Genomic DNA, 71765 nt, shown 5'->3' with positions numbered 1-71765 from the left:
CCAACGAAACTTGGTAGTGGTGAATAAGTTCTTTTTAAATTTTTGTAGTGTGTGATGCCATTGTTCTCTCCTTACTTTAGTTATAGCACTGATGCACCCTGTTGCCTTCACGTCCTGAACCCCTGCAGTGTAATGCTAAGTGTTGAGGACACCCCATCTCCTGGTGTCAGAGGTTTTGCAATGCAGTTTTAGGGTTGGTGTGAACCAACTGTTACGATTCTGCATTTCTCGGAAATGCATTGACTTCCTTCATGATTCACTCTGTTTGTCTCACAAAATGCTAATGTGTTTTTCCCTTCCTGCCTGAAAAGAATGGGCAGGGGACTAACTATTACAATTAAATAAGTTTTTCTTAATCATAGCTGAATTGCATTGTGTGCTACGCTTCATCTACTAAGGAAGATGATCTAAATTTTATTTGCATAGTACAGTGGCTACCATTCAGTGAAAACTAAATTTAAATTTAAATGGAATTTAAAATGAAGGTGCTAAAGTGGATTGATGAGTGTCTGCAGAGCGTACTGAGCTAATGACACCAAGTTCTGTGTTGATTTCATAAATTTACATCAAATATTGAATTCTTTGATTGAGGTGTGCAGATTGTAACAGCATCTGGGACACCATGTTTGAATTACATCCAACTGTGTTATATGATGGTAAGGTTAGCAGTGGCAGCAGGTTTTATCTCAATGAGTTGTATGGGATTTTTATTGTATTCTATGACAGAACATTTGTTCTGTTATAGAAACAGGGGGACATAAATGGAATTGATCCAATAAGCAAATTTGTAGTTTGGATCTCTCTTTACTTCTTGACAAAAGAGGTTATTGAAGTTAAATCAAAATTCATTAAATATGAGCTAACTATTTGAATATGGAATAACTAAAATTTATAAATTGAATACACTAAACTTAATATTACCTATCAAATAATTTACATAAACAGTGTTTCTTAAACAGGGAAGGTAATCGTTGGATTGTTGAATCTCTATTCATATGATTGAAAATAAGTTGTTTAACTAAGACATCCAGGAAGGTCTAAACTAAATATTTACATCATTTAATAAACTTAGTTGTATCGAATTTCTCCCCAAAACTGAAAAGGTATTGATAATGGCATTGATAATTGATAAACAATATAAAAAGGGTAATTCATTATCCAATTAAATATTTCATAAATAGGTTTTCAAAAGAATAAATGGATCAAAGGTAAAAATGGTTGAAATTTTGGGATTTAAAACTATGATTGGAATAAAGTAAGTCATTTTTGATATTTAGTGACACGGTTAACTTTACTCATGTAAAACAGGCTGATCATTCTTTAAGGTTTTAAAATAGAAAATATGATGAATGAAATTAAATTGGTCTAAATTGGGGATTTACAAATTAACAATTATGGAACTGCTTCTAAAATACAGTTAAGTTTTGGGTTCAACATGATAGGAAACATTTATTTCTCATGTAGGCCTTTTTATAAAAAGAGGGTCAAAGGATTGATAAAATACAGCTCTAAAGGAGCAGATTTATAATACAAAAGAAAAATTACTGGAAGAGACTTAACATAAGGAAATAAATTATAATTAAGAATAAAGTTTTAAAGAGAAATAAATAAAACTAAAAGCTACCACAAAATCTCTTTATGATAATAAAATAACTATTAAAATAAGATTTGATAACAAGAACAATATATGACTTGAAACAATAAAGAATAATTAGAGTATTAATTAATAAATCAGTGCAAATAAAACATTAATTCAAATTGGAAGGAATTACTTGTTAAAATACATTAAGGAGTTATAGATAGGTGACAGACTCTGTTCCAGTATGGTGACCAGCGGATGACCCCATTGGATAACAAAGAACCAACCTGAGGATCTTCCCTGGCCGGAGGACGACCTCACACCTAGATGTTCATCAGGATTTCTTTCATTCTACTCTGCTTTTGATCTCATCAAATTGGAAAAGAGGGAACGACCTCTTTGTTAAACTCACCAAATTCTGGGCATAATAATCCCTAAATAGGTGAGCATCGTTACTGAGCTGACGACCCTGAGTTCAAAACTATGAGGAAAATGAGCTGCTGGAGACGAGAGGATCATCTTTGTTTTTCCTATTAACAAGTTTTCATCTTTCATCTATGACGTGCCAACGAACTCATCTTACTTCAAGGAGCATTAAGAAACTCGGACACAAAAAGAAGATATGTGAAAAAAAGAAAAAATTGTTGTACAAAATATTCAACTGGAGGTTTATTGATAGTTTGTAAGTCTTTTATATACAGTATTTTGTATCTAACTTGCTCATTTATTGTATGGATAATTTTGGACAAGTATTTGTGTAACATCCTATTTACATCAGGAATATGATTGACTTTTCTAAAATATAATTTTAAGTATAACATTAAGATTTGTGGTAAAGTTCTGTTAAGTATTGATAAAATTATGCATTTCTAAATCATTTTTGGTAAGACATGACTATGGGCTAGATCATTTTGAACATTTATTTTAGGATTTTAATCTTTTGTATGATTTTGCTGTCTGATTTTATTTGCTATGAATATGCCAACATTTTAACAACAAATGTTATGTAGAAGGTTGCATGCAAAAAGAAGGGCTTAATTTATTAGCTATAATATGGTGTTTCTGAATTTAGGCTTATACTATCACATAGTATATTTTAAATGTATATTTTAGAGTGTAATCTCTATTAAGAGATTAAAAGAGGGAACTGTTGAGAAAATAAATTTAAAATAAGCTAGTTTTAAAACTTAACATGTCTTGATTCAAATGCCCTAATTGTGGTTTTGAAATTAGTAATGTATTCTGGCTCTTTGACCTTTATGTTACCTGTAGTTCCAGCAGATGGTTTGCTAGGATCATTTGAACTGCCTTTTGTCTGTGAGAAAACAATACAGTGGAAGTTGTAGCTTTTCACACTCATCTGTGAAAGGCCGTAAACACGGCAGGGGTTTCTGGCTTCAGATAGAGGGTCAGAGATAGCTCCTGGTTGGATGAGCAAAGATACGCCTTATTTGAATAAATTAAATACAAGAGGATAAAACTTTCTACACAGAAGTAACAGATTAGATTTGCTCTTGCAACTCTCCAAAGACGTCTTTGCTTTCTTTCCTTCTTTTCCAAGTCTGTCAGGTAAATGAATGTATGTCTCCATTGTTCTGCAGTTTCTGTGTAAGTTTATGCATTGTCTTATATTGGATTAAACTCTGTAATTCTGTGACGTCAACATGCATTGCGACTGTTTTCCTTGTGGCTACACGTGGCCCGCCGAGAGGACCTGGGATCCAGAGGAAGAGAGAGCCAAACTTTTTCTAAAGTTAACTATTTTAGATATTTTCTTCCTTAACAATATGAAAGTAAACTGACAACAAGATGTTATAAACGAGCGATATTCATGGCAGCATTCCTGACAGACAGTTTACCTCATTCTAACGGAGTTTCTGACTCCGTCTGCTGCTGCCTTTACTCTGAGCCGTTCAGAGGGGGGAGGGGCAGGAAGCGCTCTGCTGAATGCGCTGTTGTGCGCCTTCAAAATAAAAGCATGCGAGTGGAAGATTTTAAAATTCTTCACAACTGTAGTGAAATTATTGGGGGGGGGACGAATGTGGCTCTCTCCAATATTGGGGGGGACATGTCCCCTGCATCCCCCCCGCTTCCTACGCCTATGGGTGGGGCAGGTTTACAGTGCTTCATGTGAGAGGGGCAGGCAGAGAGGAGTTGCCATCTTATGTCATAGATCAATCACTAGGCAGAGACCAGTGACCCAGAAGGCAAAAATTTCTTCAATCAATTCAGTTTGATTGAAGAAATGGGACTGGTAGATACATGGCGTCAAAGCCACCCGAGTCTGATTACACCTTTTTACAAAGATCCATGGAAGCTACTCCAGAATAGATCTCTTTTTGGTTTTAAAGAGGGATACACATAAAATTACAAATTGCCATATTGAACCAATAACAATATCAGACCACAGTCCAGTTGTTATGACAATAAATTTAGGGAATGATAACCAATCTAAACAGTGGAGAATGAATGTTTCACTTCTAAATTACCCAGAAATAGTTCAAAGAATAAAGAAAGACTGGACAGAGTATATGGAGCACAATGACAATGGGGAGGTATCAGTCTCCACCCTTTGGAAAGCTGCAAAAGCTGTGCTGAGGGGGAAGCTAATTTCCTTGTCATCCCAAATCAAAAGAGAACGTGATAAAAAGCAAGTTGAATTAGAAAATCGCATACGACAATTGGAGGCGGAACATAGAAAGACTAACGATGAAACGACTTTAAAATCTCTTGGTGAATACAGACAAACACTGGATATTCTGTTGACGCATAAGGCAGAGGGGGCATTACGGTTTGCTAATCAAAAATATTATGAATCAGGGAACAGGACCAGCAGCTACTAGCATTTCAGGTGCGCCAAAAACGGGCAGATCGCTCAGTGGAAAAGATAATGAATCCTTTGACAAAGAAAATACTGTCTCAACCTAAACACATTGCAGAAGCTTTCTCAGCTTTATGACACTTTATGATTCAGAGGAGATAGACAGCAAAGTAGAGAAGATCAAGTTCGTTAATTTTGTACTTTGGCTGAATCATGATGAGCTGCCTCATTAACAAAACTGCTATACCGCTTTCATAGACTTAAGCTTTTTTGTCAAAGGTAGCAAACATCTCATTCATATTTAACTCTTTAAGTTTTACTGAATTAGAAGAGTTTGAAACGGGAGGGAGTGGAGCAGCTCTGTGTGGGAGCCGAGAACAGACAGAAAAAAAAGAAAGTTATTATCTTATTTCTCATTGTCTTCAATATGGAGCGTTTAAAACTACAAAATAAAATCTTAATATTTTTCTATATAAACCCTGGTGCTTTAAGTGTTATGTGTTAAGTTTAAGTTATGATACTTCCCAGATATTCATTTTTATCTACTTATTTGTTCTCAGTCATCCAGGACATGCCAAAATTTAAAAAGGCTTTAAAATAAGCAATTTAACAAGTTATAATTTAAACAGCCCATAACTTGTATTGGGAGCCATTTCAATAAATCAATGTTTAGGATGAATTTTAATAGTTACTCATTAAAGCTTTTTTATTAAGAACCTTAAATGTTTGTAAAGGTGTAGCAGAGATTATCAGTCAGACTGAACAAAACTTGTATAGAAGCAACATTTAATATTATTTTTCTCAATAGTTTACTTACTTAGAAAAACACGTTTGATGTGCATTACTAGTCATTTTTGGTCTTGAAGATTGAATGTGGCTTAAAAACTATTTAAACCATATTTTACGTTACATTGACGACCCCCCCAAAATTGATCTTAAGAAATGTTCCTGTTTATTGTCCCCCCACCAATAATGAGATGGGATCTGCACCCTTGATGATGTGTTAATTAATTTTAATCTTATACTCACTTTATAAGGGAGTCATAATTAAATCTTTTAATTGTTCCTTTTTCTCCATCTGAGTCTTTCCAGATTGAAGTTACCTTTTTCCTTTCCCAGTTCTTCTTGGTGCTCTTTAAGTTCCTTTTTCTTCTCATCGAGTTCCTTGACTTTTTCACCAAGTTCCAAGTTTAACTGATTCTTTTTCTCTTCTAGTTCTTTCATTTCTTCAGTCAGTTTATCATTCTTGCCTGTTTGGGAAACAAAACATACAAACTTCAAATTAGCAGAAACAACAACAATTATTATTATTATTATTATTATTATTATTATTGGTCCAGTCTGGATTCTTCTTCTCTAACTAGGTTGAGAAACGAAGCAGAACACATTTCTGTTTTCTGCTGAATCATCAATAAACTGTTACCATCCAAGAATCTTTCTGTTGTAAATTCATCTGTAATATTAAATATTTAAACTTTTTCTCTGAAGTTACCTTTTCCCTTTTCCAGTTTTTCTTGGCGCTCTTTAAGTTCCTTTTTCTTCTCTTCAAGTTCCTTGACTTTTTCACCAAGTTCCAAGTTTAACTGATTCTTTTTCTCTTCTAGTTCTTTCATTTCTTCAGTCAGTTTATCATTCTTGCCTGTTTGGGAAACAAAACATACAAACTTCAATTTAGCAGAAACAATATCTTATGATTAATTGTTGAAAATATTAAAACTGAGTGTAAATGAAGACATGTTGCTCTGGAGGAGAATGAAATAAGAATAAAATCTATATTTAGACTCTATCAAATATAATGACTGTGATCACTTTCATTACTGATTTGCTTTCTTCTGAAGTTAATATATTTTATTATTATTATTATTATTATTATTATTATTATTATTATTATTATTATTATTATTATTATTATTATTATTATTATTATTTATTCATCCAGTCTAAAAATGAAGCAAACAAACTTAGTTTTTCTGCTGAATCATCAATAAACTCTCACGATCCAGATTCTTTATCTTTTAACTAATTAATCTGTAACATTAAATATTTAAACGTTTTCTCTGAAATGAAGCTAAAAGAGCAAGTTCAAGCTGGAAGACTCCGTCTCTGCTGTTTCGCCCATCGGCGTCATGCTCATCTCCGACCTCAGCTCTGGTTCTCACCCGGTGCGTCCAATCATCAATCAAGCTCAGCATAAAAGGATCAACACCCACGGCGTCAGCCGGTTCCCAGCTGCGTTCAACCCACCACCGCCCCTTCTCCACCCTCATCTTTTGCCCTCTCCAGGATGGCACCCTTTCCTGACCACCACCACCAGTGTTGGGCCCCGGGGGGAGAGCATCCCTAATCGGTTATCGGGATGTTCATCGAGTTCACATCAAACCTCAGCTCAAATCAGCTGCCGGGGCCCGAGCGCCAAAGAACTGTTATTCATTGCTGTCATTAAATCTTTTAATTGTTCCTTTTTCTCCATCTGAGTCTTTCCAGATTGAAGTTACCTTTTTCCTTTCCCAGTTCTTCTTGGTGCTCTTTAAGTTCCTTTTTCTTCTCATCGAGTTCCTTGACTTTTTCACCAAGTTCCAAGTTTAACTGATTCTTTTTCTCTTCTAGTTCTTTCATTTCTTCAGTCAGTTTATCATTCTTGCCTGTTTGGGAAACAAAACATACAAACTTCAATTTAGCAGAAACAATATCTTATGATTAATTGTTGAAAATATTAAAACTGAGTGTAAATGAAGACATGTTGCTCTGGAGGAGAATGAAATAAGAATAAAATCTATATTTAGACTCTATCAAATATAATGACTGTGATCACTTTCATTACTGATTTGCTTTCTTCTGAAGTTAATATATTTTATTATTATTATTATTATTATTATTATTATTATTATTATTATTATTATTATTATTATTATTATTATTATTATTATTATTATTATTTACTCATCCAGTCTAAAAATGAAGCAAACAAACTTAGTTTTTCTGCTGAATCATCAATAAACTCTCACGATCCAGATTCTTTATCTTTTAACTAATTAATCTGTAACATTAAATATTTAAACGTTTTCTCTGAAATGAAGCTAAAAGAGCAAGTTCAAGCTGGAAGACTCCGTCTCTGCTGTTTCGCCCATCGGCGTCATGCTCATCTCCGACCTCAGCTCTGGTTCTCACCCGGTGCGTCCAATCATCAATCAAGCTCAGCATAAAAGGATCAACACCCACGGCGTCAGCCGGTTCCCAGCTGCGTTCAACCCACCACCGCCCCTTCTCCACCCTCATCTTTTGCCCTCTCCAGGATGGCACCCTTTCCTGACCACCACCACCAGTGTTGGGCCCCGGGGGGAGAGCATCCCTAATCGGTTATCGGGATGTTCATCGAGTTCACATCAAACCTCAGCTCAAATCAGCTGCCGGGGCCCGAGCGCCAAAGAACTGTTATTCATTGCTGTCATTAAATCTTTTAATTGTTCCTTTTTCTCCATCTGAGTCTTTCCAGATTGAAGTTACCTTTTTCCTTTCCCAGTTCTTCTTGGTGCTCTTTAAGTTCCTTTTTCTTCTCATCGAGTTCCTTGACTTTTTCACCAAGTTCCAAGTTTAACTGATTCTTTTTCTCTTCTAGTTCTTTCATTTCTTCAGTCAGTTTATCATTCTTGCCTGTTTGGGAAAACATACAAACTTCAGATTAGCAGAAACAACAACAATTATTATTATTATTATTATTATTATTATTATTATTGGTCCAGTCTGGATTCTTCTTCTCTGACTAGGTTGAGAAACAAAGCAGAACACATTTAATTTTGTCTGCTGAATCATCAATAAACTGTTACCATCCAAGAATCTTTCTGTTGTAAATTCATCTGTAATATTAAATATTAAACTTTTTCTCTGAAGTTACCTTTTTCCTTTTCCAGTTCTTTTTGGTGCTCTTTAAGTTCCTTTATCTTCTCATCGAGTTCCTTGACTTTTTTACCAAGTTCCAAGTTTAACTGATTCTTTTTCTCTTCTAGTTCTTTCATTTCTTCAGTCAGTTTATCATTATTGCCTGTTTGGGAAACAAAACATACAAACTTCAATTTAGCAGAAACAATATCTTATGATTAAATGTTGAAAACATTAAAACTGAGTGTAAATGAAGACATGTTGCTCTGGAGGAGAATGAAATAGTAAAATAAAATCTATATTTAGACTCTATCAAATATAATGACTGTGATCACTTTCATTACTGATTTGCTTTCTTCTGAAGTTAATATATTTTATTATTATTATTATTATTATTATTATTATTATTATTATTATTATTGGTCCAGTCTGGATTCTTCTTCTCTAACTAGTTTGAGAAACGAAGCAGAACACATTTCTTTTTTTCTGCTGAATCATCAATAAATTGTTACCATCCAAGAATCTTTCTGTTGTAAATTCATCTGTAATATTAAATATTTAAACTTTTTCTCTGAAGTTACCTTTTTCCTTTCCCAGTTCTTCTTGGCGCTCTTTAAGTTCATTTTTCTTCTCATCGAGTTCCTTGACTTTTTCACCAAGTTCCAAGTTTAACTGATTCTTTTTCTCTTCTAGTTGTTTCATTTCTTCAGTCAGTTTATCATTATTGCCTGTTTGGGAAAACATACAAACTTCAGATTAGCAGAAACTATTGTTATTATTATTATTATTATTATTATTATTATTATTATTATTATTATTATTATTATTATTGTTGTTATTATTATTGTTATTATTATTATTATTATTATTATTATTGAGAAACGAAGTAGAACACATTTCTTTTTTTTGCTGAATCATCAATAAACTGTTACCATCCAGATTCTTTCTGTTGTAACTAATTCATCTGTAACATTTAAACTTTTTCTTTGAAGTTACCTTTTTCCTTTTCCAATTCTATTTTCTTCTCGTCAAGTTCCTTCTCTTTTTCACCAAGTTTAGATTTTAACTGATTCTCTTTCTCTTCTAGTTGTTTCTTTTCCTCGGTCAGTTTATTGATCTTCTCTGTTTGAGAAACAAAACATACAAACTTCAATTTAGCAGAAACAATATCTTATGATCAAATGCTGAAAACATTAAAACTGAGTGTAAATGAAGACATGTTGCTCTGGAGGAGAATTAAATAGTAAAATAAAATCTATATTTAGACTCTATCAAATGTTATGACTGATCATTTCCATAACTGATCTGCTTTCTTCTGAATTTAATACATTTCTACTGAGTAACATCAATATTTTTCTTCTGCTGATTAAATTGTCTCTTCTGTTCGTTACTCTGATAATCAGAATATCTACAAACTAGAATCATTTGTTCATCTTCAGTTGCTGTTTTGCAGTGATTTTCTTTTTTACCTAAATTATTTCACTGTGCATTAAATATCCTCTATATCAATACAAAGTTTATCACTTATTAGTCTTCAAAAGTCTCCTTGAGAGGGGCTGGACGTACTTCCACTCTGGAGTTGCCCACGGTGAGAGGCGCCGGGCAGGAGTGGGCATACTTGTTGCCCCCCATCTTGGCGCCTGTACGTTGGGGTTTACCCCGGTGAACGAGAGGGTAGCCTCCCTCCGCCTACGGGTCGGGGGACGGGTTCTGACTGTTGTCTGTGCTTACGGGCCGAACAGCAGTTCAGATTACCCACCCTTCTTGGAGTCCTTATAGGGGGTACTGGAGGGTGCTCCTCCTGGGGACTCCCTTGTTCTACTGGGGGACTTCAACGCTCACGTGGGCAATGACAGTGAGACCTGGAGGGGCGTGGTTGGGAGGAACGGCACCCCCGATCTGAACTCGAGTGGTGTTCTGCTGTTGGACTTCTGTGCTCGTCACGGATTGTCCATCACAAACACCATGTTCAGGCATAAGGGTGTCCATATGTGCACTTGGCACCAGGACACCCTAGGCCGCAGTTCGATGATCGATTTTGCGATCGTTTCATCGGATCTGCGGCCGTATGTCTTGGACACTCGGGTGAAGAGAGGTGCGGAGCTGTCCACTGACCACTACCTGGTGGTGAGTTGGCTCCGGTGGTGGGGGAGGAAGCCGGTCAGACCTGGCAGGCCCAAACGTGTAGTGAGGGTCTGCTGGGAACGTCTGGCGGAGTCCCCTGTGAGACGGAGCTTCAACTCCCATCTCCGGCAGAACTTCGAACACGTTCCGGGGGAGGTGGGGGACATTGAGTCTGAATGGACCATGTTCCGTGCCTCCATTGCCGAGGCGGCTTATCGGAGCTGCGGCCGCAAGGTTGCTGGTGCCTGTCGCGGCGGCAACCCTCGAACCCGTTGGTGGACACCTTCGGTGAGGGATGCTGTCAAGCTGAAGAAGGAGTCCTATCGGACCTTTTTGGCCTGTGGGACTCCAGAAGCAGCTGATGGGTACCGGCGGGCGAAGCGGCATGCGGCTCGGGTGGTCGCTGAGGCAAAAACCCGGGCGTGGGAGGAGTTCGGAGAGGCCATGGAGAAAGACTTCCGCACGGCTTCGAGGCGATTCTGGGCCACCATCCGGCGTCTCAGGAGGGGGAAGCGGTGCAGCACCAACACTGTTTATAGTGGGGATGGTGTGCTGCTGACCTCGACTAGGGACGTTGTGGGCCGGTGGGCAGAGTACTTCGAAGACCTCCTCAATCCCACCAACATGCCTTCTGTTGAGGAAGCTGAGCCTGTGGACTCTGGGTTGGGCTCTCCAATCTCTGGGGACGAGGTCGCCGAGGTGGTCAAAAAGCTCCTCGGTGGCAGGGCCCCGGGGGTGGATGAGATCCGCCCGGAGTTCCTTAAGGCTCTGGATGTTGTAGGGTTGCGTTGGCTCACGCGACTCTGCAATATCGCATGGATATCGGGGGCAGCTCCCCTGGATTGGCAGACCGGGGTGGTGGTCCCCCTGTTTAAAAAGGGGGACCGGAGGGTGTGCTCCAATTACAGGGGGGTCACACTCTTAAGCCTCCCTGGTAAGGTCTATTCAGGGGTCCTGGAGAGGAGGGTCCGTCGGATAGTCGAACCTCGGATTCAGGAAGAGCAGTGTGGTTTTCGTCCTGGTCGTGGAACACTGGACCAGCTCTACACCCTCAGCAGGGTCCTGGAGGGTGCATGGGAGTTCGCCCAACCGGTCTACATGTGTTTTGTGGACTTGGAGAAGGCGTTCGACCGTGTCCCCAGGGGGGCCTTGTGGGGGGTTCTCCGGGAGTATGGGGTACCGGGCCCTTTGATACGGGCTGTCAGGTCCCTGTACGACCGGTGTCAGAGTCTGGTCCGCATTGCCGGCAGTAAGTCGGGCTCGTTTCCGGTGAGAGTTGGACTCCGCCAAGGCTGCCCTTTGTCACCGATTCTGTTCATTACCTTCATGGACAGAATTTCTAGGCGCAGCCGAGGTGTTGAGGGGATCCGTTTTGGTGGCCTTAGGATCGCATCTCTGCTTTTTGCGGATGATGTGGTCCTTTTGGCTTCATCGGAACGTGATCTGCGGCTCTCACTGGAGCGGTTCGCGGCCGAGTGTGAAGCGGCTGGGATGAGGCTCAGTGCCTCCAAATCCGAGGCCATGGTCTTGAGCTGGAAAAGGATAGAGTGCCTTCTTCGGGTCAGGGGGGTCGTCCTGCCTCAAGTGGAGGAGTTTAAGTATCTGGGGATCTTGTTCACGAATGAGGGAAGAAGGGAGCGGGAGATCGACAGGCGGATTGGGGCAGCGTCTGCTGTGAAGCGGGCGCTGTACCGGTCCGTCGTGGTGAAGAGAGAGCTGAGTCAAAAAGCGAAGCTCTCGATTTACCGGTCGATCTACGTTCCCACCCTCATCTATGGTCATGAGCTTTGGGTCATGACCGAAAGAACGAGGTCCCGGATACAAGCGGCCGAAATGGGTTTCCTCCGCAGGGTGGCTGGGCTCTCCCTTAGAGATAGGGTGAGAAGCTCGGTCATCCGGGAGGGACTCACAGTAGAGCCACTGCTCCTCCACGTCGAGAGGAGCCAGTTGAGGTGGCTCAGGCATCTGGTCAGGATGCCTCCTGGACGCCTCCCTGGTGAGGTGTTCCGGGCACGTCCCACCGGGAGGAGGCCCCGAGGAAGACCCAGGACACGCTGGAGGGACTATGTCTCTCGGCTGGCCTGGGAACGCCTTGGGGTTCCCCCGGAGGAGCTGGAAGAAGTGGCTGGGGAGAGGGAAGTCTGGGCCTCCCTTCTGAAGCTGCTGCCCCCGCGACCCGATCCCGGATAAGCGGAAGAAGATGGATGGATGGATGGATGGATAGTCTTCAAAATATAATTGATTTCATGGAGCCTGCATTCAGTATTTTACTGTTCATCTCTGGTTTCCAGCTTGATTTAGTTTCTTTACAGCTTACCTCTTTCATTTCTCAGTCTGGAGAGAAAGTCTTTTTCTTCATTTATTTGCTCAGCTAGCTTATTATTCTTGTTTGTGGTGGAAACAAATGTTACAGAATACAGCAGAAATACAATCGTATCATCAAATGTTTAGAATATAATTAAAACTAAGAGGAAATTGAAAAATGAGAATGGAGGAGAATGACATTTTAAAATGAAAAATATTTTTTCAAATGTTGCCTTTTCTGTTCATTTCTCTGATTATCACAATATCTACATTGATGATTTTTTTTTATTCAATCAGGCATAACTAAAAATGTCACTAGAGTTGTTTTATTATTTTTCCAAGTAGTAATCTGCATGGAAACATAAAATATAGAAAAAAACTTAGATATTCTCAAAAAGTCTTTTAAATACCAGAGTAACACTTTATTTGAAGGGGGGTGAATAAGACTGTCATGACACTGTCATAAACATGTCATAACACCTGTCATGAACATCAATAAGCCTCATGAATATTTATGACTGTTGTCATAAAGCGTCATTCGGTAAATTATGACACTTTTAATACAAAGTTGACATTATTCAAAATGTCTTTGTTATGACAACTTGACATTAACCAAGAAATCATTACCGTTTAAACTTTACCTTTAATAACATAAAGTTACCTAATTTTTTAAAGTGCAATCAGTAAAACTTTTATAACAAATTTATATCAGAAATGATTTCTTGGCTAATGTCAAGTTGTCATAAAGACATTTTGAATAATGTCAACTTTGTATTAAAAGCACAATTATCAGTGACTTACATTTATAGAAGTTATTTCTTTTTTTGTTCTTTATTTCAGTTCCATGATCTTCTTTGTATTCCATAAAATGCTTAAAGCCAAATTGCTTTTTTCCCTTTTGTTCATGTTCAACATTTCCACTACAGATGTAAAGGCTGCATTTCTGAAGCTAATTAGTCCAACAACAATTACCTTTCATGGTGGCCAACTGGGTGTTTGTGTCATCCTGGCCCCAAAACCGCCAACTGGACATTCTTATGGAGAAACTTTATAGACAAGTACACACACACACACACACACACACACACACCCACACACACACACACACACACACACACACACACACACACACACCCACACACACACACACACACACACACACACACATACACACAGTTGTTTAGATGCAGGTGTGTGTCAGATAGACTCTGTTGGGCTGCATTTACCAATGAATACATCTTGTATTCCTAACAATATCATAACTGTTATGATTATTATTGCATAGGTTGTTTGTTTCTAAATGTAAAGTGCAAACTATCATGATTACTTACAAATGTTATGTTTCCATGAAAAGCAGGTTAGACAAAGTGGATTTCTAACTTTATCTGGTAAATCGATTAACTTTTGAATCAAATTAAGAAATTAAACATTAGTAAATCTTACCAGTTGTGTTCAGTGTCAAACCAGCTCCTCTTAGTTCACCTCAGAGTAATAAGAGCAACAGGTCCAAGGTTCAGATAAAACATGGTTTAATTGTCCTGCTGTACAAAGGTTGACACACCTGTTATAAGTCTGCAGTGCTGCTTTAATTACCGTCATTAAAACCAAAGGATCAAATGTTTCCACCTGAGAACTGGTGCTCTCTCAACCTGCCAGAACAAAACAGTATGCCAGGAATTTGAACTAGTTTAACTTGGTTTCTGAATCTGGTTACAGATCCAGATAAAACAGGGCAACATTTACCTGCTATATGATAAAACCTGCATTGTTTCACAACACGGCTGTTACCATGGAGACATCCCCAGTTTATCAAGAAGCACAAACAGAATCACTTATCAGAAAACAATCAGAGCGGCTCATAAACTAAATGGAGATGTAGAAATTTATTATGTTCACACTGCTCAAAACATCATGGTGGGAAAAAAAAAGTCAAATTTGCTTTTAATGTTAAGTTGAAACTGAAATTAAAATCAATGACTTTCAAAAGCTAAAGTGTAAAACATGTTTTTAAATCAATGGTTCAACATTTAGTAAGTTTCTCTATGTTTTACATAGAAGAAGTTGGATAAACTTATTGGTTGTTTCCACAATGAAGTCAGATGTTCAGCAATAAACTACACAGTTTCACTTCAGGATTATTAAAGTGTGATGTGTTTTTCTTTTCTTTTTTTAAAAAAAATAAAATGTATTACTTACATGAGCAGGTAAACAACAAAAATCATGAATATATATTTTATTACTGGTAATTAAAAACCAAACAACAGGAGTTTAGTTAAGTTAAATTAGATTTTATCTGAAGCTGATCAGAGTAAATCTGAAGAAGCAGATGTTGTTTTATTGCAGCTGTTTGCTAAAAGCAACACCAGAGGTTCAATAACTGATTCGCATATGATTAGAAATGTTCATATCATTATAAAAACTATCAGGTTTAATCTCCACAACTGTATGAATGTCAAACTATTTTCCAGTTTCTGCATGTTTTTAGAAGACAAGCCAATATAAATCTCCAATTAACAGCTTATAATTTTTACTAAGGTAAATAAACAGCTAAAATTAAACTACAATGATGTGAAACTCTGATGAAGTCAGACAGAAATGAGAAGTTCAGATCTACAGCTGAACTTTCTTTTCCTTCTGATTTCATCTGAGGGACTAAAGACAAACAAACAAAGAAAAAAGATGGATGATGCTTCATGATGTTTTTATAATAAAAATATTAACATTTAAATAACAGAAAAACAGGATGTGATGTTATATTTATTAAAACAATTGATAAAAGCTCCTTAAGTAAAATTTACAATCCAGCAAACTTTTACTCTTTATTTGTGAGTATTCAGAACTCGTTATTTTACCTCATCAATGATAAAAAGACAACCAACCAGTAGAACATGAAATCAGATTTATTTGTTTTTAAAAACAAAATAAATTGAACAAATAAACGTTATTTAAACATGTTTTCATTATATGCTTAAACAGTACAAAGCTGATTACAAATATTACATTTTCATTGATTTATGTTGAGAAACATTTCATTCATTTTTTTATTTCTCATATATTTCAGTAAAAACAATAACAAAAAAACAGATTTTACACATACATGTAAAATTGTTATATTTTAGGTATGTTTTCTGTATGTTTATCCTGAGTTTGCAGCAGTTTTTTCACCTGTCAGATTAAATCTACATCTAAACTTTAAAGCTCTCAGTTATTAAAGTCTCAGTTTTTGCAGTAAATCTGTTGAGTTTGAACCTGTTGAAACTTTTCTCTAATCAAAATGTTGCTGAATAAATGAAAACTTAATTTATTTCTGGCTCATAAGTTACATCAGATTTACTGCTTGACTCTTTTTCATCAAGTTGTTTTTGTATTTTCTTTACATGATTTTCTATCTCCTGTTTTCTCTCCTCCAGCTTGTTAATTTCATCATTTGTTCTTTTTATCAGTTTATCTGTCGTATATCCGACCTTTTGATGATCTTGCTTTCTTTTAGTCAGTTTCTCTTTGGTCTCTGTTATAATTTCCTTCAGTTTTAAATATCCTTGTGCTTTTTTTTCTATCATGTTCCCCGTCTGATTTACTTCATCATCAACAGCCCTAAACTTCATCTCATCCTCCTCAATCATTTTATCTTCCTCCTCCGTTTGATCAATAAGTTGTTTTTTCTGCTCCTTCAGCTCCTCTAACATCTCTGTTAGTGATTTAATCTGCTGATCAATGATTTTCTGATCCTTGTTGCTCTTTTCCATCTCCTCATCCAGTCTTGGTGCTGGAATGAGCTTCATTTGCTCTTCACTGATTTTCTTTAACTTCTTCTTTTCTGTAGAAACAAAAGGTGAATTCAGATTAATGTTATTCATCAGTATAGTTCTTACACAGAGACTGAAAATTGTTTTTCTTTAAGATTGTAAAAGTTTATTCTACTAAAACACACTCACCCTTTTTGTTTTGTTTCTTCATCCAAATAATAAAAGCGACTCCAAGAACAAACATGACGACTAAAATGACATTGAAGCTGATAGAAACGGAGCAGCTGCTCTCATTGATGAAGAAATCATCTGAAACACGACCAAACAGAACCGTTAGTGAAATAACTAAAGTGTTTAAAGTGTTTTATTCTCCTACCAGGAACATGAATGTGTGTCTCTCTGCTCTGGTTGATGTCTCTCTGCTGGACTCTGCAGGTAAAGTTGTTGTTGTTTCTCTTCTCTACAGTCACTCTGCTGCTAACAGTGTAAACACCATCAGGATCTGTGCTTTTCTCTGCAGCTCCAGCAGACATGATGTTTCCGTCTCCGTCCAGCCAGAACATCTCAGGTTCTGGATACCAGCCTGCAGCGCTGCAGTCCAGCATCACTCCACTGCTGCTGACATCCAGTCCAGATAAACTGGCACCAGGTGAGGAGGCGGAGCCTGATGGTGACAGGTAAACTATTCAGTAAAAATAGATCCTGAAAGGTTTAGGACTCATTTTTTTAAGGAATAATTTATTGATCACCAACTGGAAACATCAAAGGAGTTAAATACCTCAGTTCAGAGCTGAACATTGATTGATTGTTAAATGGTTTTACTGTTTGTTTTGTGCCACTAATTTAAATTAATAGCTTTCATCTTCTTCTTTTCATCATTAACAAACTTCCAGGATAATTATTTTCTTCTTTATGTTTCTTTTATGGTCGTTCTGCTCCAACACACTTCATGATGACAGAAAGTGACTTGAACAAAATCCTGATTTAAATAATCTGCACCATGTTGCTCCTTTAACTGTGATGTAAATCTTTGTAGATAAAGTGGAACACCTTACACATTTAATATTTGCCTTTTCTTAGTTATTGAGGCTCTTCTTGTTTCATCTTCATTCTGATACCAAATTATTTTAAACCCAACACTAAGTTAACAATATATCTCAATGTGGAGCCTGTTTGGTTTTAATAAGACTGTTAATCAGTCCTGGTTTAAATTAAATACATGTCTATTGTTTGGTTTTCTCACCAACGAGAAGCTGGATAAAATATTCTGTCTTCTCCTTCGGGTTGTAACATCTGTATCTTCCGTTGTCAGAATGTCTCACATCAGACAGTTTCAGGGAAAAGTTTCCGTCCTTCAGTTTGTCATTGAACAGAGACGTTCGTCCTTTAAAGACTTTGTTTTGGTCAGCTAAATATTCCTTCTGGTTGTGCCAAACATGCACAAATCTGGGTTTCAGGTCTGGTCTGCCCCACTCCACTGTAAACTGAGAAAGATCCTGAGGAGGATCCACATGACAGGGCAGGACGACGTCATTGCCAGGCATCGCTCTGATGGTCTGAGACGAATCGGCCTCCTGCTGACCTGAGAAACAAAACATTTCATATTTCAGGATGTATTTTACCTCCGTTAAAGGTAAATAGCGACAAATTCTCAAAAACAAATGCTTTTTCTGCTTAATCCATCTAACTGTGGATATTTTAAACCTAATTTTGACTTCAAATCTCAGCCTACAAGCCAGAGGATAAAATAGAAGTTCCTACAGGAAAAATCTGCTACATTTCCAGCAAAATATAAATATGAGCTTGACTGGGTTTAAGATATAGTTTGAATGTTTTTTCACTGTGGAAACCCATCACTTACCACCCATCACTGGTATGTACGTTAAACGGTAACCTACATACCGTTTAGTGTAAGTTAACCTGCTTCGTAATACCTTGCTTGATTAAGCAGGCTGTTACTCCTGCTTAATAAAATTAATGAGATTTTTATGTTAGACCAGTTTAAATAAAGTCTGAAGTCTTTATAAATCTAAATTGCTCCCCAACTCCATGTCTGAAACCTGAATCCTGATTCCTCTACTTACCTTCGTTGAGGTGAATCAGAAGAATTAAGCTGATAAAGAATCCAGAAATGAATCCATCTGGGTTGTGAATCATCTTGGAGAGACAAAAACTGAAACACACAGACATAAATGTAAAGCTTGGAAATGTTTACTAACAAACAATGACAACCTATTTATTGATTTATTGTTTTTAGACTAAACATCAGTTTGACAGAATTTCAAAACTGATTACGAGTTAAGTGTGCTGTCACAGTTTCTTTGACAACTTTCATTCATCATTCCTTCATACAGCAATGCTAAAAACAATGACTAAGAAAATAAAAATAACTGCAACCCGCTGTATTTAAGGGAATTACTAGCAGCAGGTGAAACCACTGTTTTAGAAAAGAGATGCATGGAAACCAGGAAGGAAAGACTCCAGGTTTCCAAATGTGCAGAAAAATAAAAATAAGTTCTGTTTTCCACATCACATCAAGAATATTTTAACAAGCAGGGATTTGGATGCTAAAAGAAAACCTCTTTTCTCCTTAAGAAAGGAAAAAGCAAAATGTTTGTAAGGTTAAATAAAACAATGTTTTTTAGCAGATAAGATGTTTGGTTACAATAAACACCAGCATTATGTAGATTTAAGGTGTTTATTGTAAAGACCTGATCCTGGTTTAAAATCTGTTTGGATCCAAAAGGTTTTCTGCTAAAAATAAAAGCCAGAAACAAACATGGCTGATAGAAAGTGAATAAGTTTGGGTCAAACTTTGATGACAGTAGAGACTGATAGTCGTACAGAAAACATCTACATGAACACGTTAAAACAAAATGTCGTCCTGCAGCTGACGTGATTTTATTACCAGCTACAGAAAATTATAATTTCTATTACCGTAAAAACAAGCTTCACATTGAACTATTAACACTGTATGTTAGTAAATAAGAAGCTTTGGGAAACAATAATAAGAAATGAGAGAATAAAAGAATGAAATACCTTTTTAGTGGCGTTCTAGTTTCCTCTTTTCTCCTCGCGTTATTCGGTCAAAGTCCTCAGAATGGAGACGTTTTATTGAAGATTTTCTCACTTTGTTTTACAAACTAATTCAAAATGTTTTAAATTAATTTTTAGGTCAAATAGAAATCATTCTAACCCTCATAATGATGTGAAACCAAACCCTCCAGAAAGTATCGTGCAGATTCACACCCGGACTCCCAGACTGGATGTTGTTTTATTATCTTGAGGAAAGTTAAACCTGGTTAATATTTAATCATAATGCAGAATCAACCTGAAACTAAAAGAGTGAACTTTATGTACATTTAACACATGTACTGAGACTTTAACAGCAATGTGAGCATAATGGTATTAAAAATGTATTAATGTAACGTTTTTAAGTTTTATGTTTGGGATAAAAATCAGGATTTGGTTCCAACATTTTCCAGAGGCTCATAATTTAACAGGAAAGTTACATTATGTAGTTAATATTTAACCATTTCAGAGGAAAGATTAAACTCTGACCCACCACACCTTATGACACCACACCTTACAGCTCCATAGAATAAACTGCCATGCATATTTTATTTAAAAATACAAGAAATTACACACATATTTCTGTCTTTCTAATTATATTATTTCTAATAACTTAAAGCTGTTACTCAGTTTTAGTATTTTTATCAAACACCTTTTTGATGTTTTCTGATGCCCATTTTCTTCATCTACTTTGGTAAAATACTTTGGAAAAAAAGGGTAAATTTATTTGAATACAACTACAGAAGACATTGACTGTAATATAGAAGAGCCAGTTCAGCCTAAGTTTTGAAATCAGGGAACATTTCTCAAATAGAAGTGATTAGAAATCTGTAAGACTCTGAATGAGACATTTCATCAGCCTTCAGTGTGAGGAAATCCTGCAGAACGAGCTTCTGCACCAGATGTGCTGCAAAGCCTCCTATCCTGAACTCTCCATCAAAATGGCTACTAGCTTCAAGTTTTTTAAAGTATTTTTTATATTTTTTTTTCTGCTAAAACTTGCTAAGATAATTATTTTTCCTATGTTCCCCCAAAAGAAAGATAAGAGATGTTAAAATTTGAAACATAATCTACCAGCTCTAAATGCTGAACAGGAAAGGAAATACATCTGAAAAAGTGAAAAGAAAACGTGACAGCAGTCTGAGATCTGAATGTGACTCCATGATCTCCTCATTACTGAGAATTTTAGTTTTCCGCCTCCAAGCTGTGGGGATGTGCTGATCTGTCTGGCTCAGAGCTGCACAGCATCTGTTCTGTGTGATGAAGATGAACACAATGGTTCCTACTGATGCACAAGTATTTCATGGTTTCTACAGCTCTGGACCTCTCACTAAACTTAAATGGACTTGTTGACTTTTTATTATTTTTAATCAATACAGACATTTGCACATTTGTACATTGAAAAGTACAAACAATTCCTAATATGGAGTGTCTTTGTTTATTTATGTTTTATTGCAAATAACATAAAAAACACAATAGTTAATTTCAAAACAGAGCTATGAAACTTAAACCAATTTAATCAACCAATACTAACAGACCTAAATAATAATAATAAACTCCAATTGATCAAAATAAAAACATGAAATCCAAAAACACAAACAACAATGGATCATCACAAATCCAAAACACTTTATATATAAATCTATATAAATATTGAATAGATGGTGATGCTTTGAGCAGGAAGGATCTCCACTAGAGGACTAGAAGCTCTTCTTTGTCTCTGTATCAAAGTTATTTCCTTACCCAGAGTGGGGAGATAAACTCCTCCATGCTTGCTGCATATTAACTCTACTAGAACATTTAAAAATGTAACAGCATAACGCACAGAAAAATAAAAATACATTTCACCAAAGTGGACGGATTTGTCTAAAGTGGGGATCATTGGAAGGGTTTAAGACGCGCTGTGGTCAGAACAAGAGCCTTCTGGACTCAGTAAAGTCAGTAAAATCCCTTTGGAGGTTTCAGGGAGAATTAAACAGGCAGGAAACTTTTAGGAAAACTGAGAAAATACTGAAGGGACTTCAGATGAATTCTGGCTTTTGGATCCTCCATAATGAACTTCAAAGTTCTCCTGGAGAGAGAGATGGACGGACGGACGGACGGACGGACGGACGGACGGACGGACGGACGGACGGACGGACGGATGGATGGATGGATGGATGCTCCCCTGCCAGCATGCTTAGGTGGGCCCCATATGGGGAAAAGGTGGGCAGACATATGGGTCCCACATGGGTTTGCCCATGTAGGCTGTGGCCCTACATGGCCACCGGTAATCTGCCTCCAAGCTGTGGGAATGTGCTGATCTGTGGTTCAGAGCTGCACAGCATCTGTTCTGTGTGATGAAGATGAAGGCCACAACCATGTCTGCCCACCTTTCCCCTTATGGGGCCCACCTAGTCATGCTGGCAGGGTGGTTGATAGAGAAAACAGAGACGGTCTTTGCTGTTTTTCTCTTTGTCTGAATTGGATTTATTCAAGTTTGTAAAAACAAATCTAAATTCCAATACAGCTCAGATTGTAAAACAACAAAATGTTGATCTTCTCTAGATGTTGTTTTAAACATCCTCCTCTTTATCTATGTTGATGGCATCATCTCGATTGGCTCCATCACTTTCTCTATGCTTAATATTTGCCTTTCATGATGTTTCTTGTCCTCATCCAGTTTCCACTGAGACTTCAGGAGATCCTCCTTCCTTCTTAATAACGACTCGTTGTCATCAGTATTTTCTCCGCCTGTTATCTTCGTTTCCTCTGACTGAAGCTCCTGTTTGTTTTTCACCCTTTCAGTCTCAATTTCTCTAAGTTTTTCTATAAGTTGATGCTTCTGGTTCTCCAGTTCTGCTTTCACGTTATTCACTGTGGTTTGTAGTTGATCATTTTCCTTCTTTAGCTCAGCATTCTCACCTGTTGGCAAAAAGATTAATACATATTTTAATACCACATAAACAAACTGATTAAATCATGGACACATCCAGCAGCCATTTGCACTTCCTCTGCTTCAGCATTAACTGCAGTTTGCACAACAAAATGTTACAGTTTAATCAGATAAAAGGTGTTGGGGGATTTGGTTCTGTAATATTTGATTTTCTTTAATCTTCATCAACTCCTCCTTGTTCAGATGCTGATTATCACTTAATATTCTTTTCTGCCTCTAAATTCACCTGGAAATGCAGCAGCACAGCATCACAATGGGCCTTTTGTGTCAAGAAAATCTTTCACATAAAAGTTTTTTCATTGTATTTATTTTTGACTTCAGTGACTTTCTGACTTTAAGTCCTTTAATCTGCAACTTGTCCTTTAACTTCACTTTTTTCCTCTCCATTTCATTCATTGTTGTAGGTAATTGCTTATTACTAGTTTGTCATTGTCCTGTTTTCATTTGCAGCACAGAATTTTCACCTGTAATTAAAAACAGATCAGTTTTATAACAAGAAGTAGAATAATCAATGAAGCTTTTTGCAGCTGATTGTCCAGGTTGGTTTTTATAGCTCAATTACACTGTCACAAAAATAGCCCAGTCCAATAAGCCTGATTGGACATTATTTGGTATAAATTCAGAATGCATCCACTGCATTTGTACCAAATTTCATCATTTGCCTGGATGAATTAATCAAAGTCTGTTCTGAACATCCTTATTTCTGGATCTTACTTGAATCTACTTCACCAACATCTACATGTTCAGTTGCATTCTTACAATAATTGTCTTTCTGTCATCCAAATTGGAAATGTTACAGAACAGTATTATTTTGTCCCCTATGATTAATTAAGATATTTTTGGATTGACTTTATTTCTCTCTTTTTCAAACATTTTTCTTTCAGCCCCATCTTCACTTCGGTCATTGTGGTATCTGGAGGTTTGTCCCAGTTAAAAGGGAAATGTTCTGTTTCACTGTTTCCACGTTTTCCTGGTTTAAGGCAGAGATGGAAACTAAAACCTTTAGGGTCCTCTAAGAGTTAAATCTGTCCCTGATCCGACTCTTGCATCAAATTGTTGAAATGCTTCCACAACAAATAAATACTAAAGACACCTACTGCTAATGACATGATTATTTTCTTCAGGTGTTTTGAAAGAGTCACATCTGATTATTGGCACTGGCTCTCGAGGTTTGGAGTTTGATATCCTGAAATCCAAGATTCCTTGTTGACCTTTTAAAACTTTACATCAAACCATTCATCCATTTCCAAACCTTCTTTTTCTGTGTTCTTGACTTCAAGTTTCCATTTCATTTCACCTTTTTTGGTTTCCAGCTCCCTCATTGCTTCATCCAGTCTGAGCTGTATGTTGTTGTTTGCATTTTGTAGATTTTCTATTTTACTCTCCAGGTTTGTATAACTTGTTTATCAAGAAAAATAGAAAAATAAGACCACAGAAAAAACCCAAAACGTGATGCCAAACATCAGCGATTCATTGAGGGCCGTTTCTCAGGCTTACATTCCTCTCAGCTACACAAACCTGAGCACATATTCTCAGGAGTCAAAACAGTTTGTGCAGAAAATGTTTCTCACACATTACATGGCTCTTTTTAATAAAGATCTCATAATGCATCAACTGCATTTGTGTAAAGTTCTCAGATAATACTGACTTAAATAACATCCTACTATTTCACAAGAAATTATATTGAAGTACTCTTTTAAATTGACTCATCATAAATCTTATCAAATCACATGAATGCTAAGTTCTTTGTTATTAACAGTAATTGTTATGTTATTACTAATAAATAACTTACGTCTGTATTTCCAGTAGAGAGCAGCAGAAACAGCCACACCAGAAACGCAGATCACAACACATGGTTTTGATTTGAAAGAAATAAACCAGCTGGAATCCAGGAAACTTGATGAAGCCAAACTGTGACTCATTTGGACTGTCATGTTATTACCTGAGAAACAAAAAATAAACTTCACAATCACAAACCACATCACCAAAACCTGCTCAAACAATCTATTATTTCCTGATGAACCCAAATCATGAGTCAAAGTCAAGGTTAACTTATAATGACATTGGTTTGTATTCAAGTGCTTCTGGAACATCCTACTCTTTCTTTACTCTACACTGCATAAAACTTAAAAATATATCTTTAGTACTTGCAGATAGAAACCACTTTACATTCATATAAATGCAACACATTATTCTCATAATCTAGCAAATGAAAATGTTTTCATTTAAATATATGAAGTTGTTCATAAAATCAAAGTAAATTACTTTGCAGACTAAATAAGCATCTGAATAATGTTTGAAAAGAACATTTTACATTAGATTAACTCACCGGGAGGAGAGGATGCGTTCTTGCTTGCTTCACCTCAGACTGCAGAAAACACTGAGGGGTCAAAGTTCTGCTATGAATGAATGAATCGGTTTTATGTATCATGTTTTTTTGGTATTGCAGGTTCAACAAAGAACAAAGAAGTGCTTTGTTGTTGACTTCAAAGTTCGGCATGAGCTTATCTGAGCCTGACTGGGATGAACTTTATGGCAGCAATTAAACCTTATTTAATCTGTTCTCTAAAACTACAGCTATTGACTTTGGGAGATTGTAAAGTAGTGGCTACAGCAGGTCATCTGTCCTGGTCAGGTGCTAAATGTCCTCTGCCTTCCTGATGTGTCTCTGTTGCTCCATAAAGGCCATTACTGCATCCCTCTGTTAGTCCCTATGGGTCATTGGCTGCATTTCCATTAATTATAAAAATGCACAAATTGAAATTACAGAAATAAACTTGCCTAACTGAAACACGACAATTTTGAAAAAAAAAAAAAAAAAAAACTCACTTTAAAGTGGCGTCCAATTACATTCAGTCTTTCTGATTTCATACTGGAGCAACATTTTGAGCTCTATTAGTTTTGGACATCCAGATGTTTCACACTGATTAGTGAACATGTGTGAACAATGCTTCTTAAGAAAAATACTGCAGGGGGCAGCGTGGAGCTGTTTTCAGAGAGCTCCTCTCTGTTCACTCAGTTAACAACATGGATTTCAGGTTTCATCACAGGAAAAGGAAAAAACTCCAACTTTATGTGTCTGGATCATCATAAAGCAGAAGGTGAGTCAGTAATATTTCAGTCCCTGCTGAACATTTCTACCTCCTCCTCCGTCAGCATCAGTGATCATCCAGACAGGAAGAGGAAGTCATGAGCTGCATGTGACCTCGGTGTGACTGTGAGACTCTTGTCAGTCAGCATCGAGCATCATGGAGGTCACAGCTCTCTGCATCCACATCTGTAAGTGTTTTATTAACTCTCGTTTTCATGCTGGTTTGGATTCATCAGTTTATTACGTCTCTGCAGTGATCAGTGAGTTCGCTCTGCTGTCCACCACGTCTGCTCAGAGCTTCTCTGTTCAGACACCTGGTGAGTTTGAAACTATTTTAAAAATGTGCTTATTTTGCAAACAGTATTAAATATGATGTTCTTCAGAAATAGTTTGAAGTTTTTCAATTTGGTATTAATCCAGTTTAAATCTGTTGTCATTGATAAACTAAAGTCATCTTAACTGTCTCATAAGCTGCTGATAAAATAGATTTGCTCTGTTTTTAAAGATTTGCGTTGCCATCTATGTTATAAGTCATTTATTTACTTCTTCCTCTTCCATCACAGATTTTCCTGTTGTCTCTCCTGATCAACTTCAGTTCTTTGAGTACCGATCTGTGTCTGTCTCCTGCCCCAGGGACAAACACATCATGAATAACCTTCAAACGTTGAGTCCAGCAAATGGGTCAGACGTCTGCAGCATCCCAGCTCCATCCTGCACAATCAGTCCTACCTTTGAAAAACACACTGGAGAATACTGGTGTGAAAACGATGAGGGCCAACGAAGCCAGGCTCTCAACATCTCTATTACAGGTCTTCTTAAAAAGTTTAAAGTGAAATTTTAAACATATCCTAATAAATACGTTGGGATTTCTTCAAATAGATAACAAAACATTTTGCTGTCCTCTCTTCACATTCCTCAGATGGTTCTGTGATCCTCAAATTTACAGCTCGACCCGTGAAGGAAGGATCTGATGTGATTCTTCATTGTGTTAATATTAATGATGAGAAACCACAAACATGTGACTTCATCAAAGATAGCGAGAGCATTGACACCACCTATGATAAGAGCAACGTCCTGACGCTTCATAATGTCTCCACGTCTGATGAAGGATTCTACAAATGCAGCATTTCTGGAGTTGGAGACTCTGCAGAAAGCTGGCTGGCTGTCGTCAAACCAGGAAATGGTAAATAGATTTTACTGGTTTTTGACTGGTTTGATTTTGTTCTGTGCAGCTTTTTGCTTTCTGCTCTATTTCAAACACACCAGATAAAATCTAGTAAAACGTCTTAATGTACCAGAGAACATAACAAACACATAATCAAATATGCAAACTTTTTATACAGGACAACTTGAAGAAACATCCCTCCTGGAATAAGGATGCTTAAGTTTTTATTATGTAAATTATATTTTTCTCTAAAATACTTGATTTACTACAAATAATTAATTTGTTTACTAAACTTAAATTTAAGTAAATTAAGGTGTTTATATTTCAAATAAAGCTAAATACTGAAAAAAAAAATTGCAGAACAGTTTCAGAGGTTTTTGCCTTATTCACAATGTAGTGAGCTACACTATTTAATTAGGTAAATAAACAATGAATAATTCATTAGCCACATTTTTCCAGACCTCAAATTTTTACATTACTATAGTTTTTTATTGTTATTAATTTATTAAGTTTATTTGTGTCAACCTGAAATAGTTACAACTTCAACAAGTTTTACAATTTTACAAAAAATGCTAATTATTACTTGTATTAATGTAAAATATTGTACAAATATAAAACATTGTTAATTACTAATACTTATATAATTAACAAATGTTAATCTGCTTTAAAGTCAAATTAGATTTTGCATCAAGGTTCTTACAGTAAAGAGTGACTGTTATGCAAAATAAACATTTTTTAGCATTTCATCATGTTATTCACTCATTAAAAACATTCCTGTGGGTTGCATTGACTCATTCGTCCATGTTTGAAGATTTCTTGAGTCTCTGGTGCATGGCGGCCATTTTGGGCCTCTGCCTTTTAATCCAAAGCTCCACCTTGACTCTTTCACTTATGTCATTATATGTATATCCTCTGTAATTTGAGCTACCAAATTCTAAGAGCAAAAATATTTTTTTGACAAAACAAACAGAACATTTAGTAATTTTGCTGTTGCCTGATGGCCTGATTACTATCTTCTACTTTCCAGAATTTGATGATGAGGAAGCTCAGCCTGTGCGGTATCTGACCCCTGTCACCATTTTGTTGTGCATCTTTGGATCCTTGCTCTTGCTAGCTGGACTGATTTTCTTCAAGAAACACAAAGGTACTGCTAAATCACCTCAGTATTTATTACTGGCCTGCAGAAATTGGCAGAAATTATCACCTTTGGTCAGATGAAAAAATTTTAATTGCAGTTTTTTTTTGTTTCTATAATCCACTGCAGCCCTGAAACATGAGGCTGCCACAGATCTGAACAGTGTCACTTATGCTGTTGTCAACAAACCAAGGAGGGGAAACGGTCAGTATTTTCATTTTTTTTCCGTTTGCAGTTGTTCACGTCTCTGTCAGTCTGTTTCAGTTCCTGTGTCTTTAAATTCTCAGGTGGAGAAACCAGAACCGACCACCAAGTCACGTACGCTTCTGTTGCTCTCAGACCGACAGGTACCTTCTATTGAAACGGCGTTTTTAATCATCTGTGGTGAACCGCCATGACGTCAGTCTAGCACTGCGTTTGATTTAGCTCAGCAGCTCATATTCATATGATCGAAGGCGCAGAGGAAAGTAATTTTAACTTGTTAGTTAAGATAAAATAAGAGCAGAGGTTGAAACAATCGACCCCTCAGGCTCCTCATTTAGACAACAACCACTGAAAGAAACATACCAGAAAAATAAAATAGTTTCTGCAGCTCGATGTGACATGACTTCATTCTGCATATTTTCTGATTAAATGTAACCAACTAACACAACCACAGTCTTAAGTCACAAATATGTACAAACCCAAACTTCACTCATTAATTTACATGTTTTTCTTTTCAGGGCGGGAGGTTTGTGCAGCTCCTATCAGACAATATTCATCAGGACAGGAGCCGGTCTATTCTTTAATCGCTAAATAATCTGTCTTTAAATAATAATTAAACAAAACACCTGCAATTAGTAAATTCACAAAGTTACACTCTGCTTGTCTCCAAAGCTTCAAAAATAATGAAGAAAATAATGACTGGCAATAATGAAGACAGTCATTTCTAAATGTTTCAAAATACAACCTCATGCAGTGGAACGTCATTTAAAAAATAAAGAAAAGCAGTTTATCATGTCATCAGGTTTTATAAGAAGTGGTCAAGTTTAGAGTTTTGATTTTCATAATGTCGGTTCAAAGAAAAGTTTAATTACAGCGAGTATATGACTCTTAAGGATTTAGCAGCTGGTGTATTTTTCTTCTTCTGTGGTATCACAGAGAAGTGGTTCCACTAAGCTGAAGTGAAATTCTTTTGTTTCTACGAATGTGAAGCAGGATTTTGGGAAGTGGGATTCTTTACTCTGATATTGACCTGCAAAGATGTTCACCAGCTATTATTGTTTTATTATAGTGGTTTTAAAATATGACCCCACTGTCATGAGATCAGACCCAGATATTACAACTGATTAAGAAAATATTGCCAAAAGCTCAATTTTAACAGAATTGTTGCAGAATAAATAACATTTATATATGTTATATATAAATTCAAATATATAACAATATTTTAATTTTTTAAAAAATGTCTGTTTAAAAGTGTGAAGATTAAGTGGACCACTGCTATAATAGATTTCCTTTTTGCATTATGAAAATCAATCTGTTCTCAGATCATATAAAACCAAACCAATCTGGAAAGGTGAACCTCAGGGCTCATATTTAGCACCTCTCATTTTTCTGTCAGAGTTTCTCATTCACTTCTCTGTCATTTCCAGATAAATGCTGACATCAGTCTGATACTTCATGTATATGAGAAAGCTGTCAGTGTAAACTATTAGGATTCATTTTAAACTATTTCTGGAAAGGTCAAAACGTGTTATATGGTGTGAAGTAGAGACTCGATTAAGCTCACCTTTCATTTTGTTACCATGGCAGAGGGCTGAATGTTTACAGAAAGAAAAGATTTAAGATTCAATTACTGTGAAACTATTTTTAATGTGAAATCCTAATTTACTATGAAACTCAGACTGACATTGTGGAATCAATTTATTAAGAAGCCACTTCTCTAAGTGTCTGAATTAAAGGAGGGAAAGGCCACACACACACACACACACACACACACACACACACCCCCCCACACACACACACACACACACACCTACGCACACACACACACACACACCCCCACACACACACCTACGCACACACACACACACACACACACACACACACACACCTGCTCTCTCAGATGAAAACCACCTGACGTTTCCTGTGACTGAAGCTTTGATGGAAACTGATTCATCAAAGCTTCTCTTTAGTGACATCTGGTGGTCAAGCATGTGAATAACAGCTTCAGTCTGTAACTTAAAACAGGCTACATGATGATTGTCCAGCTTCAGATTATTAGTCATGTATCAAATTTTTCTATTTGTGTTTTGAACATGATATTGTAAAACGTTTTTTTATTATTTGTTTAAATAAAATCATTTTGATGAATAAATGTTGTTTGAATCATGATGTGGTCTAACTGCTTGTATAAATTTAACTGGAAATGGACCAACATTAATCTTTTACTATATTTTTTTGCTTATACTTATTTAATTCGCTACTTGTTGGATTATCAGCCTTCCTGGGAATTAGAGTTGAGTTGAACCATCTTCCTTGTTACTCTTAATCCTGAGACAGCTGTTAGCTTAGCACCATCTGCTGGAAATAATAAACTGTTACAAGTATAGATTTAAATATGATTATTGATTGAACCTTGCAGTCACTTCTTTTCGTTTGATTGTCCTCGACCTGAACAACAGGTGGATTCATAATCACTGCAAGTCTGAGCTGCTCCACACTGCCCCCTAGTGTTTTAACACCTGATTCAACTTCAATGTATAAATAAAGTCTAAAAAAGCTTTAATTTGAGTCATAAACTCAGCTGAATACAGTTTTAGATGATGTCTAGATAAAAGCTGAAGTTCATAGGATTAAGTTTGTCCTTTACAGTGAGAATGTGAAAAATAATACACCAAATAAACATTTGTTTTATAGAATATTGATTTTATTAATATTCGACTAAAGGTCTATCAGTGGAACAATGATTAAATAAATAATATATATATATATATATATATATATATATATATATATATATATATATATATATATATATATATATATATATATATATATATATATATATATATATAAATAAGATAAAATAACAAGGTGACGCCACATTTAGTGACTGCTCATGTTATTGGTGATACTAAATTGAAATGTTTGACTACACTACAGAACATCATGTCTGCTAATATCTATTTATCTATTTACTGAACAGAAGCAGTAAATTGTTGCAGCTTTTTTCTGATGCTTCTATGGGACCTTTAAAGAGCTGAGCAGAAAAATTATGTCCCCTCAATGATCAGAAAACGAGTGTTGAAGAGCTTCACCACTATAATGTGAAAACTAAAAAGTCAAACAGAAAACTACTTGGATGTGTAGATTGTATAGATTTCTTGTTGGAAACAGAAATCAAGTTTCATTGTTAAACTCTTGATAAATGTATAATAGATGCAGGTGAAGACAATGAAAGACCATCCAATCAGACTATACTGATGTATAAATCTGACAGGAATTATTGCTTTACTCCAGTAATACTTGTTAAAAAAAGTTAAACATTCAGTCATGACAAAGAAAAAAAATAAATACTAAATATATGTAGACCATCAGTCAGTAACCAGGTTCATAAATTAGCATTATTTACATTTTCCATCTGAACTTAAATCTCATTTTTTAACCTTTATGGCTTTTCATGCTGTAACTCTTCACAATATAAATATGAATATTTTCTGTGTTGACTGTCTAAACCAGTTCCCTCCCTCTGTAGATTAAAAAAACTCTCATTTTTAATGTTTTTATAATCTTTTCTTAGGTTTGTCCAGTTTCCACCTGCCTTTCATTCCCCACCATCATAATATTGTCAGATTGGTTAAAAATGGCCACTTCCTTCTCCTGAGCCTGAAGCTTCAGTTTGGTTTCTTCTGTCTCAGCCTCCATGTCCTCTGCTGTGACTCTGATGTGATGCATCCATGTCTTCAGTTTGTTCTTCACTTCCTGCAGCATAGCAGCTTCATCTCTGCAGTCCTGCTCCGTCACCTGGAGCTTCCTCTGAAGCTCAGAGTTCGTCTTCACCAGTTCCTCTCTCTCACCTGTTGTCAAAATAAAAACGAGGAAAAAAAATATTTATTCAGTTTTCTGAAGTTTGCTCGTTTAAAAATGGTTTAAAGTAGTTGCAACATTTAATTTCCCTTTGGGATAAAAGAAAGGAACTCTGAATTGAACTGAGCTTAATACAAAGACAGTCATCCAATTGAATTAGTTCTCTAAAAAAAACAAACTTTCAAACCAGTTCTCTCCAGCTGTTCAGATGTATTCTTAAACTCTGCTTCTTTCCTATTGCAAACTAATTTCTGGACCAGCATTTATGAAATTGCTGACTAAGAAGACAAATGGTAGAACCAAGTGAAAAAATGATTGATAAACTAATAATGGATCATTTACATCACAGGACTTTAAGTTTTGCTCCACCAACTGATGATCTTTCAGTTTCTAAACAAAAAATGACTAAAAACAGAGACTTACGCTTCATCTTGTTGATGTGGTAAAGAGTGATCACCACAAACACCAAGTCGATGAAGACACTGATGGAGAACAGGTGGAGAACCCCTGCAGACACAGCTGCCACCAAATCAGCTGAAGTTACAACAGAACAGCATTTTATTAGTGAGCAGTTCAAGAAAACAGCTGATTTAAAAAGAAGCCCAGATTACCTCCACACATGTGGACGAGAAGAATGGTGAGCACTGTGCCAAGAGGGAAGGATCCGCTCAACGTGGAGACTGTAGATGTGAAACAGATTTCTGAGCGATGTGGCGTAGAAACGTCCTGAAAGAAGAAATGATTTAGTTTTCAAAAGGTTAAGTGTTTGTTACATCCTGCATTATCAGCATGTCACATTCTGTGATGTGTAATTCTGAAAATGTAGTCAGAATGAAACTGAAATGTAAAATCACTGTCAATCAACTGATAACTTACTATAACAGGTTCTGCTTTGAAGTCTTTCTGCTTTACAACTTCAATCTGCTGCTCTTTCAATTTCCTTTCTTGTTCTTCCACCTTTTTTATTGGCTGGATTTGCAATGGAAAATGAACCTGATCTGTTGGTTTATCCACTGGAAAATAATCTAACAGTGAAAAGGACAAAAACACGACAGCATTTTAAAAAGAACCAGCAGGTAGAGACAGACGTAACGGTGTTAGATTATATCACTTACAGCTCCATGAGGAAAAAGCCACAACAGATGTAAGAACAGATACGATCTTATAACCCATGATGATCACTGAACCAGCAACCTGCAGCAAAGTTAAAGCAGAAATCAGTCTGAGGTTTGGAACAATTTACATCAGGAAAACAGCTGAAGTTAAAACAGCTGAAGTTAAAACAGTTCAAGTTAAAACAGTTCAAGTTAAAACAGTTCAAGTTAAAACAGTTACAGGTTATAATCATTACAGTTAAAGAACAACTGAACATTGACAACAAAAAATATCTTATAAATACTGAAACAAACTACAATAAATTTAATTTGTGAAAGGCTACAACACTCACCTCTCTGTGAAGACGTGTTGTCATTGAATGAGCTGCTTTAAGCCGATAAACTCACCCAGCAGGTCAAAGTGCTGGGATCTGCACTTTACTCACATTATGTGTCATAAACTGGGTGTATGCATGAATTGTGTAGCTTTTGCATTCATTTATGTAATGATATACATAACCTAGTTCAGATACAGGAATGCATGGAGAGCAGGGGGTTTTTGTTACAGATATTGGAATTTGACTTGCTATAAAATTTGTACTTTTCATATGGATTACATTTAAATTTTTAAAGATATTTTTAGATGTGATTGTTTAGCTGTTTTGATTCTGGTTCCTCTTTTCCAACATTTGATTGTATATTGAAAAATATGGATTAATATGGATTAACTAGGTGCATCACTTACTGCTGTCACCATTTTTATAGTTTTGATTTATGTTCAGTCGGCTGATCTGGGGATGAAGTTTCAACAATCTGAGTACCAGAAGATTTATTGAAAAATAAAACTGAAAGTTATGAAATGTAAAAATTATAACAGACAAAAACAAAAAGACAACCACAAATTCAGCTGTGATCATTTTTATTTTATTTTCCAGCATGTTCACACCTACCAATGTTTCTACTAAATACTATTAGTAAATTAGGGGAAAAAAGCTTTTTAAAACTAACAGTTAAACATCTGAATTGGCAGAGAGAATGTGATAAAACTTTCTGGATTTGTAAAGAAAAAATAATCAGCTTAGTTTACATAGATGTTCCAACTGAAAAACATGAACATATTCATGTTCACTTAACTTAAAATTGATTAATGATTATAAACATGTATCCATTATCAAACACAATGTGGTCCTTTTTACATAGTAAGTTGGATCCAGATTAGGGTCACTTTAAAAACATATGACAACTTTAAGTGAATATCTGACATTTAAAAAAAAAAAAAAAACAGTTTTGAGAGTAAAGTCCCAACCCTCTTCTGTAAAATACAGATTTGAAAATTGCTAAAATACTGAGAAACCAAATTATTTTAAGTTTCCCTATTTCTGTTCATAAACCTCTATGGGTTCCAGGATCTTTTCTATGTTTAAAATTCGTCTTTCACATGTTTTCTTCTGTTCATCTAGTTTCCACTGGGACTTTAACAGATCTTCTTTGTTCATTAACAGCCTCTCGCCATCAGAACCTTCTCTGTCTGATATTTCTTCCTCCACAGACTGAAGATGCTTTTTGTTTTCCTTCATTTCAGCCTCGAGTCGCTCAAGTTCTTTTTTGAGTTGATGTTTCTGGTTCTCCAGTTCCTGTTTCACCTCATTCAGGGGAGTTAATTTCATAAAACCTGGAGGTGAAAAGGAATAAAAACATTAATATCAGAAAAAAACAAATCAGCAGTTTGCAATTCATAGACGAACTACAGAAAGAAATTAAAGAGACCAAATTTAACCATGGAAAAAGTCTGAACATGCAAAGTGCTATCAGGCAGTAACAGGAGCCTCTGACAGGCTGTTTCCATTTCCTCTCTCTACATACAGACAGACTTTATCACCATAACTCACCTTTGTTTTTCCATTGAAGAACGGCAAGAACCGGACTCATCACCACGGCAACCCAGAAACTTACAACTGCTGTAGCTACAGAAGAGAAAATAAAACAGGATTTAGAGAAACAGCATGAAACAAGACACTGTTTTAATATTTAACTTATAAAGCAACAATCGTAAAGGTCATTGAAATGGACAAAAGGACAGATATGCATATTTAGTCAGTCTGAAAGGTTCGTAACTCACCTTTGGTTTTACATCGATGGACGACTCGACCAGGAGTCATTTTAATGAACAACCAGAAACTTTCAGCTGTTACAGTTAGAAAGGAGAAAACAAACCTGAATTAACAATCACAGTATAAAAAACATTTGTTTTTTAACAATTAGCTACTAGAAAATACACATGAACGTCACCAATAACAGATTCTTCATATGATCAGACTCCTTAAAGCGTCTTCATTACTGTCTAGCCCATATCCACATCAATCTTATAACTGTTAAGTTGTGGTAACTTACTCCTGCTTTTCCATTGGGAGACAACAAGAAGCAGATCATTATGAACTGCAGCAGCTTTTTCCCAAGGCCAGAAAAGAAAAGCTGAAATGAAGCCAGTCTTCTCCATTTCAGCTGCCATGTTTCCTGGAGTGAAGCCAAATCAAGGGAAAGTATGAAATTAAAATCAAAGGTTTTATAGGAAACTGAGAATAAAATAACTAGTAAAAATCTTAATAATGACAATTTTAAACCAAAAACCAGAAGCAGAAACAGTTTTAATCAAATGTGTATTAATTTACTGCAGAAGTAACAAAAACTAGACCTCAGAAAAGTTTTTATCTAAAATAATAAAACAAAAGCCCAGCTAATTAAAACCATTTTGTGGTAACACACAGATATCACACAGTATCACGATCACAATCTAACAAAAAGGGAAAGATTAACCAACTGTAACTAATTACTGTACATCATTTTGCATCTAAGTAATATTAATTTAATTAATATTGAATTAATGTATAAAATAAAACCGGACAATGGGAGAACATACCAGCCGCGTTCAGGATGAAGTCAGTTTGGATGTGTTACGTAGTCTAGTCAAAGTCCTGCTATAAATGAAGAGCAAACCTGATAAGATAAAACATTTTTCACTTTTCTCTCAGTCTTTCATCCATAATGTCAATGTTCTTTAATGTACTATTTATTAGCCCTTTTATTGCATTTCCAACAGTTTCAGTAATGATTTGAAGTTCTTTTTTAAAATCATGGTATCTTAAACACAAAGCACAAACATTTCTTATCAGCTCCAACGTTTGTCTTGACCTGAAACTGGCGGTGACGTAACTTTCAATAAAAGCTTTATAAACTTGTTTTCTAATTTCAGGTGTACAGACAGTAGGGGGCAGTGTGGAGCTGCTAAAACCTGCAGTCATTATGATCACAACAGTTAATATGATCACAAGCATATAAACAAGATTCAGTCCCAGAAAAAACAAACAATAAACAACTCCTGTTATGAACAGCATGTCTAAAAAAGAACAAAAAAATAAGATGAAAAGAGGGGAAACCGAAACTTGAAGAGTAGATAATATTTAAATATCTTCACGTTATTCTAACACAAATATCAGAATCTGTCGCAGATCCATAACAGAACCTGAGTATCTGTGTGTGTTTTCATTAAAATAAAGTTAATTCTACATCAATATCTCAGTATTTCTCCCCGTGTCTCTGCTGCTCTGTGTAAGTCAAACAGGAAGAGGAAGTTCTGCGCTGCATATGATCTGGGTTTACATGTGAGACTCGTTCAGTCAGCATCAAGCATCAGTCATGGAGGTCACAGCTCTCTGCATGCAAATCTGTGAGTAAAGATATATTATTTATTTATTTATGACATATTTCTATATTTTGAGTTTGGATCTGAAGCTTTTCTCATGTTTCTACAGTCATGAACATGTTTGTGTTGCTGTTGACAAAACCTGATCTGAGTTACACTGATCAGAAACCTGGTGAGTTGGAAACTGATTTGTTTCATGCATTTATTTAGAGAAAAAAAATAGATTTAATTCTGATTATTTTTAAACTGCTTACAAACAAATCCAACACCAATCTCAAAATCATGGTTATGTCAACTTTATCACCAGCTGATGAAAAATAAGTTTTAATTGTTTTTCATGGATTTATGTTAAAGTTCATCAATTAATTTCTGTATTTTTATCATTGCAGTTTTTCCTCTCATCTCTCCAGACAGACTTCAGTTCTTTGAGTATGAGTCTGTCTCTGTAAGCTGTGAGGAAGACAAAGAAGTGAAAGCTTGGAGAGTGAGGAGAAAACTTCACAAAACGAGTTCAGCAAATGATTCTGACGCCTGCAGCGTCCCAGCTGCATCCTGCAGCATCCAGTACGCTTTTGAGAGCCACAGTGGAGAATACTGGTGTGAAAACCATGAAGGGGAAAAGAGCCGGGCTCTCAACATCTCTGTTACAGGTCTGAATATTCAATAGTCTTCAGAAGCTTGTAAGATTTCAAAAAAGCTTTGTTAAAATGCAAAGAGTTTTAGATGTTAACAAAATAAGAACAACGTGACCTTTAACCTGTCTGTCACGAGAGGACCCAAATTTGGGTCCTCTCGTGACAGGGGTGTCAAACTCCAGTCCTCAAGGGCCGCTGTCCTGCAACTTTTAGATGTGCCTCTGCTGCACCACACCTGAAAAGAATAATTAGGTCATTAGCAAGGCTCAGGAGAACCGATCTACACAGGGAGGAGGTAATGAAGCCATTTCATTCCACTGTTTTTTACCTGTGGCACATCTAAACACTGCAGGACAGCGGCCCTTGAGGACTGGAGTTTGACACCCCTGTCATTGTGAAAGACAACCTGTGAATGACAGGTTAACCTGCTGATTGCAAATCAGATCTTTTAGGAGGCAGAATAAAGAGTAAAATGTGTTTGCACAGGTTTAAACCGATACGCTGATAAACCACATCTTGTTTTTATTAAATTGAATGTTTTAAATAGTAAAACATGCCAACCTTTCTTTGTGAAAACTTCTTTAATCTGTCAGATATACTCATAATCTGTCAGACCTGCTCTTTTTATTATTTTATTTTATTCTGGTGAGAATATTACTTTATTGACTTTGATGTCCGTTTTGAGTCGTTCCTGAAACTAAAGTTCTTCTTTATATCCAGTTTTCTTCCAGATGCCTGAATATTTTGTGACATTTGCTTTTATTTGGAAATGATCATGATTCCCTTTGCTGGAAATCAGAACAAAGTTTGAACAAAATAGACTTGAAATTTTTATTTCTGCTGCCATCATGATCAAACTGTTCATAATGTTCTTTAATAATGTGAATTCCTGCTGAACACGTTTCCCAGACATTGTGGGAACGTCTGGAAATGTATTAAGAGTTTCATAAATGTAGCCGACCTTGTTTATCTTCTGTAATAAATCCTGCTTCATAGCTCAGACTTATGAAGATTTCACTTGTTTCAAAGTCAGTATTTGCCTGATGTAATGTTCTGGATAATTCATGTTAAGTTATAACATGATGTCCATCTTAATGCAACCATTTTCTTTAAATATTAGTAGCTTTTCTCTCTATAAATGTCATTTTATTATTAGGTTTTACAAGTTAAAAACCTGGCAATTTAAAAAGGTTGTGTAAACTTTTCATATGAACATATTTAAACTATGTAAAAAATCTATTGTGGCACAGAAACAGCAGAGCAACATGTTGAACCGTTTCTCTTCCATCAGCTGGTTCAGTGATCCTGAATATTTCTGCTCGACCAGTGAAGGAAGGATCTGATGTGACTCTTCGTTGTTTTAACAAGAACACAAACAAGACACACATAAGTGATTTTTACAAAGATGGCGTCCATCTCAGCACCTACTATAAAACCGATTTGACCCTCGGAAACGTCACCAAGTCAGATGAAGGACTCTATAAATGCACCATTTCCCGAGCCGGAGAGTCTCCTGAAAGCTGGCTGGCTGTCACATCAACAGAAGAAGGTCTGTATTTTATACCTAAACCAGTGAGCTGTATTTTTGTTCACTGTTGATCTGTTTTATGCATTTATTTAGTGAAAAATGTTATGTTTTTTTATTTAATTCTAGATATTTATAAACTGCTTACAAACAAATTCATCAGCAATCTCAAAATCAAAGTTATGTCAAACAAGTTGTAGAAATCACAGGCATCCAACACATCTTCAGTGTATGTGCTATAAACATCTAGTTTTAAACCTTCAGCTAAATGTGTCTGAATTCACCAGAGATTCTTCACTGACCTGAAATCTTAAATCTTCTTTCCAGGATCTAATGAAGAGACGAACATCATGACGAATCTGCTGCTTATAATCATCATTTTGTTGTCCACCATTTGCACTCTGTTGTTCTGGGTGGTTGGACTGATCGTCTGTAAGAAACACAAAGGTACGGCGAACTCACCTCTTGAGATTCTCTGTATTTTTAGCATTTTAATTACAGCACTGACAGAGAATCAGTTTCACAATTAACCTTTCTTAAATTTCACAATATAGTCATTTTCCTAAATTATAAAGTTTTTTTTTCTCCTGTCTTTTAATTGCAGACTTGAAAAATGAAATTGTCTCGAATCCAAAGGACACAACTTATGCCTTTGTTAAACCCAAGAAGAGAGAAGGTGAGAGTTTGTGTTTTTTCTTTAGTTTCATTAAAGACATGATGTTCAGTTCCTGCATGTCTTTGTTTTTTTGTGCAGGTGGAGACGCTGCGAACGAACCAGACAGCATCACGTATGCTGCCATTGAGATAAAGAAGAAAGGTATTTTAATTGTCTAAGCAGATGTGCGGTGCAGACACCGTGACATTAGCTCAGTTTCAGTTCAGTTATTTTCAGACAGATGTATCGATCGCACCAGGAGTAATTTTACCTCATCAGTTAAAAACAAACACCATCAAACCACAGGCTGCAACACGGGGCTCAGATAGACAACAATAGAAATCAACCTGACATTAAACAGAAAAACAAAGCTGCTGTTTCACTGAATGAACTGTCTCTAACTCTGCATCCATTTCTTCACTGATACTGGCAATAAAAACACAAACAGCTTCAACTGAATCAGAAATAATTGATGCCAAAAGCTGCTAAACTTTCCAATAGAAAGCTGAAATAAAATCTTCAACTTACTTGCAGTTTTCTAATGAGTTTCTGTTTTTTCTTCTTCAGGGTCAAAGGTTTCCTCAGCTGCCACCAGAGGAAGTCCATCAGAGCAGCAGTCAGTTTACTCTTCAGTCGCCTTTAAAACTTAAATTAGTTATTTTATGGAGCTAATCTCAGCTCAGACTGTTGGTTCTTTTAGTCAATGATAGAAGAGTCACTGACATTTTGTCATAACTTAAAATGGACAAATACAACAAAGCAATAATAAACATGACACCTTAAAAACGTTATCTGTGTTTATGTTGTTTATGGAAATTTAAAACATGTTTTTAGGACTTATTATCTTTCTCTTTCAGACTTTTGCATGTAGTATTTTCTATTTTTATGATGTTCTTGCCTCTTTTGTTGTCACGTCTTTCTGATTTTCATCAGAGCAAAGCAGCTACTGCTTTTTAAATAAACTCACTGTGATGGTCTTTACTTTAACACAGCACTATTATTACACTACATGTGTTTAAAATTAGATAAACTAACAATACCTGACAGCATCTTCATAGATCTATCAACAGACCTCTGCACTGTCTCTTTAACACACAAGGAATCTAAACATGAATAATAACAATAAAGATAAACAAAACTAAAATTAAAAACATGGCTCAAATAAAAAGCAGCTAAATAAAAAACATAAAACCTGATCTCTGCAGAAGAGTCGATTCTTTACTTTTGTGTTTGGGTCACTGTGCTGCTGCATGATGACAGATCTGTTCAGAGCCGTGCAGAGACCTTTGGAGGGGCTCAAAGTTAAAAACGGGGTAGCGTATTTTCTGCACTATAAGGCGCACCTAAAAACCTTCAATTTCCTGAAAAGCTGACAATGAGCCTTATAATCCGGTCCTCATATATGGACCAATATTGAGCCACAACAGCCGCCGACTTCATTTTCCCCCGTAGAAGAAGAAGCGCGCGGTGCATGCTGGGATAGTTGTCAGAACGCTGGTTTGTTAATAAAGTTTGACCTATTTACCTACCGACCGTCTAGAATCAGGTCATCTGCAGGTCATTTAGCTCCACGTTCTCCACCAACACGGAGAAGGGTGACCATCGTCCGGCCACGCCCCGGCCCAGGAAGGCTCTCCTCGCTGACCGGAGTCGGACTGTTTTGTTGACATTCTTTATGTCAACAAAGTGGCTTTAGACATTCATCCTTTAGTGCAGCTCCATCTAGTGGATGCATAACATAACTCCAGCCTCTACTGTAGCGTCTATTCTATGCGCCTCATAATCTGGTGCACGTTATAGTGCGGTAAATACGGTACATTGAACAAGATCTTAAAACACTGTACAACAACATAGCAAAAACCCATATTATTCAAGAATTTAATCAGATCACTGCCATCATGTGGGGACAATGCAAAGCACATGTAGCATATTTTCCCCAACAGGTTTAATGTTTCTGTTTCTGCTGCTGACAGTCATGGAGGGCTGAGTAGATCTGAGACTGAAGATGTTAAACAGAGCAGAGGAGAGAAGGTCAAAGGTTATGAAGTTATGAAACAAGCAAATTTCCTGCCATTTTACTAATTAAGCCCTAATAATATCTATTTAACGTCTAAATTAGTGGTCCCCAACTCCCGGTCCGTGGACCAATTGGTACCGGGCCGCACAAGAAATAATTACATATTTCCGTTTTATGTATTATTTGAGTCTGGAGGATCTTTTATTTTGAAAATCCTTTAACCGGATTCTCTCAGTTACTTGCGCTCCAACACTGAGCCCACAATCAGCAAAATGAGTAAGAAACGGATCAGATGTCTTTGGAAAGTTTCTTAGCAAAGAGGAAAAGGCCCAGAGAAGAGACAGGAGGATGGATTTATCCCGGACCGGTAGGTGAGTCAAACATTACAAGCCGCTCTGTGTAACATGCGGCGACCGGCTGCTAATGAGGCAATGAAGCTTCAAACTGCTTCACCTCGTAGAGAAAAGCAGGCTGTGGACATAAGCAACACTTGGGGTGTCATTGTCTCCATCACTCCCAGATGGGACCGTCTCGTTGCAGAGAAACAAACTTTTCACGAAAGTAAAATGCTCGTTTTTGTGGCGCATCTGTATCTTATTTTGAAGGGATATGTAAACGTTACCATAGCGACCAGAGTCAGAGCGTTTGGGCCGTGGTCGAGAGGAGATGAGTAGAGCTTGTGAGTCTTAAATCTGGTTTAGACGCAAGATTTAAGATTTGTCGGCCGATTCTCCAAACCTCTGTGACCACAGAGCTGATAAAAGTCCAACAGGTTCGATCGGTTCGTGTGTCCAAGGCAGGAGCAACTCGAACCGATTCCAGTCACAAACATCGCGATTCCAGAAGAAAATCCACTCAAACCCCCAACATTAACCATATATCGATGACTATGTAGAAATAATAGTGATAGTTTGTGGAGTCATTTTAAGCTATGCGCTCCGTTTCGGGCTGGATTGCTCGTTTTGCCGTGCCTGTCGAGCACAAGGACTTTTTTATTATTTTATTTACACTCATATTTTTATATATCTCTTTTATTGCCTGTAACTTAACAATTTGTTTTTGTATTATTTATTTTCCTTAGAGGATCGCACGTGGTACGTTCGGACCTGGATGTGGCGTCCCTGTTTTTGGTGTGATTATGCAGTGATTAACACAAATAGGTGGAGGGCATTTCAAAGAGTGAGTGGCTTCACAGGTGGTTGTTTTGATTTCTTTGCTTTGGAGCCTCCCATCCAGGACCTGGTCGTACCCACCGGTAAGCATAGTTGGCTTTATTTTGTGTATTTTCTTGTTTTATGTACAGAGATTTTTTTGTCATAATAAATTATTGTCTTGAAACCTGTCTCTTGCTTAATGCAAAACCAGACCTGTGTCCTTTACGGTTAATTCCTGGGTGATAATCCCAGGTGGCGTTGGCAACAAAATTATATGGTCAAACCACTGAATGCCACATGTCACATACAGGTTGTATTCTTGTTCCCATTCAGGGAAAACCCCACAGGCCAAGACAACCAAAATTGGGCATATTCAGGATTTGGAGGGAGATCTAGAATTGTAAGACTGGGATAACAAGGCAAATAAAACTCAGTAGCTGCTTGTAGGGGCCATTCAGGGGCCCCTCCAGACATCCAGGGGCCCCTAGAAATGTTTGAATTATATGACATACCATAGATCTAAAGCTGTAGCATCATTTATAGAGAATGACAATGTTAATAAATTTTATGTAATGCTTTCAGCTCAGGAAAAAAATATACATGTAGGATTTAATTAGGAAGTTTAAATAATCATATTGATTGTGACGATCTGTGTTTTCTGTGTAGTTATTCTTGAGGTTTTTCTGTGTCTAGATCTGCTTTCCCCTGTGAGTTTCTCTGTCTTCCCTGTTGATTGCTCCCAGCTGTGTCTAGTTCCCTGATTACCTGCCCTGTATATTTAAGCCCACCTGTTGTTGCTGTCCTTCGTCGGATGCTTGTTGTCTGTTGTTCTGTTTGTTGCTGTCGAACTGGATAGTCCTGTGTCGGCATCAGCTCTTCGTTTCAGTCTAGTGTTTTATACAGTTGCTAATTCTGCTGAGCCTTAGCTTCTGCTCTGCTGCCTGTCATTCTGGACTGTTTGAGCAAATTATTCATCATTAAATCACTGTTTTCATCTACATCTGCCTTTTTCCTCACCTCAACCACCACAAATCATGACTTTGATAGTTTGATTATTGTGTTACCATGGCTATAACATGATGTAATCTTTGTGTTTGAGCTGGTTTGTTCACAAAAACATCACAGCAAATAACCAATAATCAGTGATTGATTTGAAACTCGGCCAATAAACCTGGTCTCCCTCTCACAGACTTCATCTATATTTAAACATGTCAGTGATGCTGAGGTTCTTAGTAGGAAGGGTTTCAGGGATGGGGGGGTTTCTGTCTAAGGCCCCATATTACCTTGGACTGGCCCTGCATGAACAGCTGCTGCGATGCACATCTATGGAATCTGCCTGGAATCTACCTGGAATCTACCTGGAATCCCCCGGTGCCCCTGTGTCAGTCCTCTGATGCTTTGGGTTCGTTTTGATTAATTTAATTGTGGCATGTTTGGCTTTAAGCTGCTGTTCTAATTATTGCTACAGTATTTTCACTGATGTTTGTTTTGTGATCTCCAAATGGGCCGAATCTTCCTTTAACACTTGAGGTTCTGCAGTAACGTCTATTTCCAGCCGCGAACCTCCAGCCCAGATCCTGTAAGCAGCAGCTTTAACCCGCCTGGAAGAAACATTAAGGAGAAGCAGAGCGAACAGAGAGCAGGTGGAACCAGGTGGAACCAGGTGGTACCAGGTGGTACCAGGTGGTACCAGGTGGTACACCAGGTGGTACCAGGGCTTTGAGGTATCAGTATCGCATCTTATATCAGGATGCCTGATATAAAGACATTCTTTCTATCTGAGTCCCACCGACTCTGACTGCCTGTAGTGAATCGGGCTTTTAGCAGCCTGATGAAGTCAGAAGTTTTCTCTGCAGCCGAAGCATTTCTGTGTTTAGGGGTGAGGCGGGATTTTACCCGCTACTGGCAGGACAATTCTGAAAATATCAGAGAAAACAGTTTTTCTAAAATCAACATCAGACCTACGTTTTTATTCACAAACCAGTGTATGAAAAAATATTCTTGTCCATAATTTGATAGTTAGAGGCTCAGATCCCCTCCTCCTCACCATGGACCTGGTGTCTGAACAACATGGAGGCTCTGAGAGTCATTGTTAGACTGAGGGCAGCCAGACGAGTTCATTTTGCTAAATTATATTTAGCTAAACATTATTGCTGAGGGGGACAAACAGGTCTTATGACATGGAGATTAAAAAAATTAAAAATAAATAAATAAATAAAAAAACTCAAAAAGGGCACTAGGGGCATGACGGATAGAAGGGGCGGGGATCAAACCTCCTCCACCCGCCCTCTGCAGGTGCCTGGATCTGTTGTTCTGAGTTAAACATATCAGTTGTTTTAGTTTCATGTCAAACTCACATACTTGAAGTCAAAAGCTTATAACTGGACGTCCTGATACGTTTAGAGAGTTTATATAAATATTAACACCTTCATGTCTTCACTCTGAATCAGACTGAGGTCAGTCTGGTCTCTGCAGTCATGAATCACATTCAGAGCTGAGATAATCTAAACCCTGTCAAATAAAACTATGTTAAACTAGCGCCATCTGGTGTCCAAACACCAAAACATGAATCTACATCCTTCAGTTCATATTTGCACTACAGGAGAAGTTTTTCAGTTAATTGAGTATAAAAAACCTCAAACCATCATTAAGTGAAATAAATTAAGTTTATCTCCTAATGCTGTTGTCATGACAACAAAAAAACAACATGAAAAGATGTTTCATCTACTTTATCAATATCCTGCAAACAAGAGCGGCAGTTTTACTGCCTTGCATATTTTTATGAAATTTTTATGAATGAAAAATAATTAATTGTAGAAATAATTTTTGGTTTGGTTTTCAAATGTAAAGAGTTACACCTTGGTTTTGGGTTTTTATCATTTTTTGTTTTTGTCGCTGCCCTCAGATTGCTTTTTTTTGTGGCACAATTAAACAAGTTTCTAATTTTTATTTTAACAATAAAAATCCTAATGTTCATATTTGCTATCTATGGTTGGATCTCTTCTTATTCTGTAATTTCTGTAACATCAGTTCATGTTTTCTTGTGGATGAAATTAAAATATGCAATGGAGTTATGAGTTTTTCACTCTTTAAGTTAAAATTCAGCGTATATATTCTATCAAGGAGAAATTAAATTTATAACTATCCCTAATAATTTTCTTTTGCATAACAATAACACGTGTACAAAAACATGAACGTAAATGACAAACCAGTGTTCCTGCAGCACTGAATGGAAATCAACGCAATGTGTACTAATGACCACTAGAGGGCAGAAAAGACTGGACCATAAGAAGCCAGAGACAGTAAAAATACTGCAAATATTCAGTAGAACTAATACTTCATACTCAACCAGTAGGGGGCGACAAAACACCGGCTTCTCGTTGTCAGATATTTATTAAAGGTCCAATTAACTGTTGCATAAGTTCTAAATAAAGAATATTTGGGAGATTAACATACCTACATACAATTAGAGCACTCTGTAAAAAAGAAAAAAGATAATTTAATTAGAAAAAAATAATAATAATATGAAATAAAATAATCCAAGCTGTAACAAGCAAGTCTAGATGAAGACTAAAGTTACATACAGATAGGAAGATTGTAGACTAAACGGGTGTTTAGCGTAGATTTGACTACCCAGTAATAAACTCTGTTAATATTTTTGTTAACACAAATATTAAGTTCTGTTGCAGATCCATAACAGAACCTGAGTGTCTGTGTTTAACATCAATATCTCAGTATTTCTCCCCGTGTCTCTGCTGCTCTGTGTAAGTCAAACAGGAAGAGGAAGTTCTGCGCTGCATATGATCTGGGTTTACATGTGAGACTCGTTCAGTCAGCATCAAGCATCAGTCATGGAGGTCACAGCTCTCTGCATGCAAATCTGTGAGTAAAGATATATTATTTATTTCTTTCTGACATATTTCTATATTTTGAGTTTGGATCTGAAGCTTTTCTCATGTTTCTACAGTCATGAACATGTTTGTGTTGCTGTTGACAAAACCTGATCTGAGTTACACTGATCAGAAACCCGGTGAGTTGGAAACTGATTTGTTTCATGTATTTATTTAGAGAAAAATGTCATGTCTTTTAGATTTAATTCAAATAATTTTAAGCTGTTTACAAACAAATAAATCAGTAATTTTATTAAATTTATCACAAAGTGATGAAAAACAAGTTTTCATCTTCTTGTTTTTCAAGGATTTATGTTAAAGTTCATCAATTAATTTCTGTATTTTTATCATTGCAGTTTTTCCTCTTATCTCTCCAGACAGACTTCAGTTCTTTGAGTATGAGTCTGTCTCTGTAAGCTGTGAGGAAGACAAAGAAGTGAAAGCTTGGAGAGTGAGGAGAAAACTTCACAAAACGAGTTCAGCAAATGATTCTGATGCCTGCAGCGTCCCAGCTGCATCCTGCAGCATCCAGTACGCTTTTGAGAGGCACAGTGGAGAATACTGGTGTGAAAACCATGAAGGGGAAAAGAGCCGGGCTCTCAACATCTCTGTTACAGGTCTGAATGTTCACAATGTCTTAAAAGGTTTTTAAATGAAATAAATAATGTTCTTTTAGATAATGTACACACATTGTAATATTCTAAGGTTTATTTACAGAACAAAATGATATCAAGATAAATCCTGTCAGAATGTTTGCTGCCTTTATTTTGAACTTGTACAATTTAATAATAACCAAAATCTGACGATGAGAAAACAAAAAACATAAAAATATAAAATAGTAAATATGAATGTAAAAGAGTCATATTTCTTACATTTTGAAGATGTGTGTTAACTTTTCATATCTTCTGAAAACAAACATGTAGATTTTGATTTTGTTATAAATCCAGCAGAAACAGGAATGTAACATGTCAAACTGATCTTCTGCTGTCCATCAGGTGGGTCAGTCATCCTGAATGTTTCTGCTCAGCCAGTGAAGGAAGGATCTACTGTGACTCTAAAGTGCATTCAGAAAGATACAGAGGAACCAAACTTTAGTGATTTCTACAAAGATGGCGTCCATCTTGTAACCTACTATGAAACCGATATGACCTTCAGAAACGTCTCCAAGTCAGATGAAGGACTCTATAAATGCACCATTTCCCGAGCCGGAGAGTCTCCTGAAAGCTGGCTGGCTGTCACATCAGCAGAAGAAGGAGAAGAAGGAGAAGAAGAAGGTCTGTATATGATACCTAAACCAGTGAGCTGTATTTTTGTTCACTAAATGAAACAAGTTATAAAAATCACAGGCATCCAACACATCTTCAGTATATGTGCTACTTAAACCTTCAGCTAAATGTGTCTGAATTCACCAGAGATTCTTCACTGACCTGAAATCTTAAATCTTCTTTTCCAGGATCTAATGAAGAGACGAACATCATGACGAATCTCCTGCTTCCCTCCCCCTGGAGATTTTTAACCATTTTCAATCTGTTGTTCTGGATGGTTGGACTGATTCTCTACAAGAAATGCAAAGGTACCGCCAACGACATCAATAACGCGTTACAAAGTAATGCGTTACTGACGTCAGACCACTTTTTTCAGTAACTCCAATCATCAGATTAAAATTACTCACCCAAATCACTTTGCGTTACTATTTTCTTTTGTAATGTAATTTTATTTCCTCTGATCGCCGTGACAGAAACGTAAACAATGGAGGGAGGAGAGAGATGCGCGTTTTGTTGCTGGAAGAACAGGAACTATTTCTAGTTTATGTCGCTTGTTTTTCTAAAGTCACTTTCAGATTTAATGAGTCGCAGGTTGCGCTTTTTGGGGCTTGTTTTTGAACGTGAAGTTCCGGATGATCGTCCTGCTGCGTCTTTGTAAATGTCAAGTTAATATATTACCTGTGAAAGACGTCAAGTTTTGCGCATCTCGCTACAGAAAACTGCAAACATATAGAGGCTGATATGAACAGCGCGAGGAACGTGAAAACAGCCACGTTCCCGTAAAGTTGCACAACTAAACACCATTATAATCATTAATATTAAGTTAAGTCTCACTAATCTGTGCAGCCATCTGAGTTGTGGAGCTGCAGAAGGAGCTCTGAGCTCTGACAGCAAACACAGGGCCGTAACGCAGAACCTGGAGGCTGGGGCAGGAAAGGCGGGGTGGGGGTGGATTTATAATCCTAGTTTCCAGACAATAGTGGAACATAAAAACATGGGAAAATTATTAAAGTCTTTTTTGTACTGCTGTAACCATTAAACAATCTCCCCTTCAGTTCAACCTGGAGACACATTGTTGATGTTACTATTATAATATTATTACTATTATTTAATAGCTTGCAATTAAATATCGGAAAAGATCAAAGTAATTTTCACAGGTGTTGGAGCGTTGTTGTTAGCAGCTGAAAGTAACTAAAAAAGTTACTTTTAATGTAACTTAGTTACTTTCTAAATCAATTAGTCAGTAATCTGATTAAAGTTACTTTGTCAAAGTTTCTATGCCATCACAGGGTACAACTAACTCACCTCTTGAGATTCTCTGTATTCTCTGTATTTTTAGCATTTTAATTACAACACGGACAGAGTATCAGTTTCATAAATAACCTTTATTAAAATTGACTATATATAAATTTTTTCTCTCCTCTTTTAATTGCAGACATGAAAAATGAAATTGCACAAATATGATCCAAAGGACACAAATTATACCTTTGTTAACAAACCCAGAAAGAGGAAAGGTGAGAGTTTGTGTTTTTTCTGTAGTTTTATGTTCAGTTCCTGCATGTCTTTGTTTTTTTGTGCATGTGGAGACGCTGCGAACGAACCATTGAGATAAAGAGGAAAGGTTATTGCTTATTGCCTAAGCAGATCTGTGGTGCAGACACCGTGACATTAGCTCAGCTTCACAGGCTAAATATGACAAGAATTATTTTCAGACAGATGTATCGATCGCACCGGGAGTAATTTTACCTCAGCAGTTGAAAAGCACAACATCAAACCACAGGCTGCAACACGGGGCTCAGATAGACAACAATAGAAATCAACCTGACATTAAACAGAAAAACAAAGCTGCTGTTTCACTGAATGAACTGTCTCTAACTCTGCATCCATTTCTTCACAAATACTGGCAATAAAAACACAAACAGCTTCAACTGTATCCAGGGGTGTGGTACAGGGGGGGGGGGAGAGTGATGACAAGTCGCGGGGCCCTGACCAGCAGGGGGCCTCCACAATTAATTAATTTATTTTTTGTTCATAGAAGTAAAAAAAAAATAAAAAATCTGGGCCTTGTCAATTACAAAATTGATCATATTGTATTTTCAAAGCTATTTTTTAGCAGTAAAAATGTAACGTTCCCACTACCAGACCAAAAAACACACATCTATATTTGCCCTGAATCCCCTTATCTGTGTTAAATGGTTCATTCCTGCTTGGAGCTTCAGAGTGACGCTGTTCAGCTGCAGACAATAGGAAACAAGAATGACTGAAGCAGTTACTATGCTGCTAAGAAAAGTTATAAAATCAGGTTTTCAAAAACAAAATAGAGAGAGGGAGAGAGAGAGAGAAAGGCAAGAGTGTTAATTTATAACCCAGTTTTTCTCCGAGAGGTGTGTAGACTGTGTGAGATTATCAACCATTTAGCATAATTAGCTTAGCTACATACTACTGTTTGCCTCCATTTCACTAGCATTTAATGAATTAAGGGGAAAAATTACTAACATATTAATTTATTTATCTTGTCCCTTTTACCTTTTACCTCTTAACAACAGATGAGTCAGTCAGCAGCAGCTCTAACCCACGTCCCTCCTGACCTGTTCTCTCCTGAGTGAAATTAAAGCTGCAGTATGTAACTTTTATATAAATATTTTTTCACATAATTTTTAAAACTGTCATTATGTTGTGACAGTATGGTATGAGAGAAAATCTGTGAAAAATCTATTTACTCTGCCTTCTCTCAGTGCTAGAAACAACCAGTCAGAGATAGGAGAGTTTTAATGCTGTCAATCACAATCTCATGTGATGCTGCTCATTCTTGCTCCTCCTTGATTTGTGCCGTGCTGCAGCTAGCATAGCACAGAGCTGTGCAGATTCAAACTGAATGCTCAGTTTAGTTAGCATAGCTTCCAATGACGGCAGATAAACAGTTTCTTGTAATAAGTTGTTTCTCCACCATTAGCACATTTAGCAGTGAGTGAATGAGGATGATTGACAGCGCTAAGAGCGTCCTACTTGTTCTGATTGGTTGTTTTGGTCAGATTGGTGAATTACTTTAACCAGTAAAGTAATTCAGGAAGGAGATGGAGGAGATTGATTGTTTTCACAGATTATCTGTCTCATAACAAACTGCTACGACATGGTGACAACTTTAACAAATATGGAGGAAACATTTTTTTATTAAAGTTATACTGCAGCTTGAATAAAATGAAACTACATAGCATTTTTGAGAAGTCTGGATTGCTTTATGTATATTTTGCACGTTGCTTTTGACTGGGGGTAAAACAATTTTTTTGTCAGGGGGCCCAAAATTCCTGGCAGCGCCCCTGACTGTTTTAGAAATAATTGATCCCAAAAGCTGATAAACTTTCCAAAAGAAAGCTGAAATAAAATCTTCCACTTACTTGCAGTTTTCTAATGAGTTTCTGTTTTTTCTTCTTCAGGGTCAAAGGTTTCCTCAGCTGCCACCAGAGGAAGTCCATCAGAGCAGCAGTCAGTTTACTCTTCAGTCGCCTTTAAAACTTAAATTAGTTATTTTATGGAGCTAATCTCAGCTCAGATTGTTGGTTTTGTTAGTCAATGATAGAAGAGTCGCTGACATTTTGTCATAACTTAAAATGGACAAATACAACAAAGCAATAATAAACATGACACCTTAAAAACGTTATCTGTGTTTATTTTTATAGAAATTTAAAACATGTTTTTAGGACTTATTATCTTTCTCTTTCAGACGTTTGCATGTAGTATTTTCTATTTTTAAGATGTTCTTGCCTCTTTTGTTGTCACGTGTTTCTGATTTTCATCAGAGCAAAGCAGCTACTGCTTTTTAAATAAACTTACTGTGATGGTCTTTACTTTAACATCTCACTATTATTACACTACATGTGTTTAAAATTAGATAAACTAACAATACCTGACAGCATCTTCATAGATCTATCAACAGACCTCTGCACTGAGTTTCTGTCTCTAACACACAAGGAATCTAAACATGAATAACAACAACAATAAAGACAAACAAAACAAACTGAGAACATGGCTGAAATAACAAGACAGGAAATAAAAAAACATGAAAACCTGATCTCTGCAGAAAATCTGATTCTTTACTTTGTGTTTGCTGCTGCATGATGACAGATCTGTTGTTCTGCGTCAAACTCATCAGTTGTTTTAGTTTCATGTCAAACTCACATATTTGAAGTCAAAAGCTTATAACTGGACGTCCTGATATGTTTAGAGAGTTTATATAAATATTAACACCTTCATGTCTTCACTCTGAATCAGACTGAGGTCAGTCTGGTCTCTGCAGTCATGAATCACATTCAGAGCTGAGATAATCTAAACCCTGTCAAATAAAACTATGATGTTAAACTAGCGCCATCTGGTGTCCAAACACCAAAAGATGAATCTACATACTTCAGTTCATATTTGCAGTCCAGGAGAAGTTTTTCAGTTCATTGAGTTTAAAAAACTCAAACCATCATTAAGTGAAATAAATTATGTTTATCTCCCAATGCTGTTGTCATGACAACAAAAAATACTTTGAGCTAAATGTGCAACATGAGAAGATGTTTCATCTACTTTAACAAAATCCTGCAAACAAGAGTAGCAGTTTTACTGCCTTTCATATTTTCATACAGAATGAAAAATAATTAAAGGCAGAAATAATTTTTGGTTGGGAAAGAGTTACACCTTGGTGTTGGGTTTTTGTCATTTTTTGTTTTTGTCATGCTTGTGTCTCAGCCCTCAGTTTGTCTTGGCAGATTGCTGCTCATGATGGTCCAGACGACGCAGAAACTCAAGCAAGACAAAAAAACCCCGTGTCAGTGTCCATATCACTTTAAGGAGAACCCCATGACCTAAGCAGTTCCCGTGTCGTTTGGTTGTTAACGCGTCAAATTGTATTGAGGGAGAAACTGTGTCGACACGTTTGTGGGTTTTGTTGGATGGAGATACTTCTTCTTTGCTTTGCGTTGGTTTGTGCTTCGTATATTTAACTACCGGCATGAATCAACAGAGGAAGAGGAAGTTTTCCCGTGTGGGATCAATTTGATCAATGGAACAATGGAAAATAATTATTCCATTCTTATTTCCACTTTTGATCATTTTTCTTTCGGGTTATTCAAATTCCTTTCCATGGAATATTTCAGTTAGTTTACATGGATTAACTTTTATTAGGTGAAAAATGTAGGATTTGCTCCCAGGTTTTGTCTTACTGTAACCAGAGCTCTTCCACAAAAATGAGGCATCAACGTGTCCGACATGAGGGAGATGAACCTGTTAACACTCCTGTCTTTATTGAAGTTGATTGCAATGACTTTCTAAATCCACCAGATGTCGTTTGGGGAATGTGTCAAACACCCAGTCAGGCCTCACCTGCCCATCACTAGCTCATACTAAGCCTGGTTAAGTGGGAGTTGTTCCTCTCCACTGTTGCCACATGCTTGTACAAGAGGAAATAGAATGGTTGGATGTTTTTAGGTGGATATTTTTTTTTATTACTTTCCAATGATTGTGCTGTATTGTTTGATTACATGCATTACATTTGAACTGGATTGATGTAAAAAAGGGAAACCTAAACTGGATAAGTACCTTGAGATTATATGTGTGTATAGTGAAAAATGAGTAAAAGGATTCCTGATAAACAAGCTTTAGGATATATATATATATATATATATATATATATATATATATATATATATATATATATATATATATATAGTAATGGCAAACCAACCGGACATTGTGGTGGTGGATAAACAAAAGAGGACAGCAGCAGATTGAGTTTTTTTTTTTTTATATATATATATATATATATATAACCTCTTTAAGTTAAAATTTAGTTTATATTTTCTGTCATTAGAATTTATGATTAACTTGATTGGTGTTGGGCTAACGAGAAGAAATTAAACATAAAACTGTCCCTAATAATTTTCTTTTGCATAACAAAAACACGTCTACAAACTGATGTGAATGAACTTAAATGACAAACCAGTGTTCCTGCAACACTGAATGGAAATCAATGCAATGTGTACTAATGACCACTAGAGGGCAGAAAAGACTGGACCATAAGAAGCCAGAGACAGTAAATATACTGCAAATATTCAGTAGAACTAATACTTCATACTCAACCAGTAGGGGGCGACAAAACACTAGCTTCTAGTTGTCAGATATTTATTAAAGGTCCAGTTAACTATTGCATAAATTCTAAATAAATAATCTTTGGGAGATTAACATACCTACATACAATTAGAGCACTCTGTAAAAAAAATAAATTCCAAACTGTGACACATAAGTCTAGATGAAGACCGAGGTTATGTACAGATAGGAAGATTGTAGACTATTTTTTAGCATACATTTGACTAGCCAGTAATAAACTCTCTTCATATTTTTGTTAACACAAATATTAAGTTCTGTTGCAGATCCATAACAGAACCTGAGTGTCTGTGTTTAACATCAATATCTCAGTATTTCTCCCCGTGTCTCTGCTGCTCTGTGTAAGTCAAACAGGAAGAGGAAGTTCTGCGCTGCATATGATCTGGGTTTACATGTGAGACTCGTTCAGTCAGCATCAAGCATCAGTCATGGAGGTCACAGCTCTCTGCATGCAAATCTGTGAGTAAAGATATATTATTTATTTATTTCTGACATATTTCTATATTTTGAGTTTGGATCTGAAGCTTTTCTCATGTTTCTACAGTCATGAACATGTTTGTGTTGCTGTTGACAAAACCTGATCTGAGTTACACTGATCAGAAACCCGGTGAGTTGGAAACTGATTTGTTTCATGCATTTATATAGTGAAAAAAAATAGATTTAATTCTGATTATTTTTAAACTGCTTACAAACAAATCTAAAACCAATCTCAAAATCATGGTTATGTCAACTTTATCACCAGCTGATGAATAATAAGTTTTAATTGTTTTTCAAGGATTTATGTTAAAGTTCATCAATTAATTTCTGTATTTTTATCATTGCAGTTTTTCCTCTTATCTCTCCAGACAGACTTCAGTTCTTTGAGTATGAGTCTGTCTCTGTAAGCTGTGAGGAAGACAAAGAAGTGAAAGCTTGGAGAGTGAGGAGAAAACTTCACAAAACGAGTTCAGCAAATGATTCTGACGCCTGCAGCGTCCCAGCTGCATCCTGCAGCATCCAGTACGCTTTTGAGAGGCACAGTGGAGAATACTGGTGTGAAAACCATGAAGGGGAAAAGAGCCGGGCTCTCAACATCTCTGTTACAGGTCTGAATGTTCAATTGTCTTCAGAAGCTTGTAAGATTTTCAAAAAGCTTTGTTAAAATGCAAAGAGTTTTAGATGTTAAGAAAATAAGAACAATGTGACCTTTAACCTTCCCGTTGCAACTCAGATCTTTTAGGAGGCAGAATAAAGAGTAAAATGTGTTTGCAGGTTTAAACCGATACGCTGATAAACCACATCTTGTTTTTATTAAACTGAATATTTTAAATAGCAAAACATGCCAACCTTTCTTTGCAAAAACTTCCTAAATCTGTCAGACAGGTCTACATATGTTTTGTGGACTTGGACAAGGCGTTCGACCGTGTCCCTAGGAGGGCTTTGTGGGGGTTTCTCTGGGAGTATGGGCCACCGGGGCCTTTGATACGGGCTGTCAGGTCCCTGTATGACCGGTGTCTGAGTCTAGTCCGCATTGCCGGCAGTAAGTTGGGCTTGTTTCTGGTGAGAGTTGGACTCGGCCAAGGCTGCCCTTTCTCACCAAACCTGTTTATTACTTTCATGGAAGGAATCTCTAGACCAGCCGACGTGTTGAGGGGATCCATTTTGGTGGCCTTAGGATCACATCTCTGCTTTTTGCGGATGGTGTGGTCCTGTTGGTCCCCGACCATCGGTCCGTGGACCAATTGGTACCGGGCCGCGCAAGAAATAATTAAATGTTCCCGTTTTATGTATTATTTGAGTCTGGAGGATCTTTTATTTTGAAAATCTTTTAACCGGATTCTCTCGGTTTCTTGTGCACCAACACTGAGTCTACAAGCAGCAAAATGAGTAAGAAACGGATCAGGTGTCTTTGGAAAGTTTCTTTGCAAAGGGAAAAAGGCCCAGAGAAGAGACAGGAGGATGGATTTATCCCGGACCGGTAGGTGAGTCAAACATTATAAGCCGCTCTGCGTAACATGTGGCAACTACGAGTTGCACCAATTAGTCAACTAGTCGATTCTTTTCTCTGCGATGACTTTTTTCTGGGCCAGTCGACTATTTGCAATCAAATGATAAAACAGATTTTTCCAAGGAAATGAAAGAAGGTGAACTAGGTGAGTTCGTCAGAAAGTTCAAATTGTATAAAAATGTAAATAATTTAACAAAGAGAGACTGTAATAACCAAATAACCCTCTCTGGGTTCTTCACAGAAAAAATCCAGGAAGGATTATAGTCTGTATTTTCCTAACTATGAGCCGCCCTGGACTATAAACCACAACCCCAAAGATTTTTTTTAAACCAGTAAACATTCACATATAAACCTCAGATATCTCTGCTGCTCCTGGTTTTCCACAGCGATGCAGCAGCAGCAGAGGGGAGCGGACAGCCAACATTTGAGTCATAACAGCTCGATTGAATATGACATTTAAATTACGTTGGAAAAAAAAAAAGTTGCCAAGTTTAGATTTAACTGAACTGATTACGGTAGTTTCTGAACAGTAACTGTAACAGTAAAAGTGCTGATCCTTCATGTCCTAGCATTTGCTAAATGAAAATAGGCGCTTTCTTCTTCGTCTTTAGATTTCAACAGCAGCTTGCATCCATTATTGTTGCACTACTGCCATCTACTGGATCCTAATATCTATACCTCACAATGATCCCAGTATTATTTAAAAAAACTGTTAAATAGCATTTCCCCTCAATGCGATTTAACTGATCAACAACATTCTCAAATTTCAATTCCCTATTAAAACCTAATTCCGTTTTAATGGGCGCTTTCTTCTTTTATTTCCAATTTTGACTTCCAATGATTCACTTTGTAATGGTCTGGCTATGGTGTCTGGTACCAAAACTAACCATCAGCCAAACTCTTTTCACACGAGTCAGGATTAATTAGTTCTTCCTTTATTTAGATGTAGAATGGAGTGAAACTGCCAAAACACAAACAACTCAGGATGAGCTCAGAGCAGCTAACATGTTTTACATTCAGTTACATACATTAGAAGTACAGCTGATACAACAGCTACCTCAGAATGCTATGAGCTGCAATGCTACATAACGACCTAAGAAATCTTAGCAGCCTGCTAGTTGGCAATGACGTAGCACATAATCAAATCGCCCGCAGGTATTTCCAAAACTAATTCAATAAACAAGCTACTTCTTTTATCATATGTTAACATAAAGGCTCGTTTTGAAGTATAAGCTGCTACTTACAGGCATCGCTTCGAAGAACTCGACCTGGAATGCGGCGTTCATAACAGACCCGTGTGTTCATCTGCTCTACCGCTAGCAAACAACCGTACTGATTAAATAACATAAAAGTCAAGCAGTTCCCTAAAAGTCCAACAGATGGCAGCAATGCCACAGTTTACAGGACACACTTCCTGCTAAAGAGCCCCCTGGTGGTTGAAGAAAAATCCACATATAAACCGGAAAATACAATATATGAAAAAAAAATCTGAATGCTCTCTGGTATTGTTCAGGGGGCCGGACCAAATGTGGAGGCGGGCCGGATCAGGCCCGCGGGCCGTAGTTTGGGGACCCCTGACGTAACAAAAAGAAAAGGCGGTGGATAAAAGACGACGGAGCAGCCGCTCTATTTGCTGCACTATGATCTGGAGGCGACTATGTTTTTTCATAGTTAACATTTTTAACTGAATAAACATAATAATCTTTACCTATAATAATAAACATTTCCACATATCATCTCCGATATCCACCAGACTCTCAGTTGCGCGATATGTCAGCTGTTTGGGATTCCCCTCTGTTCTTACGTCACCGCGCTTTCTGATTCAGCAGGTTGTGTTCTCGTTCCCAGTCAGGGTTAACCCCACAGGCTGAGATAAAAGGGCCAAGACGACCCAAATTGGGTATATTCAGGATTTAGTGGGAACACCAACATGCAGAAGCCTTATCTGACGGTTCACCCCCCTACCTCCGGGCCTCAGCAAAATTTCCAAGTCTTGACCGGTCCACGGTAATAAAAAGGTTGGGGACCACTGATGTTGGCTTCATCAGAACATGATCTGCAGCTCTTGCTGGAGCAGTTCGCAGCTGAGTGTGAAGCAGCCGGGATGAGAATCAGTGCCTCCAAATCTGAGGCCGTGGTCTTGAGCTGGAAAAGGGTAGAGAGCCTTCTCTGGGTCAGGGGGGTCGTCCTGCCTCAAGTGGAGGAGTTTAAGTATCTGGGGATCTTGTTCACGAATGAGGGAAGAAGGGAGCGGGAGATCGACAGGGGGATTGGTGCAGCGTCTGCCGTGAAGCGGGCGCTGTACCGGTCCGTCGTGGTGAAGAGAGAGCTGAGTCAAAAAGCGAAGCTCTCGATTTACTGGTCGATCTACGTTCCTACCCTCATCTATGGTCATGAGCTTTGGGTCATGACTTAAAGAACGAGGTCCTGGATACAAGCGGCAGAAATGGGTTTCCTCCGCAGGGTGGCTGGGCTCTCCCTTAGAGAGAGAAGCTCGGTCATCTGGGAGGGACTCAGAGTAGAGCCACTGCTCCTCCATGTCGAGAGGAGCCAGTTGAGGCTCGGGCATCTGGTCAGGATGCCTCCTGGACGCCTCCCTGGTGAGGAGTTCATGTCCCACCGGGAGGAGGGGAGACCCAGGACACACTGAGGGACGATGTCTCTCTGTGGGCCTGGGAACGACTTGGGGTTCCTGGAGGAGCTGGAAGTGGCTGGGGAGGGAAGACTGGGCCTCCCTTCTGAAGCTGCTGCCCCAGCAGCTGAAGTTCCTCTTTATATCCAGTTTTCTTCCAGATGCCTGAATATTATGTGACATTTGCTTTTATTTGGAAATGATCATGATTCCCTCTGCTGTAAATTAGATCCACGTCTAAGTTTAGACTTGAAAATATTGTTTTTTATCATCATCATGATCAACCTGTACATAATGTTCTTTTAATAATGTGAAATCCTGCTTTAGTGTCAAACTGATATTTTGTAAATCGTGGGAAACACCTGGAGATTCTGAAGAGTTTCATAAATGTAGCCGACCTTGTTTATCTTAAATCCTGCTTCATAGCTCAAACTTATGACGATTTCACATATTTCAAAGCCTGATGTAATGTTCTGCGCAATTCACGTTCAGTTATAACATGATGCCCATCTTAATGCAATCATTTTTAAAAATAATTGTTGTTTTTCTCTCTTAAAATGTAATTTTATTATTAAGTTTTGCAGGTTGTAGGCGTAGAAACCAGGCAGTATGAAAAGGTTGTGTAAACGTTTCATGTACAAATATTAACAAATATGTTTCAACTATGTAAAAATTCTATTGTGGCACAGAAACAGCAGAGCAACATGTTGAACCGTTTCTCTTCCACCAGCTGGTTCAGTGATCCTGAATATTTCTGCTCGACCAGTGAAGGAAGGATCTGATGTGACTCTTCGTTGTTTTAACAAGAACACAAACAAGACACACATAAGTGATTTTTACAAAGATGGCGTCCATCTCAGCACCTACTATAAAACCGGTATGACCCTCGGAAACGTCTCCAAGTCAGATGAAGGACTCTATAAATGCACCATTTCCCAAGTCGGAGAGTCTCCTGAAAGCTGGCTGGCTGTCACATCAACAGAAGAAGGTTTGTATATGATACCTAAACCAGTGAGCTGTATTTTTGTTCACTAAATGAAACAAGTTATGAAAATCACAGGCATCCAACACATCTTCAGTATATGTGCTATAAACATCTAGTTTTAAACCTTCAGCTAAATGTGTCTGAATTCACCAGAGATTCTTCACTGACCTGAAATCTTAAATCTTCTTTCCAGGATCTAATGAAGAGACGAACATCATGACGAATCTCCTACTTACCTCCCCCTGGAGATTTTTAACCATTTTCACTCTGTTGTTCTGGATGGTTGGACTGATTCTCTACAAGAAATGCAAAGGTACCGCCAGTGACGTCAGTAACGTGTTACAAAGTAATGCGTTATTGACGTCAGACCACTTTTTTCAGTAACTAGTCATTTAACGCGTTGCTATTTCAAATCCAGTAATCAGATTAAAGTTACTTATCCAAATCACTTTGCGTTACTATTTGCTTTAGCAATGTAATTTTATTTCCTCTACGTTGACTAACCGTCGTTCCTGTCCAACATCAGCAGCTGATCGCCATGACAGAAACGTAAACAATGGAGGGAGGAGAGAGATGCGCGTTTTATTGCTGGAAGAACAGGAACTATCTCTAGTTTATGTTGCTTGTTTTTCTAAAGTCACTTGCACATTTCATGAGTTGGGGCTTGTTTTTGACCGTGAAGTTCCGGATGATCCGCCTCGCTGTGTCTTTGTAAATGTCAAGTTAATATATTACCTGTGAAAGACGTCAAGCTCCGCGCTGCGCTCCAGAAAACTGCAAACATCGAGACTAATATGAACAGAATGATAAACGTGAAAACAGCCACGTTCCCGTAAAGTTGCACAACTAAAACACCATTATAATCATTAATATTAAGTTAAGTGTCACTAATCTGTGTGGAGCCGCAGCAGGAGCTCTGAGCTCTGACAGCAAACACAGGGCCGTGATTCTTGAGAATAGGGACAAAACAGGTCCTATGGATAAAGCACAAAATTTGAATAAAATATACACAAAATATAATTTTTTTCTCATATCTGACTAAACTAACCTGGGTCATGTGAGCAAAACAATGTATATTTTCCTGATGTTTGCTGAATATTTTTTTTTTTATGTTAAACATTGTAGTTGGTGGATGATGCTTGTAAAATCCCTCATCCAGGAGCAGAACTCAATACATTATAATAGTTTAAAACAATTAAAGAAATACTAAAATTATATATTATGACAATTAAGTATAAGTATTGTTAAGGAAGAGAAAATCTAAACTGGTTAACTTTCGAAAAAGTTTGGCTCTCTCTCTTCCTCTGGATCCCAGGTCCTCTCGGCGAGCCACATGTAGCCACAAGGAAAACAACAGCAATGCGTGTTGACGTCACAGAATTACAGAGTTTAATCCAATATAAGACAATGCATAAACTTACACAGAAACTGCAGAACAACAGAGACATACATTCATTTACCTGACATAAATGGAAAGAAGAAGAAAAGCAAAGACGTGCAAAGACATCTTTGGAGAGTTGCAAGAGCAAATCTGATCTGTTACTTCTGTGTAGAAAGTTTTATCTTCTTTTCTTTAATTTATTCAAATAAGGCGTATCTTTGCTCATCCAACCAGGAGCAGACAAAAGGCAGTTCAAAAGATCCTGGCAAACCATCTGCTGGAACTACAAGTACAACAAAGGTCAATAGGCCAGAATAAGTTACTGATTTTAAAACCACAATTAGGCCATTTGAATCAAGACATGTTAAGTTTTAAAACTAGCTTATTTTAAATTTATTTTCTCAACAGTTCATGTTTTGTTTCATAAATTTACTTGTACTACTGCTTTACGGACGATTTTAAAGGTGATGATTACATATTTTGGTATCACAATCTGGGTAAAGCTGAATCATCTGCGCCTCATTTGAATAAATTAAAGATAAGAATACACATTTACTATAAAACTTTCTACACAGAAGTAACAAATTAGATTTGCTCTTGCAACTCTCCAAAGACGTCTTTGCTTTTCTTCTTCTTTCCATTTATGTCAGGTAAATGAATGTATGTCTCCGTTGTTCTGCAGTTTCTGTGTAAGTTTGTGCATTGTCTTATATTGGATTAAACTCTGTAATTCTGTGACGTCAACATGCATTGTTGTTTTCCTTGTGGCCACACGTGGCCCGCCGAGAGGACCTGGGATCCAGAGGAAGAGAGAGAGCCAGACTTTTTCCAAAGTTAACCTATTTTAGATATTTCTTCCTTAACAATTCCTAAGTTTGTCACAACCATGATGTGTCAACACCATAACTGACAGTTTACAAAACTTTGATGAAATTTTGTGAAATAAATTATTAATTTTAGTTTACTGTAAAGATTTCATGGACCTGATGAGCTACAATATGGCCTCCTTCAGAATAACATCATATAAATTGAGGTAGTTTGGCTTTTTGTCAACTCCGTCAGAGTTTTTGTGACTCTTTCAGTGAAATTGTTTACAAATCTCACTTAAATGTGCAATTAATTCATTTTAATGTACACTGCTCAAAAAAATAAAGGGAACATTTCACTTTAATTTTGTGTGTGGCTCCAAATCCAGGCCTCCATTGGTTAATAAATTTGATTTCCATTGATGATTTTTGTGTGATTTTGTTGTCAGCACATTCAACTTTGTACAGAACAAAGTATTCAATGAGAATATTTCATTCATTCAGATCTAGGATGTGTTATTTGAGTGTTCCCTTTATTTTTTTGAGCAGTGTATTTTACATGAATTGCATTACTTCACATGTACCAAGTTTTTCATTTTACTCACTAGTTTGTCATCACCTTCAGTTCTGTCAACTCCATCAGATGGACTTTTTGTTGTTTTTTGTTTTAAATAATATTTATTTTGTTTCTTGAGAAGCATTTGTCTGTAAAATGAATAAAAATATCACTAATAGGGTCATTAAAAATTATTTTTTATTTATTTTTGTCAAATGGTGATGACAAAGTTCTGGGTCAGGTCGATTAAAAATTGAATTTTTTTAAAAAAATGTTGCAACTGGGAGCCTGCACCTTAGCATCTTTACATTTCCTAAACATTCCAGACATCAGTGAAACATAAAAAAACATGGGAAAATTACTAGTCTTTTTTGTACTGTTTTAACCATTAAACAATCTCCCCTTCAGTTCAACTTGGAGACACATTGTTGATGTTACTATTATAGTATTATTACTATTATTTAATAGCTTGCAATTAAATATCGGAAAAGATCAAAGTAATTTTCAGGTGGTGGACAGTTGGTGATAGCAGCTGAAAGTACCATATTTTCCGCACTATAAGGTGCACTCTCAATGAATGGCCTATTTTAAAACGTTCTTCATATATAAGGCTCACCGCATTATAAGATACATAGAATAGATGCTTCAGTTTAGGTTGCCAACTTGTCCTGTACTCCATTACACATCCAAATTTGTAAAGAAGAAGTCCTGAGTACTTTATATAGTAGGCTGCCCCAGTCATTGTTTCACTCACGGTGTTGGTGTTTGCAATATTGTGCCCAACTGCTTTCTGGGTAACAAAGACCAATCCACACGCTGCCGCCGCGCCCCTCCGCCCCTGGCTTTAAATGTATTAACAAACTTTATTAACAAACCAGCATGCTGACAACTATCCCAGCATGCACAGCATGCAGCGCACTTCGTCTTCTACGGGGGAAAATGAAGTCGGCGGCTGCTTACCGTAGTGGCTAGACCTGTTGTGGCTCAATATTGGTCCATATATGAGGCGGACCGGATTATAAGGCGCACTGTCGGCTTTTGAGGAAATTGAAGGTTTTTAGGTGCGCCTTATAGTGCGGAAAACACAAAAACTACAAACTACAAAAAGTTACTTTTAATGTAACTTAGTTACTTTCCAAATCAAGTAATTAGTAATCCGGTTAAAGTTACTTTTTCAAAGTTTCTGTACCATCACTGGGTACTGCTAACTCACCTCTTGAGATTCTTTGTTTTCTCTGTATTTTTATCATTTTAACTACAACACGGACAGATTATCAGTTTCATAAATAACCTTTATTAAAATTGACAAGATATACATTTTTTCTCCCCTCTTTTAATTGCAGACATGAAAAATGAAATTGCACAAATATGATCCAAAGGACACAAATTATGCCTTTGTTAACAAACCCAGGAAGAGGAAAGGTGAGAGTTTGTGTTTTTTCTGTAATTTTATTAAAGACATGATGTTCAGTTCCTGCATGTCTTTGTTTTTTTGTGCATGTGGAGATGCTGCGAACGAACCATTGAGATAAAGAAGAAAGGTTATTGCTTATTGCCTAAGCAGATGTGCGGTGCAGACACCGTGACATTAGCTCAGTTTCAGTTCAGTTATTTTCAGACACATGTATCGATCGCACCAGGAGTAATTTTACCTCATCAGTTGAAAAGCACAACATCAAACCACAGGCTGCAACACGGGGCTCAGATAGACAACAATAGAAATCAACCTGACATTAAACAGAAAAACAAAGCTGCTGTTTCACTGAATGAACTGTCTCTAACTCTGCATCCATTTCTTCACTGATACTGGCAATAAAACCACAAACAGCTTCAACTGTATCAGAAATAATTGATGCAAAAAGCTGATAAACTTTCCAAAAGAAAGCTGAAATAAAATCTTCAACTTACTTGCAGTTTTCTAATGAGTTTCTGTTTTTTCCTCATCAGGGTCAAAGGTTTCCTCAGCTGCCACCAGAGGAAGTCCATCAGAGCAGCAGTCAGTTTACTCTTCAGTCGCCTTTAAAACTTAAATTAGTTATTTTATGGAGCTAATCTCAGCTCAGACTGTTGATTATTTTAGTCAGTGCTAAAAGAGTCACTGACATTTTTTTCTTATGTTTAAATCAACAAATAGTCATGGCCAAAAGTTTTGAGAATGACACAAATATTATATTTTCACATGATCTGCTGCCCTCTGGTTTTCATGTATGTATGTCAGATGTTTTCATCACATACAGAAATACAATTGCAATCATATTATGAGTAACAAAAGCTTTTATTGACAGTTAGAATGAGTTAATGCAGCAAGTCAATATTTGCAGTGTTGACCCCTCTTCTTCAGGACCTTTGCAATTCTCCCTGGCTGTCATGATCCGTGTTTCTGTGTATTTATTTTTAGAGTTTTCTGTGTTCAGTTCCTTCCTGTGAGTGTCTGTGTCATCCCCGTTGATTATTCCCAGGTGTTTCTCGTTCCCTTGATTACCCCGTGTGTATTTAAGTCCACCTGTTGTCTTTGTCTCTTGTCGGGTCCTTGTCTATTGTCAACGCATGTTGTCTGCGTCAGTCTGTCTGTCGTCACAGTTGTACTGATTAAGTCCTGTGTCGGCGTCAGCTCCAGTTCTCAGTCTTTCTTTTCAGAGCTACCGGTATTTAGCTGTGCGCTTATCTCCTGCCGTGCTGCCTGTCCTGGACTGTTTTTATGAGCAATATTGTCATTAAATCTCCATCTTCATCTTGCCTGGGTCTCGGCATCCTTTCCTCACTTCAACCACCACCCATTATGACACTGGCATGCTCTCAATCAACTTCTGGACCAAATCCTGACTGATAGAAGTCCATTCTTGCACAATCAATGCTGCATTTTGTCAGAATTCCTAGGTTTTTGTTTGTCCACCCGTCTCTTGATGATTGACCACAAGTTTTCAATGGGATTAAGATCTGGGGAGTTTCCAGGCCATGGACCCAAAATCTATGTTTTGTTCCCTGAGCCAGTTAGTCATCATCTTTGCTTTATACCAAGGTGCTCCATCATGCTGGGAAAGGCATCGTTCATCACCAAACTGCTCTTGGACGGTTGGGAGAAGTTGCTCTCGGAGGACATTCTGGTACCATTCTTTATTCATGGCTGTGTGGAGCCTTTCTGGCAACAATGGAGCCTCTCTCCTTGAAGTTCTTGATGATGCAATAGATGGTTGACTGAAGTCCAATCTTTCTAGCTGCGATACTCTTCCCTGTTAGGCCATTTTTGTGCAGTGCAATGATGACTGCACGTGTTTCTTTACAGATAACCATGGTTCACAGAAGGGAAACAATGATGCCAAGCACCAGCCTCTTTTTGAAGTGTCCAGTGGTGTCATTCTTACTTAATCATGACAGATTGATCTCCAGCCCTGTCCTCATCAATACCCAAACCTGTGTTAATGGAGCAATCACTGAAATGATGTTAGCTGGTCCTTTTAAGGCAGGGCTGCACTGAAGTTGAAATGTGTTTTGGGGGATAAAGTTAATTTTCAAGGCAAATATTGACTTTTGCAATTAATTGCTGTTAAGCTGATCACTCTTTATAACATTCTGGAGTATATGCAAATTGCCATTATAAAAACTGAAGCAGTAAACTTTGTAAATATTAACATTTGAATCATTCTCAAAACTTTTGGCCATGACTGTACAACAAAGCAATAAAAAACATGACACCTTAAAAACGTTATCTATTTCTACGTTGTTTATGGAAATTTAAAACATGTTTTTAGGACTTATTATCTTTCTCTTTCAAACTTTTGCATGTAGTATTTTCTATTTTTATTATGTTCTTGCTTCTTTTGTTGTCACGTCTTTCTGATTTTCATCAGAGCAAAGCAGCTACTGCTTTTTAAATAAACTCACTGTGATGGTCTTTACTTTAACACGGCACTATTATTACACTACATGTGTTTAAAATTAGATAAACTAACAATACCTGACAGCATCTTCATAGATCTATCAACAGACCTCTGCACTGAGTTTCTCTCTAACACATAAGGAATCTAAACATGAATAACAATAAAGAGAAAAAAAACTAAGTAAAAACATGGCTCAAATAACAAGCAACAAAATAAAAAACAAAACCTGATCTCTGCAGAAGATTCAATTCTTTACTTCTTTGTTTGCTGCTGCATGATGACAGATCTATTGTTCTGCGTCAAACTCATCAGTTGTTTTAGTTTCATGTCAAACTCACATACTTGAAGTCAAAAGCTTATAACTGGACGTCCTGATACGTTTAGAGAGTTTATATAAATATTAACACCTTCATGTCTTCTCTCTGAATCAGACTGAGGTCAGTCTGGTCTCTGCAGTCATGAATCACATTCAGAGCTGAGATAATCTAAACCCTGTCAAATAAAACTATCATGTTAAACTATCGCCATCTGGTGTCCAAACACCAAAACATGAATCTACATCCTTCAGTTCATATTTGCCCTTCAGGAGAAGTTTTTCAGTTCATTGAGTTTAAAAAACCTCAAACCATCATTAAATGAAATAAATTATGTTTATCTCCTAATGCTGTTGTCATGACAACAAAAATACAACATGAAAAGGTGTTTCATCTACTTTATCAATATCCTGCAAACAAGAGTAGTAATTTTACTGCCTTGCATATTTTTATACAGAATGAAAAATAATTAATGGCAGAAATAATTTTTGGTTGGGCTTTCAAATGTAAAGAGTTACACCTTGGTGTTGGGTTTTGGGTTTTTGTCATTTTTTTGTTTTTGTCTCAGCCCTCAGTTTGCTGCTTATACTAAGCCTGTATAAGTGGGAGTTGTTCCTCTCCACTGTCGCCACATGCTTGTACAAGAGGAAATGGAATGGATGGATGTTTTTAGGTGGACATTTTTAAAAATTATTGTCCAATGAATAACAAATTGTGCTGTATTGTTTAATAATATGCATTATCTTTGAACTGGATTGATGTAAAAAAGGGAAACCTAAACTGGATAAGTGCCTTGAGATTATATTTGTGAATAGTTAAAAATTACTTAAATTATTTCTGTATTTTTTTGCTGTACAATTAAACAAGTTTCTAATTTTTATTTTAATAATAAAAATCCTAATGTTCATATATGCCATCTGTGTTTGGATCTCTTCTTATTCTGTTATTTCTGTAACATCATTTCTGTTTTCCTGTAAATTAAATTAAAAATAAGCAATGAAATTATGAGTTTTTAACTTATAACATCTTTAAGTTAAAATTCTGTTTTTATTTTCTGACATTATAATTTATGGTTCACTTGACAGTTGTTGGTCTATCAAGAAGAAATTAAATTTATAACCATCCCTCATCATTTTCGTGACACAAACCAGTTTTCCTGTAGTGAATAAAAATCAACAGGCCAGTGGTGATGTAATGTGGACTAATGACTAGAGGGCCGAAAAGACTGAACTATAGGAAGCCAGAAACAGTAAATAAACTCCATATACAGGTGCTGGTCATAAAATTAGAATATTGTGATAAAGTTCATTATTTTCCATAATGTCATGATAAAAATTAAATTGTCATATATTTTAGATTCATTGCACACCAACTGAAATATTTCAGGTCTTTTATTGTTTTAATTTTGATGATTTTGGCAAACAGCTCATGAAAACCCAAAATCCCTGTCTCAAAAAATTAGAATATTATGAAAAGGTTCTCTGAACGAGCAATAAAAATAATCATCTGAATCAACAAAGTAACTCTAAACACCTGAAAAAGATTCCTGAGGCCTTTAAAAACTCCCAGCCTGGTTCATTACTCAAAACCGCAATCATGGCTCAGACTGCTGACCTGACTGCTGTCCAGAAGGCCATCACTGACATCCTCAAGCAAGAGGGTGAGAAACAGAAAGAAATTTCTGAACGAATCGGCTGTTTGCAGAGTGTTATATCAAGGCACCTCAGTGGGAAGTCAGTAGGAAGGAAAAAGTGTGGCGGAAAACGCTGCACAACGAGAAGAGGTGACCGGACCCTGAGGAAGATTGTGGAGAAGGGCCGATTCCAGACCTTGGGGGAAGCAGTGGACTGAGTCTGGAGTAGAAACATCCAGAGCCACTGTGCACAGGCGTGTGCAGGAAATGGGCTACAGGTGCCGCATTCCCCAGGTCAAAGGTCAAGCCACTTTTGAACCAGAAACAGCGGCAGAAGCGCCTGACCTGGGCTACAGAGAAGCAGTACTTTGGACCACTGTTGTTCAGTGGTCCAAAGTACTTTTTTCGGATGAAAGCAGACTTTGCATGTCATTCGGAAATCAAAGTGCCAGACTCTGGAGGAAGACTGGGGAGAAGGAAATGCCAAAATGCCAGAAGTCCAGTGTCAAGTACCCACAGTCAGTGATGGTCTGGGTGCCATGTCAGCTGCTGGTGTTGGTCCACTGGGTTTTATCAAGGGCAGGATCAATGCAGCCGCTATCAGAAGATTTTGGAGCACTTCATGCTTCCATCTGCTGAAAAGTTTTATGGAGATGAAAATTTAATTTGGTCTGGAATCAGCCCTTCTCCACAAGCTTCCTCAGGGTCCGGTCACCTCTTCTCGTTGTGTAGCGTTTTCTGCCACACTTTTTCCTTCCTACTGACTTCCCACTGAGGTGCCTTGATATAACACTCTGCAAACAGCCGATTCGTTCAGAAATTTCTTTCCGTTTCTCACCCTCTTGCTTGAGGATGTCAGTGATGGCCTTCTGGACAGCAGTCAGGTCAGCAGTCTGACCCATGATTGCGGTTTTGAGTAATGAACCAGGCTGGGAGTTTTTAAAGGCCTCAGGAATCTTTTTCAGGTGTTTAGAGTTACTTTGTTGATTCAGATGATTATTTTTATTGCTCGTTCAGAGAACCTTTTCATAATATTCTAATTTTTTGAGACAGGGATTTTGGGTTTTCATGAGCTGTTTGCCAAAATCATCAAAATTAAAACAATGAAAGACCTGAAATATTTCAGTTGGTGTGCAATGAATCTAAAATATATGACAATTTAATTTTTATCATGACATTATGGAAAATAATGAACTTTATCACAATATTCTAATTTTATGACCAGCACCTGTATTCAGTAGACGTAATACTTCATACCAACCAGAAGGGGGCGACAAAACACCGGCTTCTTGTCAGATATTTATTAAAGGTCCAATTAACTGTTGCATAAGTTCTAAATAAAGAATATTTGGGAGATTAACATACCTACATACAATTAGAGCACTCTGTAAAAACAGAAAAAAGATAATCTAATTAGAAAAAAATGATAATAATATGAAATAAAATAATCCAAGCTGTAACAAGCAAGTCTAGATGAAGACTAAAGTTACATACAGATAGGAAGATTGTAGACTAAACGGGTGTTTAGCGTAGATTTGACTACCCAGTAATAAACTCTGTTAATATTTTTGTTAACACAAATATTAAGTTCCGTTGCAGATCCATAACAGAACCTGAGTGTCTGTGTTTAACATCAATATCTCAGTATTTCTACCCGTGTCTCTGCTGCTCTGTGTAAGTCAAACAGGAAGAGGAAGTTCTGCGCTGCATATGATCTGGGTTTACATGTGAGACACGTTCAGTCAGCATCAAGCATCAGTCATGGAGGTCACAGCTCTCTGCATGCAAATCTGTGAGTAAAGATATATTATTTATTTCTTTCTGACATATTTCTATATTTTGAGTTTGGATCTGAAGCTTTTCTCATGTTTCTACAGTCATGAACATGTTTGTGTTGCTGTTGACAAAACCTGATCTGAGTTACACTGATCAGAAACCTGGTGAGTTGGAAACTGATTTGTTTCATGCATTTATATAGTGAAAAATGTTATGTCTTTTAGATTTAATTCAAATAATTTCAAACTGCTTAGAAACAAATCCATCAGCAATTTTATCAACTTTATCACCAGCTGATGAAAAATAAGTTTTAATTGTTTTTCAAGGATTTATGTTAAAGTTCATCAATTAATTTCTGTATTTTTATCATTGCAGTTTTTCCCCTTATCTCTCCAGACAGACTTCAGTTCTTTGAGTATGAGTCTGTCTCTGTAAGCTGTGAGGAAGACAAAGAAGTGAAAGCTTGGAGAGTGAGGAGAAAACTTCACAAAACGAGTTTAAATGATTCTGACGCCTGCAGCGTCCCAGCTGCATCCTGCAGCATCCAGTACGCTTTTGAGAGGCACAGTGGAGAATACTGGTGTGAAAACCATGAAGGGGAAAAGAGCCGGGCTCTCAACATCTCTGTTACAGGTCTGAATGTTCACAATGACGTCTTAAAAAGTTTTAAAATTAAATAAATAATGTTCTTTTAGATAATGTGCACACATTGTAATATTCTAAGGTTTATTTACAGAACAAAATGATATCAAGATAAATCCTGTCAGAATGTTTCCTGCCTTTATTTTGAACCTGTACAATTTAATAATAACCAAAATCTGACAATGAAAAAACAAAAAACATAAAAATATAAAATAGTAAATATGAATGCAAGAGTCATATTTCTTACATCATAGAAACCAGACATTTTGAAGATGTGTGTTAACTTTTCATATCTTCTGAAAATAAACATAGATTTTGAATTTGTTAGAAATCCAGCAGAAACAGGAATGTAACATGTCAAACTGATCTTCTACTGTCCATCAGCTGGATCAGTCATCCTGAATGTTTCTGCTCAGCCAGTGAAGGAAGGATCTACTGTGACTCTAAAGTGCATTCAGGAGGATACAGACGAACCATACTTTAGTGATTTCTACAAAGATGGCGTCCGTCTTGGAACCGACTATGAAACCGATATGACCCTCGGAAACGTCTCCAAGTCAGATGAAGGACTCTATAAATGCACCATTTCCGGAGTCGGAGAGTCTCCTGAAAGCTGGCTGGCTGTTGTCAATCCAAGGTCACCAACAGGAGGTACGTTTGATACCACTGAATATAATGAGGTTAAAATAACCCTTGAAATATTAGAAAATATTCTATTAATCTTACGGATTAAAATGGATGAGATTTCTTCTAAAGGCAAAAGGTTTTCAAAGTCTAAGCTTAGTTGTAGATTTATGTTCTTACAGAATCTTTGAAGAACTTAATATGAGATATGAGAGGCCCCACAGGCCAAAACCTACAAACTCTCTTACACGTACTATCAAACCCTCTCACATTCACTATCAAACCCTCTCACATTCACTATCAAACCCTCTCACACGTACTATCAAACCCTCTCACATTCGCTATCAAACCCTCTCACATTCGCTATCAAACTCTCTCACATTCGCTATCAAACCCTCTCACATTCGCTATCAAACTCTCTCACATTCGCTATCAAACCCTCTCACATTCGCTATCAAACTCTCTCACATTCGCTATCAAACCCTCTCACATTCGCTATCAAACTCTCACATTCGCTATCAAACCCTCTCACATTCGCTATCAAACCCTCTCACATTCG

At 37.1% G+C, this 71765-nt stretch overlaps 5 protein-coding genes across 5 annotated transcripts in view; 4 read left to right on the top strand and 1 right to left on the bottom strand.

Moving 5' to 3' along the window:
• Window positions 1-24633: 24633 nt before the first annotated feature.
• Window positions 24634-29665, top strand: LOC106910060 (uncharacterized). The gene is made up of 8 exons (XM_088016129.1): window positions 24634-25736; window positions 25803-25865; window positions 26112-26357; window positions 26468-26731; window positions 27741-27857; window positions 27978-28052; window positions 28136-28195; window positions 28571-29665. The coding sequence occupies exons 1-8, from the start codon at window positions 25706-25708 to the stop codon at window positions 28645-28647; spliced, it is 933 nt and encodes a 310-aa protein (XP_087872255.1). The 5' UTR covers window positions 24634-25705; the 3' UTR covers window positions 28648-29665.
• A 1929-nt stretch (window positions 29666-31594) lies between these two features.
• LOC106910059 (uncharacterized) lies at window positions 31595-33089 on the bottom strand. The gene is made up of 5 exons (XM_014976615.2): window positions 33032-33089; window positions 32793-32941; window positions 32528-32642; window positions 32340-32450; window positions 31595-31906 (listed from the first exon to the last, which is right to left on the bottom strand). The coding sequence occupies exons 1-5, from the start codon at window positions 33087-33089 to the stop codon at window positions 31626-31628; spliced, it is 714 nt and encodes a 237-aa protein (XP_014832101.2). The 3' UTR covers window positions 31595-31625.
• A 3732-nt stretch (window positions 33090-36821) lies between these two features.
• LOC148154358 (uncharacterized) lies at window positions 36822-40506 on the top strand. The gene is made up of 7 exons (XM_088015207.1): window positions 36822-36882; window positions 37100-37360; window positions 38637-38894; window positions 39198-39317; window positions 39475-39546; window positions 39625-39687; window positions 40093-40506. Exons 1-7 carry the CDS (start codon window positions 36822-36824, stop codon window positions 40173-40175), a joined length of 918 nt encoding a protein of 305 aa, XP_087871333.1. The 3' UTR covers window positions 40176-40506.
• Window positions 40507-54379: 13873 nt separating this feature from the next.
• Window positions 54380-64369, top strand: LOC106909053 (uncharacterized). The gene is made up of 5 exons (XM_014975356.2): window positions 54380-54451; window positions 54537-54599; window positions 54817-55077; window positions 59342-59599; window positions 64287-64369. The coding sequence occupies exons 1-5, from the start codon at window positions 54421-54423 to the stop codon at window positions 64367-64369; spliced, it is 696 nt and encodes a 231-aa protein (XP_014830842.2). The 5' UTR covers window positions 54380-54420.
• A 5674-nt stretch (window positions 64370-70043) lies between these two features.
• The window catches only part of LOC148154357 (high affinity immunoglobulin epsilon receptor subunit alpha-like), a 7880-nt gene continuing 6158 nt past the window's right edge, over window positions 70044-71765 (top strand). The window contains exons 1-3 of the mRNA XM_088015206.1: window positions 70044-70104; window positions 70316-70573; window positions 70967-71233. Of these exons, the coding sequence (XP_087871332.1) occupies window positions 70044-70104; window positions 70316-70573; window positions 70967-71233 (586 nt within the window). The remainder of the gene's footprint in view (window positions 70105-70315; window positions 70574-70966; window positions 71234-71765) is intronic.

The sequence above is a fragment of the Poecilia mexicana genome, unplaced genomic scaffold, assembly GCF_051168715.1.
Source record: "Poecilia mexicana isolate PSO_F unplaced genomic scaffold, ASM5116871v1 scaffold_18, whole genome shotgun sequence".
Lineage (NCBI taxonomy): Eukaryota > Metazoa > Chordata > Actinopteri > Cyprinodontiformes > Poeciliidae > Poecilia > Poecilia mexicana.
Note: the sequence above shows the minus strand (reverse complement) of the source record. Positions and strands in the feature narration are given on the sequence as shown.

What these genes read in the sequence shown, in the direction of transcription:
- LOC148154358 (XM_088015207.1), top strand. Translation starts at nt 36,822, where the DNA reads ATGAACATGTTTGTGTTGCTGTTGACAAAACCTGATCTGAGTTACACT. An exon ending in TGTCACATCAACAGAAGAAG is followed by an intron (nt 38,895 to 39,197) that starts GTCTGTATTTTA and finishes TCTTCTTTCCAG; the next exon opens with GATCTAATGAAGAGACGAAC. An exon ending in CGTCTGTAAGAAACACAAAG is followed by an intron (nt 39,318 to 39,474) that starts GTACGGCGAACT and finishes TTTTAATTGCAG; the next exon opens with ACTTGAAAAATGAAATTGTC.
- LOC106909053 (XM_014975356.2), top strand. Translation starts at nt 54,421, where the DNA reads ATGGAGGTCACAGCTCTCTGCATGCAAATCT. An exon ending in AGCTCTCTGCATGCAAATCT is followed by an intron (nt 54,452 to 54,536) that starts GTGAGTAAAGAT and finishes ATGTTTCTACAG; the next exon opens with TCATGAACATGTTTGTGTTG. An exon ending in TCTCAACATCTCTGTTACAG is followed by an intron (nt 55,078 to 59,341) that starts GTCTGAATGTTC and finishes CTCTTCCACCAG; the next exon opens with CTGGTTCAGTGATCCTGAAT.
- LOC106910060 (XM_088016129.1), top strand. Translation starts at nt 25,706, where the DNA reads ATGGAGGTCACAGCTCTCTGCATCCACATCT. An exon ending in CTTCTCTGTTCAGACACCTG is followed by an intron (nt 25,866 to 26,111) that starts GTGAGTTTGAAA and finishes CTTCCATCACAG; the next exon opens with ATTTTCCTGTTGTCTCTCCT. An exon ending in TGTTGCTCTCAGACCGACAG is followed by an intron (nt 28,196 to 28,570) that starts GTACCTTCTATT and finishes TTTTCTTTTCAG; the next exon opens with GGCGGGAGGTTTGTGCAGCT.
- LOC106910059 (XM_014976615.2), bottom strand. Translation starts at nt 33,089, where the DNA reads ATGGGTTATAAGATCGTATCTGTTCTTACATCTGTTGTGGCTTTTTCC. An exon ending in GGCTTTTTCCTCATGGAGCT is followed by an intron (nt 32,942 to 33,031) that starts GTAAGTGATATA and finishes TTTCACTGTTAG; the next exon opens with ATTATTTTCCAGTGGATAAA. An exon ending in TCTCGTCCACATGTGTGGAG is followed by an intron (nt 32,451 to 32,527) that starts GTAATCTGGGCT and finishes TTGTAACTTCAG; the next exon opens with CTGATTTGGTGGCAGCTGTG.